Raw genomic sequence first — 71698 nt, 5'->3', positions numbered from 1 at the left:
AGAAAGGAAAAGGTAGAGCCCATGCTCTGAAAGGAAATGGTCTGTGTGTCCCCTGGAAAGGTCTGTCTTCTACCGGGTCTCCCGGATGCCCCACACGAGGTGGCGTTTGCCAGAGAGGGCTGGGAGGGGCTGCTCCAACTTCTGTACAAACCCTGACCTGCGAGCTGCCATCAGATTAGAGCTACTACGTTTGCAGATCTTATCTGATGGCAGCTCCACAGGTCAGGGTTTGTACAGGATCCCCGGCAGTGGGGTGGAGGCGGTGTGGTGCAAGTCAGCCCTCACTCTCCCAGGCCCTGGTTGTCACCCCCCAGCTCCAAACACACACACACACACACACACACACACACACACACACACACACACACGAAACAGCTCCTGCAGAGCGCCTCCCTGCTGCCCTCCCCAGCACCACCTGCTGCCAGTTAATGCAGCGCCAACCTCTGGGCTGAGCCCTGCTGGGCCCCTGACCCCCGGGGGCTGTGTCTCTGGGTCCTCCCTGTCTTGCAGAGAGAACTGGGCCCTGAGTCAGACTCTTCGCTCCAACCCAGTGGCCACCTGTGCCCCTGGGGAACTTCGGAGGCTTGGAAACCTTCACAGAGCAGTTAATCACTAACTAACTGGAGATAAGAGGCAGAGCGCAGCACTGGAGACAATGCCCAACCCAGCCTTAGAGCCTCCCTGCCTGCACATGCCAGGACCGCGCCTGCCTGGAGGGGCTGGGGTCGAACTGCCTTCTCTAGGGAGCAGTGAGGGCCGCGCCTGCCTGGAGGGGCTGGGGTCGAACTGCCTTCTCTAGGGAGCAGTGAGGGCCGCGCCTGCCTGGAGGGGCTGGGGTCGAACTGCCTTCTCTAGGGAGCAGTGAGGGCCGCGCCTGCCTGGAGGGGCTGGGGTCGAACTGCCTTCTCTAGGGAGCAGTGAGGGCCGCGCCTGCCTGGAGGGGCTGGGGTCGAACTGCCTTCTCTAGGGAGCAGTGAGGACCGCGCCTGCCTGGAGGGGCTGGGGTCGAACTGCCTTCTCTAGGGAGCAGTGAGGGCCGCGCCTGCCTGGAGGGGCTGGGGTCGAACTGCCTTCTCTAGGGAGCAGTGACACGCAGTCTCAGTGGGGCTGCCGCAGCCCAGGCTGAGGGTCTGACAATGGCCACCGTCCTTTCCGCACAAGACCTTTCTTTCAGCTAAGCCTTAGCCCAGAGGACAAGCAGGACAGTAACCCGGGAGGGCTCCATTTATCTCTGAGGTCAGGGTCTAAGTTTTGGATGGGCCCGTTTGTTCTGCCAGCCGGTGTGGGACATGAAGGTCAAAGATAAATCAGGCTCCCTGCCTCCAGCGATCTCGGGGTGGAAAGTGGGGGGAAAGAAACAGACACAAATGAAATGACTTCCAGTCGTCTACCTGCCAAAAATGGTGGAGAAGTCGGGCAGGCTGGGACCTAGGAGGGAGGGGTCAGCCCTACCGGGAAGTCGGGAAGGGCAGCCACGGTCATTAACTGAGGGATGGCCAATGTCAGCCTCGGGCATTCCCCTAGGTACTTCTGATCCCACAACCACTCCGCGTGGGAGCTATTAACCCCATTTTATAGGTTAGGGACTTGGTGTCTTACTCAAGAATACACAGCCAGTAAAGGCAGCTGGGATTCGAACTTGGGCCTTTCTGACCTTGAACTACTGCCGGTTTCCCATGGCTGATGTCTAAAACGTTCTTAGTAGAGTATTTCTCTCTTCGGCCAAAGACCTTGATTCTGGAGAAAACGAAAGTTCCAGACTTCTACTTGAGCTGCTTGCTAACAGGCGTTCCAGACTTAGTATGAGTGATGTGGATGTTTATGTCACTAGGGGGGGGGGGCAGGAAGGTAAGGGGGGGTTTGCAAGAGTAGAGAAAAACGCTCCCCAGCCAGAGCAAAAGGAGCCAAACTTTGAGCACCTGGTTCCCTCTTTCCCGGTTTTCTGAAGCCCAAGCTGACCCGAGAGCCCCAAAGGGCTTTGAGTTTCTGTCTTCTGAGAACTCCCTGACAAGCATGCCTGCCTTCTTCCCCTGATGGTATCAGGTTCTGCAGTTGCCTCATCATCTTTGTTACCTCCTGGCTCTTCAGGATCTGGGAGATAAAAGCGCTCTGCCTCCTGAAAGCTCTGAGGCCGTTAGAGAAACAGACCCAAAGGGCTGCCCAGTGGAACCTCAGCTTTGCAAGGCCCCCTTGGCCCCCATATCCAGCCCTCCTGGCTGCACAACAGCCGGTGGGCGAGTCCCCTGGGCTGCTCCTACCATCATCTTGGCTGAGTGAACTCATTCTTTGTGGGCTCAGGGCTGTTCGGGGTGGTTTAAACCAAGTCTAGCTGAATGTCAGAGAGAGTGGGCTTTGGGGGGGGGGCGTCCAGGACAGAAAGCAGGGGGGCTGCTTACTTACTCTGAGCTCTCCTTCTGCCTCCACTTTTTTTTTTTTAAGATTTTATTTATTCATTTTAGAGAGGAGAGAGAGAGAGAGGAGCAGGAAGCATCAACTCCCATATGTGCCTTGACCAGGCAAGCCCAGGGTTTCAAACCAGCGACCTCAGCGTTCTAGGTTGATGCCCTATCCACTGCGCCACCACAGGTCAGGCCCTCCTGCGACCTTCTGATAACAGTCAAAGGCTTCTGAGTGCCTGATATGTGCCAGACACTGGGCAAAGTGCTTAACACCTCTGAAGGAATTCAACCTCCCAATAACTCCGCAAACATTAACTACGATCACGCCCTCCTTTTCCCAGCAAGAAACCCCAGTTCCCAGGAACTGGCTCAAGGCTACACTGCTGTAAGTAGCAGAGTTGGAGAGAAGAGAGAGTTGGCAGTCTGGCTCCAGGTTATGGTCAGGGGCCAGCTGTGTCAGAGTCACCCAGAATCCCGGCCCATCCCAAACTCCCTGCATCAGTGCCTGCGTTTTAACACGACCCGCTGATGATTCCTGAGGCACTGCAGTCTGAGAAACTGCTCCTGCTGAGTTATATGCTCTCCTCCTACTTGGAGATTTGGTTTACAAACTGCTCATTGATTCAAGGCGTGAATAATCCCTGAGCTCTGGACACGCTGCCAGGCAACTGATGGAGGCCAAGGGGCAACATCCTCATGGCGCTGTGGGCTGTGGCCTTGGTGTGGAGGGCGGTGCGAGCCAGGACGCTGCATGAGGCCGCGGCTGGCTTGTTTCACCTTCCTTGAGTGAAGAGAAGGACTCCAGTGTAGGGAAGACGGGACTACCTCCCCCTTTGTTGGTGAAGGGGCAGGGCTTTCCCAAATCCCCTCATCCACAATATGAGGGTCCTAGATTGCTCCTTTCCGGGGGCCGCCATCCCCTCATTTATTCTCTTGGTGAAATCCTGCCTCCCATCTGTGAGTCACTTGGTAACTCTGGCCACACGTCCAGAGTGGGTAGAAATCAGGATTGGAAGAGTGGTGGAGAATGACTGAGAATCCTGGTCTGGGACTTCAGAGACCTCTGATTTGGAAGGGAAAGGGGTAGATACAATCTGGACAGTGTGGGTTATTTGGGGACCCCCTCTTTCCACCTGTCTTCTTGTTTTCCCACAATCCACTTTGGGACCCTTTTGGTTACCAAGATAAAAACCAGTGTATCCTGCTTCACACTGGCCAGTATTTCTTTAGCTCTTGCTTCCAGCTGGTCTCTGTCCACTGCACGTTACGTACGTGATGTCACGAGTCCTTTCAACAACCCGAGGACACGGGAGAACCACTGTGACTCCCACTTTAGAGCCAAGACAACTGAGGCTCAGAGTGGTTATGCCTGAGGCCACTCAGCCACTTCCTGCTTGTGGTGAAGCTAGGGTTTGAATCCAGGTTTGCTTAACTCCAAAGCCCCAGGACTAACCCCCTGCACTGACTGCCCTGATAAGACCACTGCAGGCTGTTGCTCAGCCACGTGGGAGGGAGACTGAGCAGGTGCTTCCAACCAAGAATGTCGGCTTCCAGACCCAGCGGAACCTCAGACTCTTGGCAGGAGCACAGCGTGCAGCTAGCTGCCCAGGCCCATCTCTCGGCGACTGTGGCTCCGTGAGTGCGTGGGGCCCAGGCGCCCTATATTTCGGTAATGCCCCTCACGTGCTTGTGATGCGGAGCTGGTGAGGGACCCGCCGACCTGGGTTGGGGAGACTGGTTCAGTGGGTGCTGGTCACCGTTCTTCCCCTCTTAGAGCAGGAGGAGCTTGCTGACTGCCGAGAATGAAAGGCAATTAACGCGGAGGGAGCTTCCTGCCAGTGACCTTTGCCCTCAGTGAAAGTGTGGAGACAGAGATAAGGCAGAGAAATCACTGGCAGCCACAGGAGGAAGGGCAGGGTGTTTGCCGTCGGGCTCCAGCCTCGGCTCCTGTGGCCCCTCTCCCAGAGACAGTGTGGGGTGGGCGGGGGCCAGCTGGAGGGAGACTGAGGGGACAGAGGTGACCGGGGCGGGGTCGATGACAGCAGTAAGCAGTGACCCTTCAGGCCAACCCAATTCTGGTTCTGAAAAGCCCAAGGACAAGGTGGCGTGAGCTTTTTGGGTGTTGAGATGCAACAGTGCTGTCGGCCATGCTCTTGGCCCTGCCTAGTGTGAGTCTCCCAGGCACCCAGGGCTTTGCTACATCCGCTCACCACCTGTCCTATTAGCCTCTGAGATCCTTGTTTAAAATGACTCACTGATGAAAAGAATTTAAAAAGCGATGATAACACTGCCTTCTATGGAATATTCCCACCGCTTGTACGCATGCACGTAAACTGTTAACAGACAGGGTGAAACCCCACAACGAGATGAACTTCACGCTGGATCCTGCAGCCATGCCCATTTTGTTGAAAGGGGGAAGCGGCGAACTGAGGTAGGTCTTCCTTCAAGTGTGTGAAGGATGAGAAGAATGGGACAGGGTGCCTGTTTCTCACTCTGTCATTCACTACGGTTGGATTCCAAGCCCACGTACCATCTGATAACCACTTAGAAATACAGCGCCAGAATGTAACATCCATGAAGACAGGTGTTTGTTTGTTTGTCTGTCTGTCTGTTTGTTTTAAATCTGTTGTAGTCACTGCTCTGTTCCTAGAGCCTGGAATGTAATAGGTGCTCACGTGTTTGTTGAAAGCATGAACTATGGGCCACGTGGACTGGGCTGTCACATTTCGTCTCTTCTTTCCAGACTGAGAAGCAGAATGTCAAACTGAGGAGGGCGTTGGACTGATAACCCAGCCACCAGCCCAGTCACTCACGTGAGACTCAGAACTCCAGGAAACTGACCAGAGTCCGTTTCTTCATGAGCCTCAGCTTCTCCAAACCAGGTTGGTTGCACAGGTCACCTGGTGGTGCTGTGAGGACCCAATGAGATCACGGGTGGGGGAGGACGTTGTGTGCCGTGGGGCACTGAGCACAGGAGAAGGGCGAGTTGACTGGAACTGGCAGGGGAGATGCCTGATTTGACTCCGATGACTCCATGCACGCAAAACCTGCCTCTAGGACATTTGCTTTGCCCTCTTTTGAGAGAGAACCCGCTTGCTTTCCTTCTCCTGGCATCGGGTAATCATGCTGACGTGAGGGTTGCAGTCAGACCTTACCCTGTTGAGACCTGTTTCCATGTTATTAATAATAATATGCTCCTGCTAAGCATGTAAGGAGACACCTACTTGTCTGTGATTGAGCCAGCCTTGCCTGGAGGCAGGGAATGGACTCCCCGGCTCCTGAGCCTGGTCACAGCCCTCTGGTTCTATTCCCACCTTGTAAACCTGAGGATGTTCTGCTCTTCCCTCTGGTAGTTAGAACCTACCAGAAATTTCTCACAACATACCTCCCAAGAGTCACTGCCTTTTGTCACATACCTTGTCATTCAAGGCTTAGGAGTTCCCGCAGATGATGGCAGAGAGGCATTGACCCTGTAGGAAGGCAGCAGGTGTAGATGTCACATTCGCCAGGGCTGCGAGGCTAAGATCCACTGCCGAAGTCTGATACCTGTCATCTACCGTGTGGTGACGGACATACCCCATCCTTCTTCTTTCACTAATTACATATTTAGGGAGTCCTGTAATGCACCAGTCACTGTGCTGGTCCAACCAGTGAGAGACAAGAACATAAGCCATTACAATTCAGTTCAGTAAGTACCAAAGACGGGAAGACCCAGAGACACAAGAGCTCTGGGTGGGGGTGGATACTGTGGCAGGGTGAGCTGATCAATCAGGAGAGCAGCCGTGTTTGGGCTGAGATCTGAAGGATGTGTAGGAGTGACCAGGGAGAAAGGGGAGTGAGCAAGTGTGCTCTGGGGACAGGACAGCATAAGGACTAGATTAGTAGAGAGGGGCAAGGGGAAGAGTGGCTAGCCTGTTTGGGGTCCTGAATGAAGTCAATATGTAGACTGGCAGGTGGGAAGTATCTGAAGACGAGGCTGAAAAAAATAAGTAGGTGCCAGATCCCATGGGGCCTTGTGAATCCAGATGTGGAGGCTGGACTTGATTCCAAATGGCCCGGGAGTCGTGTGTTATAGGAAGACCTCTAAAATATCCTTTTTCTACCAAGAGCTCTGAGGACAGATCCTGAAAGGCCCGTTGGGCAGAAGATCAAGTTGCGTCCGTAGGGTGGGAGCAGTTCCACCGCCACACTGGGGTTTAGGCTCAGCTCATATACAGTTTAGAGAGCAAGATGGCAACGGGTGATTTGTCTCCATCCTCGGCATTCTTAGCCATGCCCAAGTATTCTGGTCTTCACCTTGTGCCAGAGAAAATGTGAGGCTGGTGTCACTTGATTTTTGTCATGTAGATAGACACCTGTCACAAAATTTATACCAAGAAAAATATGAACTTTCCTCCCAACCTTGCCCCTCAGCAGCAACTATGAACTGTTTGCTATACATTCTCTCAGATAGACACAAAATGTATGTGTTTAAACAAAGACACTATCACATTATAAACCCTGGTCTGCCTTGTTTTTTAGCTTGTTTTTTTTTCCCCCCACTGAATATGAGCATTTTTTTTTTTTTTACATCATAGCACTTAGATATAACACTATCTTCCTAATATTACTTCATGGTATGAAGACCACAATTTATAGAAGTATTCTCCTATTAATGAACTCTAATGTTATTTTTAATTTTCAGCAAACATTTTTACGATCTTGTGTACACATATCTAGGAGGGAAATTCTGAGAAATGGGGTTTTCCAAGGATATGAGCGTTAAAATTTTGATAAGATACTACTAAATTGCTCTCCATAAAGATTGTACAAATATACCCTCCTATAAATAGTGTGCCTGCCTCCCCATACCCAAACCAAGTATGATGTGATCAATTCTGCTGGGGCTTTAATTATGAAATCTTCCTCCTTCCTCCATGGGCCGTGTGGCCACTGACCAGCCTGATTCCAGCGCTCCTCTGCCCGACAAGCAGAATGCTCTGTAATGCGGCAGACGGGGCCGTCTGGAAAATGGCTGCCCAATAAAACGGTAAGAATCGGGCCTGAACGTATACGGAAAGGCTGCTTTAATGTTTAAATGGAGGAGCACTTTTCCCAACATGAAATCTAGAAGCAAATGTTGTAGTCTGCTTTAAGTACCAAACATCGTGTCTAACATAAAACATTATTGTTGTTAATCGTTACTATAAAGAGTTCTGATGCATAGATTTTTGTCATGTTTGGAGGGACAGTCATTCGAGAGGAGAAGAAGGTATGGAGAAGATGGGAAGTGTTAGTTTTAAAAAGTGTGACTTTGTTATCATCAAGGGGTTGCTTGGTCAGATGTCCTGGTCATAGCCAGGCCTTTGGTGTTACAACATGCAAAACACTGGGTAACCAAATAGCATTTCCATGGAAAGAGCCTGTGACCTTTGGTGCTGTATGCAGGTGAGACTCTCAGAAAGGGGGGGGGGAGGAGGAGGAGGAGGAGAGAAGGGCCTCTTCAGCCTCTGCAGCCTAAAACAATGGTCCGTTGGAAAGTTCCAGAACCCAATTACTGACAACACAGACTCCACTGCTGGCAAGTCTGGGGTAACCAAAGACTGAGGAATCTGAGTGTGCAGTTGGTCTCCAATTCAACTGGCCCCATTTAAAAAACTTCTATAAGTAGGGGCAGGGAGTAACCCCAACGAATGATGGGGAGATGGTGATCTCAGTGAAAATTGTATAAACCAGAAGGCTGGGTACCGGGAAAGAAGGAGGCAGAATTCAGAACTATAGAAATAATAAATCAAATAATTGACAAAAGTTACCCTTTACATGTATTATCTAATGTAATCCCCTTAATTACCTTACTGAGTTAGTATTATTATAGTCTACATTTAATAAATGAGAAAGCGGAAACTCAGAGAGCTCAAGTCACTTGGCCAAGGTCACACAGCCACAGCGGCAGATCTGGAACGCACACTTAGGTCTGTCTGACCCTAAACCAAAACGCTGAGGAGAGGCTCTGTTTCGGCATGGCAGGGCTCAGCTGAGGCATAGAAGAGGTGATCCATCGCTGCATATGGTAATTGTAGGTTTTTATTTTCTATCTGGATGAAAACTTACCTCTTTATAACCTGTTGTAGCCATGAATTCCATTTCCGGCCACATTGCTGATTTTTGTGTACTTGATAATTCTATCACGCTCCCAATATCACCCCCTTCTCCCACCATTTCTGAGAACATGGAGCTAGTGGAGGCAGTACTGGGAGACTTAGGCATGGGCTTGTAGAGAGGAAAGGCAAAGAGGTCATGTGGGGTAGTGGTTGGAATGCGGTGTAGAGGGTTTTCTGTGCTTTTGTTTAAAACATTCTTGTTGGGTCCCCAGTGGCCTGGTGGAGCCTCTAGACCTCCTCAAAGACTCTGAGGTCATGACTCATCCTCAAAGTCCTATGAACTGTCCGGTCCTTCGCCTCTGCGCTGCCTCCGCAGCCTGTAATTACCTCCCTCTGCCGCAGGTTCCGGCCCGGCTTTGTTCTGTAGTGAGATGCTCTTTCTTCGGTCCCTCTGGGTCCTGAGTCACTCTCAGGTTCACAAAAGGTGCTTATTGGGGCCGATCAACTGCTAACTAGCACCTTGGAGGGCAATGCAGTTAGGGAAGGAGGGGGTGCTCCCATGGAGAGGCTGTGCCCACCATGAGCACTTCTCTTCTTTCCAGGTGCACTTAAGGACCCGCCAACTGAGAATTGCAGGCACGAGGATGCCACCAGAGGAGGACCTGTGAGTTGGGCACATTCACATGTATCATCTCATTCAAAGCTTTACAGAACGTGTTACAAGAGCTAGCACACGGAGTAATGAAAGAAAGAGGGCAGGGAGTAAGGTTCTGTTGAATCGCCAGTGCCAAGGCATATATGACTTTGGCCAAGCTTTCTGACTTTCCTGAGCCTCGATTTCTTCAACTGTAAAATACAGATGAAAACAATAACTTACAGTGAAGGGTTTTTGAGAGGATTTGGTGCCAAGGTGCAAGCAGAGTGCCGGGCACTGTAGGCACACTGTAGGGTGATGTTGACGATGAGGAGGAGGATACTGTGATGGACTTTCTGCCTATTTTACAGGTGGGAGAACTGAGCCTTGAGATGTCCAAAGTGGCACTGCTAGTCAGCGATCAAGTTGGGATGAAAGCCTGTTTGTTTCCAAGTCAGGAACCCTCTCCTCTGTGATGGACAGTCTACAGGAATGGGTCTGCATATTAGACTGTTGAAAAAAAAATATGTCCAAATGTCAGTGGTTCATGGGCTCCGGTTGGTTCTATGCTTTCTTCTCAGTCTGAAGCTGAGGAGCAATGTAACGAGATTATGTAACTATATATTCAGGGTTCTGGGAAACCCAGCAGGGTTTCAGGGTAAGCCATCTCCCAGCAAGCAAGGGCTCGCCTGCTAATTCCCCTTCTCTGAAAGGCTGATCAGCTCGCCCAGAGCCTCATCAAATGCCAGTTTCCTTCTATATGGAGGGGAGAAACGTGGTCAGCTCTGGCCGAGGTATGGGGAGAGGATATCCTTGTTAGGTACTGGTTAGGGCTAGAGGCTCTGAGGTCGGGCAACCCTGTCTGCCCTTCCCAGCAGTGTGACCTCGGGCAAGTTACTAAATTTCTTTCAACTTCAATTTCCTCATCCTTAAAATCAAGAATTAGAATGCTACATGGGGGCCCTGGCCCAGTAGCTCAGTTACTTACAGTGTTGTCCTTATATGCCAAGATTGTGGGTTCAATTCCCAATCAGGACACATACAAGAATCAATTAATGAATAAATAAGTGAAACAACAAAAATTGATGTTCCTATCTTAAAACAAATAAATAACTAAATAAATAATGTTAAAAACTGGCCTGTGGTGGCGCAGTGGATTAAGCATCGACCTGAAATGCTGACATCGCCAGTTCAAAACCCTGGGATGGCCTGGTCAAGGCACATATGACAAGCAATCAGTGAACAACTAGAGTGAAGCAACTAAAGAGTAGCTGATACTTCTTGCTTTCTACCTCCTCTCTGTAAAATCAATAAATAAAATCTTTAAAAAATAATTTATAACTTTCTGAAAAAAAAATGCTACGTGGAAGGGCTGTTGCGAGAATTCAATGAGAAATTGCATGTAAATAAAGGGCTATGTATCTGGCACACAGTAAGTGCTTAATAAAAATAGCAACACAGAGCCTGGCAGAACCTGGGTTTGGTTTACTTTGCTGGCAAGTGTCTTGTTTGCTGCTATTCAGAGACCCTGGTGCGCCTCTGTCTGCTGGGGCCATGTGACCCTTGGCTTGTCCACTCCAAAAGAGACATACAGAAAGCATCAACCAGCCCTGCGTCCTTTGCCACCACAACAATCTCTTATCACACTTGCTCTCAGTCCAGCCTCCAAAGGTATTAAGAGCAGCAACTATTTCTGGCGCACTGGCAAACTCCCTAAACACACATTCCCTCTCTAATCCCCACGGCAGCCCTGGGGCACAGCCTTATCTTCGCTTGCAGATGAGAAAACAGGAACCCAGAGACGGTAAGTAACTGCCCAAGGACACACAGCTGTTAGAGAAGATCAGATTGGAGCACAGTCTACGTGACAGACAGCCGGACTGACCGACATTTCTGGTTTGCCTGGGATCACGGGGCTTCCCGGCTGATAGGGCGTTCGGTGGTGCTAAAGTTGGGAAAGTTTGCGTGAGTCGGTTACAGGTTTGGCAGTGGTTCTGGAAAAGAGATGGTGAGAGGCAGAAGGAGAGGGAGTTACTTGCAAGGAGAGAACAGCAGGAGAATTCTGCACTGTTTCTTTCTATAAAGATATCGGGGCTTTTTCGGCTCCTGGCAGTATTCTCGGGAATCCTCCTCTTTTTAGCAGTCGCTACAGAGCTTGCATCATAGGGGCTCAGTATCTCCTGTGGGTCTGATTCCTATTGGGACTTTGAGTTGTCTATGCTGAAGGTGTCTCTCCCTGAGGCTCATCATGGTGGCAGAAGGAATCGCTGGAAATCAAGTACTTGACCTCAAGCCCCTGCCTGTCAGGCACTGACGCATGGCTTCTGGAAAGACACCAAGCCCAATGGGGGACATCATTTCAAACATGTTGTGTGCAGCACATGAACCAGGGACTTTAGGAGGACCTAAGGAGCGACACAGAGGAAACAGTCTAAAGGGCCACAGACACACAGGATGTGTGGGTTATGAGTCTAGACACCAGAGCCCCAACTCTGGGGTTTCGACCTCTGAGAAATGCCAATTTCACACCCTGTTACCTCAGAGGAGCACGTCAGGCCTTTCTGGGGATAGGACAATGCATATCCTGTCTGCCCAAGTACCCAGGTTAGCTGGGGCAAAACCACACCCCAAGTGCCCTCACACAGCAGAATAGGAAACGTGCTGACATCTTGCTTCATTAGAACCCACATTTCCTGACAGCAGAATGTTTGCCTTTTTCCCCTCCTCTGGCTGAATCCCCACCGCCTAGCAGTGTCTGGCACATGGAAGAAGCTCAATACACATTTGTGGAATGTTGACAATTGAGTGGTTCCAAGTACCAACAAGCCGTGCTGGGAGATTTCAATTCTGATAAGGCAATGGGAACACAGTGGAAAAATGGCTTGGGTTTCACTGAGCAGAGATGGGAAAGGACAGTCCACATGGTGGGCCAGCAGGAAGCAGGGAAACAGGGGAGACAGGTGCAAAGACGACATGGGTCCCCTGTCTGGGCTGTATCCTACGAGGTACAGTTGGAAACCCGGGGACTGAGGACATCAGTGGAGAACAGTTGGTGTAGGTCTGGTGAGTGACACATCCTCAGGGACTTTGCACTGTTTGTCTCTGAGCCACTGTTTCCAAAGTTTCACATTTTATTACCCTGTTTTTGCTATATCTATGTATCCATCTCTATTATTAAGAATTTTCACATTGACTTAATGTTGATTCTCTGTTTTACTTTACCAACTTTGTTTTCACATCAAAACTATATCACTGTTGCCTGACCAGGCGGTGGTGCAGTGGATAAAGCATCGGAATGGGATGTGGAGGACCCAGGTTCAAGACCCCGAGGTCTCCAGCTTGAGCACGGGCTCATCTGGTTTGAGCAGGGCTCACTAGCTTGGACCCAAGGTCGCTGGCCCGAGCAAGGGGTTACTCAGTCTGCTGAAGGCCCACATTCAAGGCACATATGAGAAAGCAATCAATGAACAACTAAAGTGCCACAATGAATAATTGATGATTGATGCTTCTCATCTCTCTCTGTTCCTGTCTGTCTGTCCCTATCTATCCCTCTCTCTGACTCTCTCTCTGTCTCTGTAAAAACAATCAATCAAACAAACAACCCCTTCCAAAAAAAACTATATCACTGTTAAAATAAAAATTATCATTTGCATTTAAAATCATCCTGCATAACCCCCTTGGTTGCTATACTCCCCTCTGGGGAACACAGCCCTGAAGAACGGGGACTTGGCAAGGGTTTTTGAATGAGGGAATGATCTAGTGGCTTTCTGAGAAGAAAGCCAATGTGAACAATGGGAATGTGTATATAAAATTCTGGTACAGTTGTGACTGCAATGATAAGAAATGCTGCCAAGGTGAGTGTTGGGGACATTTTGAAGTCTCTCTTTGGGCATCAGAATAAAACCTGCAGAATTACTCTCTCTTTTTCTTCCTGTTTCTTTTCTTCTTGGTCTCACTTGACCCTCTTTCCCAGCAACTTTCTACCTCCTGCCTGGTGCTTGCTGCCAATAGCTCTGAGGGGTTGAGAGGATCTGCAGTTGGAGGAATGAACAGTCAGTCTACTCTGAGTGAGGCTGTGGGCCAGGCAGTGACCTAGGGTGGGTCTGGATGCTTCGCAATCGTGTTCATGTTGACACGGTGCTGTGGCTTCCCAGGCTCAGCTTACCCAGTCGTTCAATGAATGTTACCGCCAGCCATGGCTCAAGTTCACAGAGCACTCACTTTCCCCCCTAAATAGGCCTATTTTTCCTAACTGTGCATTTATCTTTCAAGTTAAGGTGACCTGTCAAGCTGGAAAGAAAATGGATTAGCAAATACCAGGCGTTTGCCAAGGGTACGCCTCCTCCCCCACAGCCACACACAATTGTGAGACCTGAGGTTGGACTCCCTGAAGTTTTCTGCTCCGGTGCTCCTGGCAACTCTCGGCGAACCACAGACTGGTAAATGGGAGAACCATAAATGCTGGATAGACTTGGACTTGGTCTTTAAGTGTTGATGGGAAAAGTCCACTAAAGTCGGACTTTGGTGTTGATGGAGAACGCCCGCAGCAAACTGACCGCGCTCTCTCAAACACTCACCTTGTCAGCGATGGTCCTGCCCCTTCCCCTCTATACCCCTTCTTTCCAGCCTAGCGGCCCAAGGACCTCCTTGTTTCCCACGGTCAGGAAGGGGTCGACTGTGACTGGCCCCTTTCTCAGCAGGGCTGTCCTCCCAGGAGAAGTTTTCAGATGAATCGACTGTAGATTTTGGGTAGGCTTTGCAGGAGTTCCTTATTTCACTTTTACTGTACATCCACCTACACAATATTTTTTTAGTTCCCAGAATTTCAGAGCTATTAACCTCCAAACCTTAAATCAGGATTCTCATAAAACTTTCCTGGGGCACTGTCATAAAAGAAACTAGGTCTCAAAATGGGACTGTTCGGTATGCAGTCCTTTGTCCAGGAAGACAGACTGACTAATTTCAAACCCTGAACTCACATGTGGTTGCTAAGAATGGGGGTGGGGGAGAGAAAGGGGAGAAAATCATACACATGCCATGATACATGTGGGGAGATTTCATCTGGACTTCCCCCAAATATGGATTTATTCAGAAATAATTCCAAGGGCTTCTTTCTTGTCATTCCACCAATGTACAGGTGCATATGTTTTGAATAGACTGAATGGATAATTTATTTAGGCAAATAAAGTTTATTTTTGCATAGTCCTGGGGGAGGATGTGCTTGTCAACTCTCAGATATTATTTTTAGGAGGTTTTGAGAGGCATTCTTTCCAGAGGCATGATCAGGTCCAGAATTCCTCGTTTCTATTTGGAGGGCATTTAAGAACAGAATCTGTTTGATAGTCATTTGACATTTTCTTTCATTTTTTTTTTAAAAAATTTTATTTATTAATTTCAGTGAGAGAAGAAGGGAAAGAGGGAAGGAGAGAGAGGAGAAAGAGAGACAGGAACATTGAGCTGTTTCTGTATGTGCCTGACCGGAGGTCAAACTTGCATTCTCTATGCTTCAGGGTGATGCTCTAACCAACTGAGTTATCTGGCCAGGGCTGACATTTTCTTGAGAACCTTTCCATTGCTTGTGAAAGATGGGGATTGACAAACTGATATGGTGGAGGACAACCCCTACCCTCAACTAGGTTCTACTTTCTTTTCCTCAACCCTCATATATAATGCCTTCGTCCATACTCCAACTCCTTGCTCTATTTTTCTACTGTTCCTGGATCCACATGCCTAAGGGTTTCTCGCTCTGGCGTTTGGCCTGCCCAGTGCTATTAGGCCTGAGGTGGGAGGGTGACCGGGTGACCTTTGTATCAAATGTCTCATGACTTCTTAGGCAAGACCAAGTCACAACTTTTTCCAGTGGGTTTCCCCTTAATTCTTATTCTAACGTTTAACTTGTTAGATATTGGTGTTGCAGGGCAGGAGCTGAAGACCGTCTTATCAGATCCACCACACACCTGTTGGCCTATTTCATAGTTGTTTTTCATTTTAACCTTACAGTCTCGGTCTTCTAAGAAACATTTATGTTTCTCATTGCCTTCCAGAACTGAGCTTGGTCTTCCATGTCTATGTAAGATAGTATAGTCCAAATTTCAACAAAGTGTTAAAGTTAGCTTCTCCTTTTTGAAGAGGGTTGTGGTTTAAGAAATATTCTTTTGGAATGACAACAACTTTGGTCTGAGCTCTGGCCATCTGTTTGACTGTGGCCTTGGTCAAGTTACTTACCATCCTTATGAGGCTCAGTTTCCTTCTCTGCAAAGTGAGAACAGTAATAGCACCTTGCTGACAGAGTTTTGTAAGGATTAGAGGAGATGACGCCAGTTAAATTCCTAGTCTAGTGACTGGGACCTGGTTAAAACTTAATAAATGTGAATGATCAGTATTACTCTTCTTTTTCCTTAGAACTTTCCCAGTTTTACCCTCTTCTTTTACTTTGTATTTTGAAAGATGGAGTTATCTAACCACCCACATGTAACCTCATATATTGTTGTGGGGGGTCTTCTGGGATCTGAGATCCATACTTAGAGGAGAAAGGAGTAAATTTTTTTCTGAGAGCCTACCAAGTGCCAGGCACCGTGCAAATGCTTTATACAGTTTCTCATTTAATCTTCCAAACAGCTCATTTATATCCCCAATCAATAGATGGGGAAAGTGAGAGTTAAATTTTAAGTCAATGTGACAAGGTTGTTCTGGTCTGTCTGGCTTTAAAACCTATGTCCTTTCTACTGCACCAACTGCTTCTGAGAGAGCTGGGTCACCTTGTCTTATTTGGGTGATGAAATAGGTTCTGAGCACCCCTAGTCTACGAATACCACAGGTTCTCCAAAATAATTACACATTTAGATGGTAGTTTCACATGTTTTCAGGATGATCCCAGGCAAAGCTGCTCACAAAAATTAGGGAATATTTTATTGCTTCATATTCATTTTGAACTATCTCCTAATTTTTGTGAGCGGTATAGTTGGGTCTGAGAGTTTGCTTTCTGTCGTGGTCTCTGGGGGAGAGAGAGCAAGCACGGAGACCCTCAGCCAAGATTGGGTCAGTGAAAATGTCTCCTTGGATGGCAGGAACCAAGCATTCTGGTTTATTGTTAGGGGAATGATTTGGGTGTCCCTACAATCGAAACAGATGGTGATAGACGCCAAATTGATTATTTCCTCTGCTATCACCCCACCCCTGGGGGTACCAACTTGGTAGGTGTGGGGAGAAACTCAAGAATCTGAACTTGTAAAGGGGGTTCTGATGTTCCATTGGCTTAGGGCAGTGGTTCTCAAACTTTTTGAAGTCGGGGCACATTTAAAATCTTACAAATAATTGTTGGTGCACTATATACAAATTTCTGAGAAATATGTTATAATAATTAAGTCAAATATTAAAGAAAAAAAATAAAGTCCAAGCTTGCTTTTATGGTAATTAAACAAAATAAATATGAAAAAATTAAATTTATTCTGACATTAAAAAACATTTTTATGTTACATTTTTTGAGTTATACTTTTTAGAATTCATACAAAAAAGAGGTTAAAAAATAAAAAAAGACAAAAAGTTAACTTTTTATATATATAGATACATTCTTAGTAAGATTTAGTAAATTTGGCAGGTCCCGGTGCAAATGTGTTAAGTTTTTTCATTCTTGTGTTTATGAGAAACATGAGCCTGATGTGTCTTAGCCATTTCTTCAATGTTTGGGCATATATTTGAAAGGCAAACTCTCATTTCCTCGTCAATACATTGAAGAATTCCTCTCTTTTTACTCTTAATTGTGTTGAGCAGAGAAAACCCCCACCATACATATCATCTTAACTTTACATCAAACAAAGGATAGAAGAAACTTGCCTCCAGTCTTTCTGGGGAACATGGGGGGTAGTGTAAACAATCCAGCATCACAGCTTAACAGCCTTTTGCAACCTAATCAGGCAAGTGAGGTGGGGGGTTTGGCAGACTGTCAGCTTACAGCCAATTCCCCACACCTCCCAAAAATCTAAACTCCAAAAGCCCTGTTGGTTTTTTGGTTTCCAACAGGCACATATTTCTCTGGAATATCATAGGGTGCACCTGGAAATCTTCTAGGGTGCACCAGTGTACCCTGGCACACACTTTGAGAACCACTGGCTTAGAGCAAGGACACAGAGTCTGGAGGAAGACATGGCAGAAAAAGCTGAGTGCCCATGGCTGGGAGGAAGGGCTACCTGTGAGAGAAGGCTCCCCCTACTGCCTCCCCTCCAACCTCTATGTGTGACATCTCGTTATTCTGTTTTCTATTTGGAGGTTCCATGGTCCTGGACATTGAGTTTTTAAGCTAAAATAATGTGTAGAAACAACTGCTATAATTATAAAAAACCCTTCCCCCCACACACAAGAAAGAAGAAAATACTGGCTGCGAGTAGGTTGCTTGGAAGTGGCCAACTGTTGCCTGGTCTCCCCTCCGGCTCTGAGGCTGAGAAATGAGGCTCCTTGAAGACCTGCTGGCAGCACCGTTTAGACTCCCAAACAGTTTGATTCAAAGTGAAGTTGGCAGTGAGTCGGCATTAAGTCAGAGCGCTGTGAGCAGCTATTAGAGAGGCAAGATAAGGCCCGAAGGAGGGTAATGAGATAGAGGCGAGGCAGCAGGACTAACACAGGGCTGAGCTAAATTAGGCATGAGCGGCAGTGTCCTGAGAATAATGAAGATATAAAAGGGAGTTCAGAAAATTCATCCTCAGTACCTGGATAAGACAGGGGACGTGTTAAGGCTATATGTGTGTGCAGTGCGTCCTTCTGTCCGAGAACGGTAAACCGCCCTCCCCCACTCCAGCGCCAAGGTTGTCTTCCAGTACAGCAGTTCAGTGGTATGTGCCATTGGCAGAGGATCTGCCCAGCGTGTAGGCACAGGTGCGATGGCAAAGACACTATTGGAGGGCGCCACGCTAACCTATTAGGACAGCTGTCAATGTCAGACCTCCCAAACAGAACTCAGGTGCCACCTTCAGATGCCATGCTTCTCCTAGAAAGACTTGAAGAGCATCAGGAATCTATTCTCAGCCAAAATCTATAGATTTTCAAAATGTGGCTTTAATGAGGGGTAGAGTAAGAAGCAAGATTATATTTTTTAAACCTTAATGCTTTATTTGACTCTATCCAAGGAAATCGATGATAATATTCTGCTCTATGTAATCCCCTCTCCTACATCAGACAGAGGCTCTGGCTCCTGTCAGTCCTACAGTGATATTCCTATGTGGCTCTCACTAAATAGTTGTCATGTTCTGCCCTGGAGGGAACTCTATGTCATCAGGAGGGGATGATAGACAGAAACATATATAAACACACACTTGCTTTCAAAAATAAATATAGGGCTTCCAGTTAAAAGGCACCATGTAAAGGAAGCAAGCATCCTCTTTCTTGCAAAGCAAGCATACAACTCTCATTAACCTTGTAACCACAGCCTGTGTCGGTATTAAGACTCAGACCCCTTAGGGGTTGATACTTGGCTTAGGGTGATTCTTTGTCTTGGCCTTGATTTGGGAATGAAAGTCCCTGGGCTTCTTAGGTTCTGTGACGTATGTCTTCTAGTAGACAATCCAACCAAAAGCAGGGTCCCCAGGCTGCTGTACATAACTTAGGCTGGTTTGCTCTACCCCTTTTTCCTCTGCCGTGACCAGGGTTAGGACTCCATTCAAATCCTCTGTGTGTTTGTGCAGGTCTGAAATGGTGATAGCACCTTGACCTGCAGAGAAGACCAGGCAAACTTCTATGTGGGTCTGTAACAGTAGGTTCCAGTTCCCAGTGTTATCTTGATCTTGACCTGAGGGCAAGCTGCTTGGCCTCCTAAGTCTTCCCGTCCATAAAACCCAGACAATTAGCTTTGTCTCATGACTTTTCCTTCCCTGTGTCTTTATCAGTCTCCTCGAGAATCCTGGGATCCTAGAACAAATGCAGTCTATCCTAGGGTTGGAGGTTTGACATGATAATGAGGCTGTTGCCTGATGACTTTTAGGCAGTGGTGAGATTAAAATAATTTAACAACTGGTTCTCTGCCCTAATGACCATTTTAAGTGTAAAAAAAGATATACTAAAAGGTAGTTTATTATTTTACGCATTTAATACTTAAATATTAAGAACAATAAAAGAGGTACTTAAAACTAGATTAGGTTATAAAAAAGAGTTTTAAAATATTAATGTAAAAATATTAAATAATATCTGACAAAGAACAATAAACTTGTTAAAATATTTCTATATTGTGTCTTGATTGGTGAAGACTCTTGCAATTTTTTTCACCTATGGATGGAATGAACATTGTTCAGACCCTCAAACTTTGGCTAGGACCGCCCACAACCAAGCGTGCCAAAAGAAACTTCACAGGAACCCTTTGGAAAAAAGCGACCATCTGCCAGCCAGTGAGATTTCACCATGTCATATTAGCTTGACCACCCTAGGGACCCTTTAAATATCTCCCACACGGGTCACCACTTGCGACTTCCCTGGCCTCCATCTTTCCTCGGGGCCAGGGAACCTCACCTGGCGGGAAGCGCTCTGTACTAAATAAAGCCTTTTACTATTCCACGCTTCGTAGCTCCGACCCCCTTCCTTCCTTCTCGGTGGGGAAAAATAGCTTATAAACATCACTACGGGCGCTTAGAATATGCTGTTGTGCAGATGAACGTTAACAAAGAATAAGGGATGTAAATTTGTGATTTCTACATTAGGCAGTTGCCCAGGTGCCCACCTTAGAGAAAATCCTGATTACAAGTGCCATTTTAACAAGGAGTTCACTTTGCTCAACAAAAAAATTAGGTATTGGTTCTGCCGAACTGGTGCAAACAGGCTGAATCCCACCACTGCTTTTAGGAAACTAGCAGTGTCTTTATTATATAAAGGCTCTGGTGTGTTTGATATTTTTGTGGTTATACTTTTAAACTTCTCATCCATGAGAGACATGCCTAAATATCTGAGACTCTTACAATAGAAGGCCTCAGCATCAAATCCAATTTTTAACATTCTCCATTAAACATCAAAACTTTTATTCATTCTATCTATCTATCTATCTATCTATCTATCTATCTATCTATCATCTATCATCTATCATCTATCTCTATCATCTATCTTGATGCAAGGGCTGTCTTGATGAAGTTGACCACAGGATAAAAGACCTCATATGTACATACTCTAAAGAAATTTCTGTATATATGTCTAAAAATCTATTTTTGGGGGGAGATGGGAGTACTGTTTTTGTTTTATGCTAAGAAATTCAAGCAAGTCTCAAGTAAAGAAGAGAACCAGTAAGTACCCACTAAGCACCAGACACATTGTTAAGTACTTTATGTGCATAAAACCCCCATAAGTACAGTGGTTCATGAGTATGAGGTGACATCTTTTCATCCCTTTTATCCTCACCATCCCAAAGTGACTCTTCTCAGTCTTAATGAAGCATCCTCAGATCTAAAATGGGCAGGATAAAATGGATGAATGAATGGAGATGTAACTGGAACTTTTTAGTTAGAAAATAAAGGGCTTATTAAAGGTAGTTGGCAGTGGCCTGGAGAGTGATGTCACTTTTGGAATTGCTTTTGAAGTTCATGACCTCTTAACCTTCCCACCCCATCCACCTGCTCGTGATCCCACCTGCTGTCTTCAGGGTGATCCCAGGCATAACTGCAAAGGAGTTGTACTGGCACTAATAATACCCTGTCCTCCCAACACATACACACACACACACACATAAACACACACACATGCGTACATACATACACACACGCACAAGCACACACACACATGCGTACATACATACACACACGCACAAGTACATACACACATGCGTATATACATACACACACGCACAAGTACACACACACATACACACACCTGGCATACATACATACACACACCTGGTATACATACATACACACACGCACAAGTGCATACACACACATGCGTACATACATACACACACGCACAAGTACACACACACACACACCTGGTATACATACATACACACACGCACAAGTACACACACACACATACACACACATGCATACATACATACACACACACACACACACACACACACACCTGGTAGTGGGTGGAGTTACTACTTCAGTTGCTACTCCTGATTCATCACCCATGCAAAAGAAAAAAAAAGTCGCCAGGCTGTTCCTTTAGGGCCCTGCTCTCAGATCTGGAGCTGATAGACTAATTGGGGCTAATGTGATAATGGGCAATAATGACTTTTACTGTTTTTATCAGACATTTACATTTTAACTGGGCCCTTGGGAAATATGTGATGGAAGAGAGGAAGGGATGGGAAAGTTCAGGTTAGGTAGGAAGGCAGAGGGGCTTTTTAGAGCCTCCCTAAGTTGTACACTCAAACCTTCAAAACCTCCCATACCTGTCTGAGCTCCACAACCCTTCCAAACCACCCCTGCTCCCCTGCTGATCTCTCCACCCTCAGAAACCTTGGCATTCGTGTTGCACAAACTGGGAAAACAGGCAAGAAAGGAATGTCACTACTGCTCACTCACCTTAACGTGACGACCGCTTACTTTTTGTTCCATTCAGCCTGTGCCCACAGACAGACTTTTCTTTTTCACACAAAGAACTTCTTAGTTTTAATCACAAAATCTTTGTCCCTTTGCCAAAACTCAATTTCCTTTTCCTCTCCCACAGAGGGGCAGCCTGGTAAGTGAAAGAAATCTGCTTGGACATTTACCTCAGGTCCGGCCAGTGGCCAGAAAGACCTGAGAGAAAGTTAATGGTTAGAGGAGGCCATGTTCCTGGCTGGGAGCAGTGGCTCACCTGTGTGGGCGGAAGTGCGGTGAGGACCCAGTGGAGCAGAGGATGGGGATGGCATTGGCATGGGCATTTACCATCCACAGAGCCTCCCGGGGGGGGGGGGAGGGGGCTTGCCCAGACTGTGTTGTTTTATTTCCAGTTTCAGCATTTTGGTCTTCCCCTCTGTAGCTCCTATTGGGAGGGAGCATCGATAAATAGTAAAAAGATCATGTAAGTGTCAAGAGCAAGTAAAGAACGTGGGTAATCTGCCAGCTGGATAGTCAGCTCTTGCGTTGTTGAGAGTTGACTGTCCACCTGAACGATTCAGAGGGGAGCCTCGCTCCTGGGACCCTCTCTTTAAACTGTCTTCCAAGGCTCTTACCTGGGGCCAGGAGAGACTGGCTTTTCAAAGTCCATTGGAATTGCCAGGGGCTACCATCAAAGAAGTGATTGCAGTGCCGACTAAGAGAACCCATGTTATGTGTGGGCCACCTGGCTGGGATCCCCTTCTAAACCTGGTGCCTCCATAGCCAGGGCGAAGATCTTGATGCCAAAGCACAGTGGACTAAATACCGATGAGCACATGGGGCAGATGTCACTCCCCTATGCCTTCCTCTCCTCTGGGTTTGAATTCCTGCTCACTTGGCTTTTACAGTCTCCTTTCCTGATGGTGTCTTTGGGGAACACGTACGGTCCTTTTCACCCGAAACAGCCTCTAAGCTGAAAAGAACAGTCACCACAAAATCAATTCCTCATCCATTAACAGGTTGTCTCTCTGTTCCTGAGACACAGGCATAACCTGGTTAGACCTGTTTTGTTTGAACACTAACGTGTGAGTTGGCCAAATGCAAATGAACCAATGTTTGTAATCCTTTATTTTATTTTTTTTAAAGGGCCTGGCAGCCAATCAGAAGAGGGGGAAGTGACTTAGGGAATTCCCGGTTGGTGGCTTATTGCTTAACATCCTACAAAATGATTTAAAATTATTGTCATATGCATTTATCTTCACTCTGATGAGGGCTCAGACGTGATAACACCTCTGGTTCCCCATCCCCATAGGAGCTGGTGTGAGGGCTGCCTGCTGCCTCCCCTCTATCAGCCACAGCTATTGGATTTCCCACCCAGAATCTTTAGTAAATGAGGTAAGTCCTTATTTTTAAACCTTCTTTTGAATCTGGAATCCAACCACCTGAGTGGAAAGAGAAACCTGCCTTGAATCAGACAGGTGAAACTAAAGCAGACACCCGGAGGCAGCAGGCAGGAAGTAAGCTCGCTTCACCTGTGCTTACCTCGCTGGGTCTTCATACAATTGTATTTTTGGGGCCAGTTTGAATGTTATCTGAATTCCCTGCATTGAGCCTGGACTTGCAGTCACTGTGAATTCACAAGCCCCTGGTTTCCTTCTATCTGTGTCTCAAAGCCATTTCCTTGGGTTGAATTCCTAGCCAAATAGCTAGCTCGGTGAAGGGCTGGTGGGCTCACTAGCTGTTGGGGCTCAGGTTCTCACTGTTTAGAGTTGTCCTCTGTGGGTGATTTTTTTCTGACGCAATTGTAGGGAAAGGCAGTCATTTTTAGTATCTTTTGGTGTTGGAAATGGCTAGAAATAAGCAAGGACATTAGCATCCACATTTGAAAATGTGGTCAGTCAGCCCTGCTCGGCAAGGGCATTGGGGAGAGCTGCACACCTAAAATGACTTTGTTCAGAAAAAAAAATTTTGGCAAAGAGTTTCGCCATATCGCAAGGTGACAAACTAAGCCTTTGTTTGTTCCATAATGGACTGACTACTCTGACCACACAGGCAGATGTGAGTCAGCAAGACCAAATGCCTTCTAAGTCAGGGACTCTTGATTTTGTTTGGATACCATGGAGAAATACTGGCTCCAGGGTAGATGGAGCTGGGGACAGTGCAGAATTAATCTTCTTGTTGGTAAATAACAACACTGAGTCGGGAAAGTGATATTTTTTAAATTGAATTTATTAGGGCGACACTAGTTAACATAATTATACGGGTTTCAGGTAGCCAATTCTATAACACATCTCTGTACACTGTATTGTGTATTCACCCCTGCCCCTAAGTCAAGTCTTTGCCTATTACCATTTATACCCCCTCACCCTCCTTCACCAGCCCCATCCTGGCAATCACCACACTGCCACACTGTTTTCTGTGTTCGTGAGCTTTTATGTTTTGTCTTGTTTTGTCCTTTTTTGCTCTATCCCTCCTTGCCATTTGTCTTTGCCAAGGTTTAGTATACTTCCAGTATTGTGGGAACATGTGTCTTTTTTAAGATGAAGAGCTAGATTCTGTGAGTCTAAGTGCACAGGTGTCTCTACTGTTTTCTTACCTGAGTAGCAGGTAGAAAGTGAATGTTTAGATTCTGAGAACTTTCCAATTGAAGATCTAATGCAGGAGTTAATTCTGTAGGCATGGGTATGAGGATGTGTCCAGAAAGAGCTGTATGATGTACTAAAGGCATTTGGGGGTCATGAGTGGCTGTCTGCTAATTCCACGGAGGTCAAAGGAAGAGTCAATTTCCAATCGGGGAAATGAAGCCATGTTATCGGGATGAACTGCATGGATAAGCAATGTTATCAGAAAAGGCGCTGAAGAACAGGGACATTAATAGCTGTGTTTGGAGTTTGTAGAAGGCCCCACTTGTTTTCTTTTTGAGATCTAGGATTATAAACTACAAAATAACCCACTAATTCCACCTTTTAATACTGTAGATCACATCACTTCCATAGCAATCGCTAATGGCTTATGTGGATAGATATTCAAAACAATGATGAAAAGTTAAATGAGGGTCGTTTGTAATTATGTTTGAAAAAATAAGTATACTGGAGACTATTTCTTTCCATGTCTCCAAAATATTTTACAAAGGCATTTTAAGAGAAAGTAACTTTGAGGGAACAACTGTGGTTTAACTTCTCCTGTTATTATTCAAGATGGCGGCTCGGTCAGGACTTTTTAGGACAGTTGTGATGACTTTGATCCAGGCACCACATCTGTAAAACCTCAAACTCAATCATATCTTCTCTTTTGTGTTAATAAGTGTCTATTTGTTAAATGTAAACAAACTTTTTGTGACATTTTAATTTATTATTTATTTTATTTAAAAATTTTTAAGAGATTAAACTACATTTTATTTTATTTCACTTCCTATGGACACAATTGATAGTAATTAGACAAGCTCAACAAATTGGTTCAACATTTGAAACTAGGCTAAAGACAAAAGAGTTGAAATTCTGATATATTTAAAACATTTTTACCACTTGAGGACCTTTTTTTTTCACTTAAAATTTTTGTTATATTTATATATTCTAAGTTTTTCTTTTTTAGTTTCAAGTATACAACCCAGTGATTAGACATTACATATTGTATAACTTCGTAAGTGATCATTTTGATAAGTTTTGCACCCAACTGACACCATATACGGTTATAAGAATATTATTGACTATTTTTCCTGCACTGTACTTGATATCCATCTCCATGACTATTTTAAAAAATGTATCATGAGCTCTTCAACATGGGAGCGCCTTGGGCCTTTCTGGACCTCCGGGAAGCCTTGTACCTTCATACTTATGATTCCGTGTTGATGCTTCCATTAATTTACCAACTTTACCCAGGTCGTCTTTTAATTCCTCTTTGACTCCTTGAGAGGCTGAGACAAAATGAAAACTGAGAGGTTAAAATATTTACTCAACGGCATTCAGTGAGCCAGTTGGAAACTGGAAAGAGTTCATATCAGGTCTTCCATCAGAATGTGAGTGCTTTGGGCCAAAGTTCACTGCTAGGAAGTAGAATTGAGCTATTGTGTATCCTGTAATGTTTTATTTCGTCCTCACACCCCTCAGCCCCACCTCCAAATTATGGGATCTTAGCCCTGCGTTGTGTTCCTGAGACCATCTTGCTTTCCTGAAAACCCAGTGTAAGAACAGCGTTCAATGTTAAAGCATCAAGCACAGACATAGACATTTATACAAACCATTAAAAAGTTGTTCAGTCTTCTCCTCACCTGAGGCCGAATCATTTCTAAACTCTATCAAAGAGATGTGAGCTTTCAAAGACCTCTGGGTGGGGTTGGTACCCAGAATGCCATGGTAGAACCTGCTAACACACTTGAGAAGCAACACCACAGTTTTATGGAACCAAATATAAAAATTGGAACCTGATTTTTGGTGACACCGTTTTGCTGTGTTTTAGCCCATTTCTCTTGTCAAGATGGCTTTCTGGTCGAGTTAGAGTGACCATCATTTCTGTCGTGGGTGGGGCCCCGGTCGGGAGGCATCAACTCCACTGCAGGTTTGGTGTATAGAAGCCACGCGTCCTCACCCTGGCTTTGTTACTGGGTAACTGACCGAGTGCGGTGGCTTGCAGCTTGGGTAAGCCGGACCTGCAGTACGGACTGTCATCTGAAGACAGAGGCAGGAAGGCAGCTGTATGTTGACAGGCTTTTCTTCCATCTGTTTAATAACTGCAGAGATGGGAAAGATAAACTTGTCTGAATGTTTTCTTACTTAGTTGTTAATAATGTGATTTGTCTTAAGGCGCAGGCAATTGTGCTCTTATTAGAAATATGTGACTACTGTGTTTAGTTAAATTGGGCAGGGTTTTAAAGGGCCAGAGCAGGAAGCTGTGCAGGACACAAACAGTGGGGTAGGGAGACCGGCACTGATATCAGAATGGGACCTATATGCCCAGGCTGGATGGCACTGAGGTCAGGAAGCGATGTGCTGGAGTAGAAATTTCCACGGATCCTTAGAGTTATTTGATAAAAAAAAAAAACAAAACCCCTTTTATTGGATTTCAGAAAGGGGAAAAGTTATTTCTTTAAGAATTTTCCCTGAAGTATTTCAGATTCACCCTCTGAGGGACTAGAGAGCAATGTGGACAAAGCATTGCTCAGCATAGTGCCCAGACCGGCAGTCGGAAGACCTGGTTCTCTAAGGCCGGCAAAGCTGCGTGCTCAGAGCAGCACACTCCATCCACCACCGGGCTTTCATTTCCTCATCTGGACAGAGGCGTTTGAATCCGATTGTCTTTAAAATCCATTTCAATCCTCAGAGTCTGATGACAGGGGAGAACTGGGCTGTGCCCGAGGTCAGCAGATCTACCTGGAGTCTGTGGAAGCTGAGAGTGGGGTGGGAGGTGCCCTCCTGAGGATGAGACAGGAAAGACAATCAGTAGGAGCCTTTAAATGGCTTCTTTAGAGTCTTCAGATTTTTGGCTAAAGGATATAGCTGGTGGAGATACTAAGACTGGATACCTAGAGCCTTTATTGAGGGGGTTAGGGTCTGTTCCCATTGGCCTCTTATATTCACAGTCAGTGGGACTATGGAATTGATGAAACTAAACTGTTTTGTGACCACTGACCACAAGGAGCTGTCGATGTACATGAGTAGGTACTTTTAATGATGCCTTCCATAGACCACCAAAGTAGTCTGCTGAAGAGTGACCGTTCAGACACCCATGGTGCGAAGTCAGTTTGTGTGGTGCTGATCAGTCCCCCCTGACTGACTGTTTATGAACTATTGGGTAGCTTGGATGGACAGGGACTCAGTTCTCCTCGAGGAAGACCCTAGGGGTAACAGAAGGGGTGTATGATTGGCTGAGCCACTGGGCAGCCAACCTGGATGGAGACTCTGGTGTTTCCAGAGGGCCCTGGCCTAACGAGACCTTGAAACAGGGTCAAGTAGGGTGGCCCATTTAAAGAGGCCCCCAGGGTTTTAATTAGCCTCGTTTTAAAAGAAACACCCTGTAAAAATACTCTTTTAAAATTGATTTCACTAGCACCTAACCACACTCCGTGTTCAGTTTGTTTTATAGGGTTGGACCCCTAGTTTTCACAGGGCTGGACCCCTTGTTCCGGCTTATTAGATTCACGTTACCTTCTCCCCCCAGTCTTCTTCCACACCCTGGCCCTCAGAGCCCCCCCCCTCCCCTTCTCTCTCAGAAGCATCTTGATTGTTATTAAAGGTAGGAATCTATTTAAAATATGGCCGGGGCCCTGGCCAGTTGGCTCAGCGGTAGAGCGTCGGCCTAGCGTGCGGAGGACCCGGGTTCGATTCCCAGCCAGGGCACACAGGAGAAGCGCCCATTTGCTTCTCCACCCCTCCGCCGCTCTTTCCTCTCTGTCTCTCTCTTCCCCTCTCGCAGCCAAGGCTCCATGGGAGCAAAGATGGCCCGGGCGCTGGGGATGGCACTGTGGCCTCTGCCTCAGGCGCTAGAGTGTCTCTGGTCACAACATGGCGACGCCCAGGATGGGCAGAGCATCGCCCCCTGGTGGGCAGAGCGTCGCCCCATGGTGGGCGTGCTGGGTGGATCCCGGTTGGGCGCATGCGGGAGTCTGTCTGACTGTCTCTCCCTGTTTCCAGCTTCAGAAAAATGAAAAAAAAAATAAATAAAAAAAAAATAAAAAAAATAAAATACGGCCGATAGGGGTGCATTCGAAACTACTTTCTGATGAAAACAAAGCCAGCCCCAATGTCTAGTATATTTCGATTATTAGTCTAATAGACCACCTCATTAACCCCACTATTTTAGCACAACTGCTTATTTCTACTTTTGCATGACTTCGTCTAGATGCACACTTTCTGCGATACTGTAATTGTGGTGAACTTAGATTTCCATATTCTGCCACTTCCCCCTCAAAATAAACAGGACTGGGAGTTGACCCTCATCTGTCCAGTTATGGACTTGAGAAATTTCTGTAACCCTGCCACCAGCTCTTTCTCAGCCTGACGTAAACTTCTTCCAAAAGTCTGAATAGTTGTTCTTGGAATATAATGGAGGTCTTCCACATTTTTTTTTTTTTTTTTTGTATATGATAGTGGATCTCGGAGAATATGGCTGTTCTCATAGAGGTTATTTGGGGATCCCTCATAGGGATCTTTTCAATAATTCCCTCAGTGGAGATAATGTTATATTCTGGTAGTTCAGGTAAGTGGGGTCCTAAAGATGAGGCTATTTTCAGCCTTTTCTTCGTGGTGACTACTGATGAGACTTATTTGGTCTTTGTAGTAGGCTTTAGACTTGACGCAAATTTAGCGTCTGTCTCAATAGCATCTGCTTATGAAATTAGAGCACACCTAGATGGCATTGTAACTCCATTGGCCAGAAGGTGATGGAGTGAGGGACGCAAACAATGAGCAGACTTTGCTTGTGTGTAAAAGGGGTAGGAGGCTATGAGCTCTGGTTGCCTGGAAACAGCTGAAACATGGTTCAAAGGACACTAGGTTTAGACTCAGAATACCTGGATTCAAATTTGGCTTTGTTGATGCGTAGCTGAGTGACCCTGAGTGAGTTATATAAGCCCTCGAACCTAAGTTTTCCCACCTGGTAAATGGGGCTAATGGCATTTGCACAGGACTGTTGTCAGGATTAATTTAGATGCAGCAGAATCTGAAAGCACCTAGACAGATGCTTGTGAGTAAATGCTTAGTAACATGTAGAGCTGCAATTGAGTATAAATCCTCAACATGAGTGTTTTCAGTGAGTCTCTGTTGGGTTGAAGTGGATGAACAATTCTGGGATTTTGTTTTTTTGAAATGATCCATGTTGGTTCTGCAATGAAACTTAGGGAAAGAAATGTTTATAGGTTTTCACTGGGGAAGGTGGGTGGCAGGGTGGTGGATAGATTGTGGTCATGCAGGACCTCCAAACTGAGCTTTGTCTTGAGTAGCGCAAACCACCACCCATGGGGGTTCCAGTGAAGACCTGGGGCAGGCACATACGCGTTCCTATTCCTGTGTCTCAATGCCTGGCTTATAGGAGCCTCCCGAAAACACTGATCCCCCTCTAGGCAGTTCATGGCGAACTGCAACTTGATACACCATTGCATACCCCTACAGTTCTCACGAGTGTTTCTACATATCTACTGATCACTGCAGCTACGGCATTGCTCTGGGTGTTCTAGTGGCTTAAAAAATATTCCTACTTACTATGCCAAGGCACTATGGGGTCTGCCTCCTATAATTTGTTCAAATGAGGCTTCTGGCCATGTGAAAGTAGTTTCTAGAAGCTATCTGAGTTGAAGAAGCAGTCTTTGCTGTTAATAAAACAGGAGGAGTTCCTAATATCTGGGATCCAAGGGTCTCTCCGTGCCCATGTAGAAAATTTAGGGACTGTGAACTTGGATGGGAAGAGTTGTTTTCATTTTCAGTAACCTAACTGAAATTTAACATTTTCTTTTAATATGAAGGTAGGCAAAACTCCGCAGTAGTATCAGCTGTACCTTTGACTGTCACCAAGAGAGTTACAGGCAGGTTCAGGCCACATTACACCTGTTGCAAATTGTCTCAAAATATTGACATTCATCACTACCTATATTTCTTGAAGGTTAGTAGACCGGTATGAGATAGCCTTATTTTATCTTTTAATATAGAAGTACATATATATCACACATTGATTTTAAAAAGTATTCTGATCATTGTATTGCAATAAAAACTTCCTTTCTAATCTTGTATATTTTATTTTGTCATTTAAAAACATTTTGAGGAGGGTTCTATAGGTCTCATCAGACTTCAAATGGGTCCGTGGTATAAACAGAAAGTGAAGAACTCCTAATTCAGAGCAATCTCTAGCATAGGGCTAATGAAAAGACTTCTGAACAGTGTCGGCTAATCGTTGGTCCCCGTTACAATACAGTAGCAGTATATATTTTCCCCACTCATTGTTCCTGCCTATGGGTAGTTTTGTGTTGCTGTGGGACCTTGGCATAACGAAAATAATGGTAATAGTGATAATAATAATGGTGATAATAGCTAACATTTGCTGAGAGCCAGCTGTGAACCAGGTACCTTTGCAGGTACGTTCAATGTCATACTCTGTTTATTTCTTCAGCTACTTCAGATGGTTGTTCCTGGGGCAAAGGCAGAAAAAGGTCCCCCTCCCATTCTCTGTGGTGCAGGTGAACACAAAAGTAAAGACTGACCCCTAGACAGGGTCTGTGTCCCGGGTCTGTAACTTGTACAGTCACACAGGACCCCTCACTTAGAAGAACCCTGTGCTCAGTTTCGTGCTGTTGTTGCTGCCTTGAAATGCTTTATACATTTTGAACAAGGGGCGCTATGTTTTTCTTTTGTACCAAGCCCTGCCGATTATGTAGCTGGATCTGCCCCTGGATGCGGTGAGTTTGTTCAAACGAATGACAACTCCCAGGGCTGCGGAATTCTTGTGGAAAGGCGGTCCCTGTCATCCTTATCTTGCTCATCTAACCGATCTCTAGTAGAAAGCTGAGCCTTGAGCTTTGGGGACTTAAGAGGTTCTGTCCGTGGTTTTTGGCTAAGTTTCTACAAACTGGTCCAAGGTTTGAAACGGGATCATGGACTTAGTGCAGTGGTAGTCAACCTGGTCCGTACCACCCACTAGTGGGTGTTCCAGCTTTCATGGTGGGTGGTAGCGGAGCAACCAAAGTATAAATAAAAAGATAGATTTAACTATAGTAAGTTGTTTTATAAAGATTTATTCTGCCAAACTTGGCAAAAATCCGACATAAAATACTTGGTAAGTAATTATTATTATATGCTTTAACTTGCTGTAACTCTGCTTTATAAATTTTATAAAATAAAGTTACTTCCCTACTTTGTAAATCACCATTACTATGGAACCGGTGTGTGGTTAGAAAATTTTACTACTAACAGAGATACAAAAGTAGGCAATAGGTATAAAAAAGTTGACTACCCCTGACTTATTGGAAAAAGGTGAGAAGTTTCCTGGGTTTATTTGCTGGAGTGATGGAATTCAGGCTTCCAGAATGACACATCCACAGTCTTCCTCTTGTCAGGGTGATGCCCACAGCATGGCGGGTCTGTCATCAGGACCTGTGATGGCTCAGACATCAGGTGCTTTTCCAAAGAAGCCATAGTTTCCCCTTAACTTTTCAGTAATAATAAGTGCTCTTTTACCCTGGCTAATAAGTCTGAGGTGGCTCCAGGCAGCCAAGCCCAGCCCCTGAGTCAATCTGGGGCTTTCAACAGGAAGCCAGACTGAAGTTTTGATGGATGGGTTTGAGCAACCATGAACTAGTACTTTTGTAGCATCCTCACTGCTGTATGCTAAAGGGAACTTTCATATATAGCAGGGTGATTAGTATGCCTCCTAGTCACATTTAAGGAAAAAAATTATGGGAGTTGTACTTAAAGAAATCTCATCTTCCAAAATAAAAGTGTGCAATCCTAAGAGACATCCTCCTTCTCTTTAGAAATACAAAGAGCCATTTTCAAAACTACAAAGAATTCTGTTGCACTCCCCTTCCCCCAATATATTTATTATAATAAATCCAATCCATTTACTAGCTCTGTGTCTGTGGATAAGTTGCTTAAACTCTTTCTGCATCCTCATCTAGAAAATGGGGATAATATTAGTACCAACGTCCAGGGTTATTGCAAGAACTAGAGATAATTCATGTCAAGCCTAGCTCAATTCCTAGCACATCCTGAATGCTCAATAAATAGGAACTTTATCACTGTCATAGTTTGTGGTTTTTTAATTATATAGTCTGTGAGATTCCATACTGGTGGCTCTTGAACTTTCCTTAGCTGGAGCATCTTGTTATTTCTTTTAGGAAGAAACCTGACCCTTGAAATGGTCGAATCCATTGTCCCCGTCCATCCCAACCCCTCCCTGGCTCCAATCCCCGCTCTTACCTCCCTCCACCCTTTCTGCATTCCTGCACAGTTGGTCTTATTTATTTTTCAGTCAACTGAGAGTGTTGTTAAATCTTTTCTTTTTCTGGCTGCCTGATTTGGTTCTGAGGCACTTCACTCCCTGCCCTGCTCATGACAAGAATGCTTGGGAATGCTCAGCCAGCCACATCCCTCTCCTGTCAGAACACCCTGTTCTTAATGTGCCTTCAGAAGCAGCATTTCTGGCCTTTCCCCATTGCTGTGACCCCCCACCACCCATTAAGCCAGTGGTCTGCTGGTAATGAAGGCCAATGGCTCAGAGACAGCTGGGGGAAGGTGGAGGGGAACTTCGTGCATTGCCCACGACCCGTGCTTTCCTCTCAAAGCTTAAAAAGAGACGTCAAGAGGCTTCTTCTGTTCTGTGTGTGTTGGAGGCTGGGTGAGGATGCCATTGCTTAATTAATGTTGTCATGATCTCCATTTGAGTGATTTGTTTAGCGTTTTGTGGCCGTTTTTGGCTTGAGCTCATCATGTGACATTGACAAAGTGATGAGAAATGAGAGTGTGACGATGCCTGGGATTAATGCAGAAATTGTACCTTGAGCATAGGTCCTTTCCACCTGGGACTTGTCACTCGGCAGGACATGAGCGAGTTTGAGATAGGTATGGGCAGCCTCGTTTCCCCATTGGGAAAGCTATGGTTTAGGGACCGGGATTTTCAAATTATGCTGTTTGCTCAGCACTGGACGTAGGAAGTCTATGTGGGAGAGGCCAGACTGAGAGTCAGGCAACCTGAGTCTATGTTTTAAGAGGTCACCCTTAGACCACACCTACTCCCTGAACCATATTGACTCTTGGAAGTCAACAATTTGGAAGAGTGCAGTTTGGTTTTGATCGTATCCTGGCAGCCCCTTCTCTGCCCTTGCTAATCTGATTCACGATCTTAACCTGGGCTGGCTGGAGGTTGGCCATGTCATTCTGCAGATCTTGGACACCGCTCAGTGCCATCACAGAGCCAGCCAATGGAAAAGTACAGTGTCTTCTGTTCTCCAGGCCCTACCAGCTCTGGCTGGTCTGCTTGAGTCCCTCTTTTTTTGAAGGGAGTGGGGAGGGGGGTGCGTAGCATCCCAAATGAAAATGTAGGGTTTTGTGTGTGTATATGTGAGTGTGTGATTTTTATTTTTTATTTTTATAAGAAAAACAAATTGGCATGAATGCTCAGTCAAACCAGCTCAGGCTGTTCGGGCAGATGCCTTTCTTTGCTTTTTTCTGTTTATTTTCCAACAAATCAATGCTTAACTGGTTGTTATCGGAGCAGAGCAACAGGTGCAAAAAAATAACTCTGCTGCCAACTCAAATGAAAAGGTAGGGCTTATACCCTCTGGGAGGTATTCAGAAGATAACAGAAGCCCCTGCCAGCAACTGAATTAACAGCTCTGTTTACGGTGGGTTTTATGTTAACAACCTGCTTCTAACCCTCCTACACATAAACACACCATTGTCTCGGGGAGAGACATTCAGCCATCCAGACAACCAACGGCTTTATTCTGCCAGAGTGGAGATTGCTTCTGGCTGAGGCTGCTTTGTGAAACTCAGGGGCATTACCCTGCCTGCCAACTTGATGTCTTAGTACGGGTTTCCTGTGAGGGCAAGGGCATGGGGTTGCCGGAGAGAAGGGGAACTGTCCTGCTTTTAAACGTAGTTGAAACTGTTGTCAAGGTTGGTCGTTTCTACACACAGAGAGAGCAGGATGCCTGTCTCTCTCTGTTCTTGCCTCACTCCATCCCCAATAGGAGGTGGGGACTGTGTGCTCAGATGACTTTGGAGAGGGCTACCATTGTTTTGGAAGTGGTGTTCCTGCTGAATAGTCTACCAGGGCAGACGGCATCTGCGCTTTCTCCCCAGCACCCCGCATAGTGTCTGTTAGACATTATCTACACTGCTCACAAAAATTAGGGGACATTTCAAAATGAATATGAAGCTATAATATATATATATCTCCATATTTATATATATGGAGATGGATAAATATTGATAGTAGCGTGATAAGAATTTCTTGATGATCATTTCTCTCCCCTGAAGGCTAAGACACTGATTTTCCTGGGTATGAGGGCTAAAATCCAGGGTGGTTAAGTACTCTTTTGTAGGGTTGAGGTGGGGGTGGGATCAGGTAAAGGATGACTCAGCCAGCCATGAGAGTCTCCTCATAGGAGGGATCGTCATAAAAGTCCTCTGTAAATGCTGTGTTCTGAGGCCCAGTTTGTTTGTTCAGGCTCCAGGGACTCCTACTTGTGAGTAGCTGAGCCCTGTTGAATTTACCAATTTGGTGGTATCAAGCATTAGGAGCGGCTTTATTTCAAGTCGGAAAATAACATGGTGATCGAATCTCCACAGACAGATTGGAGCGTGAGTTCTCTGGATTGAATGTGTTGTCTCGAACTTTTCAAGGGTTTCCTGACATTTAGGAATCCTTCCTTCAAGACCGATGTCTCCTGGAGTTTGTTATTGTTTTGTGGGAAATGAGGGAAGGCACGTAAGTGAATCTATGACAAGAACCTTTTAACTGTGAGAGTACTTACAGATTGGTTAAAGGAGGTTCTTTAAAGTATAGATTCTGATTCAGAGATCTTGGGTGGAATCCTAGGACCCTTCAAATTTACCTCCTCCTCAGGTGATGATGATACAAGTGGTCTACAGAACAAACTCAGAATCACTTGTGTGGCCTCTTTAGCGATGTAGAAACATAAGCATCGTAAGGGTAACCGCGGATGCTACAGTTCCTCTGCTTTTTCAAAGACCTACAAAGGGCTGTGACTGTAATAAGAAATAAGGCCTGGGTTCTTTTGTTTTGTTTTGTTTGTTTGTCTGTTTGTGTTCGCTATACTTTCCTCACTTTATGATCATTTGGTTTTAGAATAGAGAAAGGGGGTTAATGGGGAGACAGACGCTGAAGTTCAGGGTGGTAGGAAATTTGGTGAATTCTTCACGGCATTCCACACAGAAGCCCAGAATGACCTTGCCAGATGCATGGTTTACACTTCAGCTGCTGAATGAGAGGGACAGTGGAGTCCTTCCTGGTGTCCCTGTTGGGGAACAACACTAAGGTCAGTTAAGAGAGCAAGAACAGAAATGGGGTCTCCCAACCCTGACTCTACTAAAAGGTTTTCTTTTAATTTCAATCTAACCTGAATGCAAAAAAGATTTCTTAAAGATCCATGGCATCCATAGATCTGTAGGGGTCAGTGGATGGTCTCTGGTGGGTTGGGCTCTCACAAAATACATGTAAAACCAGATGTGGATGTGCGTATTTGGTAGAAGGACAGAGCCCTAGCTTCTGTTGAGGTCTGGAAAGGCTCTGTGACCTTGTAAGATCCAAAGCTTGCCCTGTTCTTCTTAGTTTGTCATATCTGAATGGAATTGATAAAAGCTCTCGAGGTCCTATAAGGTAATCTTGTCTTTCAATCAACTTTGGTGCCTGTCCACTGTCAATATCTGCGTCTTGTCTCAGTCTGGCACCAAGAATGATAAAGATCAGCATAATGTGTATGTTTCCAAATGGCTTACAGTCAGTAAAGTCTATCTATAAAGGATCGACACTTGGCCTCCCTAGACTGCATCATTGCTCATGAAAACGCTCGAAAGTCCAGGAATAATACTTCAGATATTGCCCCTGGGAGCGTGAAGTGTCTGCTTCAAAACACATTACAAGGTTATGAAATTACTTGTGATGTAATCCCGAGAGGATCAAATACATTCTCCCAGCTTGATTCACATTTTGATTCAGTTGAAAAACATGAATTATTGTCTGTATTACATTCAGTTAGATTTCACATCAATGTGAGTTTTTCTCTTCCCTATTTGGGAATGTAGTTCTTTTGAGATGATAGTCATACTGAAACAGGAAGTCAGTGAGCTGTTGCAACATTCTTAAGGCAAATGCTTCAAATTCACCTGCTGTAACTTTAAGGGCCGAGAAGGGTCTGGGTATCGCTTTCATCGCCAAAGTAACTATTTAAAATGCCTAATTTCTCTTTTGGTTTGAGGAGTAAAATTACCCACATGCCAGCCACCTCCCCGGCAGATTGGGGATGATGTAGTTGAATGAATGAAAGAGCTGGGAGGATGAGAGACCATGGTCTTGACTTCCACACCCCTGGGGTTGGGGACAGAGAACACAGGCACAAGCCCTGCTTAAAATCTGCTCTGTAACCCTTAGAGCTCCCGGGATATCATTACCTTTGCGGCAGGAGGCAAACTGTGATTTTTGGCTTGCAGTCTAATTCAGATAAAGCACAAATAATGACAGATCAGTTTATCTCCGAAATATAAAATCAAACAAATTATTGAGTCATAGAGGAATTATTTATAGTATATCTGTGTTCAAGGTAAAGCAAAAGCAGGTTTACAATTGTGAGTATGTGAAACAATTTATTCTTGTATTATTATTTTATTTTCCATATGAACAACTGTAAATCTACTTTTGTCTCATCCTGTATGCATGCATGCGTACATATGTGTGTATGTATAGGTCTATATGTGTGTACTGATATATATATATATATATATATATATATATATATATATATATATATATGTATAGACCTATTTTAATAACTAAAGGAGTGTCATGAATTAAATGGGCCCAGCTTTGGAACCACTAACATAGCCCTACCCGAACATTATTATGGAAGAGGCAAAATAAAGGCAGCTTTCTATTTTTTCATCCTGAAAGGAGCTCTTGGATATATTGGATAGAGAAATGGTTTTAAATTGTTCTGGTGATGGCCTGACCTGTGGTGGTGCAGTGGATAAAGCATCGACTTGGAACACTGAGGTTGCTGGTTCGAAACCCTGGGCTTGCCTGGTCAAGGCACATCTGGGAGTTGATGCTTCCTGCTCTCTCCTCTCTCTCTCTCTCTCTCTCTCTCTCTCTCTCTTCTATCTTCCTGCTCTCTCCTCTCTCTCTCTCTCTCTCTCTCTTCTATCTAAAATGATTAAATAAAATCTTAAATTGTTCTGGTGAGAAGGAAAGAGGGTCTCAATCAGGGTACCTGGATGATTGAATGGGCCAGAGAATGTTACTATCTTGGAGAAGCTGGATAAAGGTGCGAGGCCCCGAGCACAGAGGGAGGATGCCGTGCCTGTGTGGAAGGCAGGTGGCGGCGAGGCTGAGTTGGACTCAAGGGCAATGTTTTTCTTGGGAAAATACCTTCTCCTCAGCAGAAAGTGGCTACACTTGGAGGGATTTTCTGCTAGACAGTCCGAGTTTGAACTCTCTTCTAACTCTAATTTTTGCTAAGCTGTCCGACCTTGGACACATTCCCTAGCCTCTCTGAGCCTCAGACTGGCCATCTGTGAAATGACATAATATTAGCCTTATAGAGTTATTGTAAGTCTCAACAGAGATAATGCATTTAAAACTATTAGCACAGACCTTACACATTAAGAGTTTAGTAAGCTCTAGCTACCATAGTCTAGTTATTATTATTCTTCTCATTATTTTTACAGCATTCAGTCCTAGGTCTCAGTAACCCCACCCTGGAGCAAAAGACATTGACTCCCGCTGAACAAGCCCGAGCGGGGCTGTGTTTATCTCTGCTGGAAGCTCTCGTTGGGTATTTAAGAGGAAAGGCCAAACGAGCAGTCCTTGGCCTTGATACAAGTCCTGAGACTGGGCATAACCTCCTGGGTTGGGCTCCAGCTCCCTGTCGGAGTCCCAGCCGTGCCTCCTTCCCTTGCTTTTTTTAGTCCCTATCAGGTCAAATCCCAGACCTTATTCCTTGGAGTGACTGAGCATTGCTTGTGCTAAGGGACCATGTAGGATAAAGAAAATGTCTGGTCGTTCTCTGGCAGGGGCTGTCATTTCAGACACGACACTCTCCTTTGCATCTGCAAACCAGCCATTGCGTGTGGGAGTGCAACCCAGGGTGATCTCCATGCCTGTGGAGGTGTGCCGCCCACTGCTCCCGGCAACCTGCGGCACAGTGGGCCTCGTGGGAGGAACGGGAGCAGCAGGGATGGCTTTCAGTCCCTCGAGCAGGGACCATGCTCACAAAGACAGCACATCTCTGTGAGCAACGGCTGGGAGATCCTGTTCATGGCTCAGCCTAATGCTACCTCCACAGAGCAGCCCAGAATGGGGGTGGGGAGGCAGGACATCCCGCTCTGGGCTCTGCTGTGCCAGCGAGCCAGAATTGGAGAAGACTGCGTAGGTGGAAGAGGGGAGAGGCCTCGCTTGACATAAACTTGGCCTTCAATTTCCTCCTTGGAGATCCAATAACACAGTAGCAACGTAATAAATAACAAGTGTTATTATAAGAACCAGCTAAAATTTTCAAGTACTTACTATGTATCAAACACTTCTCTATGCAGTTTACAAGTATCCTCTCATTTTATCTTTCAACAACCCTTTTCCTATCCTCTCCGTTTTATAAATGAGGAAACTGAGGCCCAGAGAAGCTGAATTACTTGCCCAAACCTACCCCTTTAGTAAATTAGCAAAGCCAGGCAGGACTTGAATGGTGGCTGTCTGACGCCTGTCTGGAGTTACCAACCATTATACCATCCTTCCTCTGAGTTCCCCCTGACTCCAAGAATGTCCCCAAATCCAACCAAGACATTTTCAAGAGAGACTTGCGGGCCGTCCCTGTCACAATAGCTAAATTTCTTGACACCTGGCTGGCCTGAGCTAATATGCTGAGGCTTTTGCCGACCTTCTCCTTGAATCCGCACATCAACTCCACCTCTCCACTGCTTTCTGTCCTACGGAGAAACAGAGGCTTTAGAGACGGCAGTGCTTCCCAAAGGCACACGCAGCCAGCTGGCTGTCGCTCTGCCGTGGAGAAGCACAGCAACACCAAGCTGGGTTTGAAGCTCCATTCTCCTCGTATCTGTGCTTTCAACTCAGACATCAGGGAGATTCCATCTCTGCTGCCAGGATCACCATCACCCTCTCCCGTTTGTGCCGCTGAGCCACAGCCACAATGTAAGAGACTCTGAAACTGTAGGGTCAGGCCCAGTGTCCTGTCGCCCTGCCCCCAGGCGCAGTGGTGGTCACGCTGGGGCTGGAAGAGCATGTACCTGTGATGAAGACCTAGTGGAGGGGCGGGCACAGGGTGTTGGACTGTCTGTGCACATGGGTGGCACAGTAGTCCAAGTCCTTAGCAATTTAGGGCTGTGTGGGACTTTGTGTTTAACCTGAAACCGCCCATTAACGAAGTGGGGAGCAGAAAGTGGCCTACCTCTCACACCACGGTGTGGGTGGGGCCACCCCAGCATGCACGATGCTGCCTCTGCAAAAACGAGTTTTAATGGGCCAAACCCTAGCGGCCCATCCTTGGCAGGGCAGTCGCTGCCTCAGATGGAATAGGCTGGAAGTCGAGAGCGAGGTTTTCGTCTGCACTGTCGTCTGCTGGGTAGCATGTATGGTTCCTCGGCTTCCAATGAATCATAGATGTCTGTTTCCAAAAGTGTCTGTCTTAGAAACTTGCACAGAGGGTGACATCTTGATCAATATAAAAGTCTGGACGATTAATGAAGGCCTGGAGTCAATGACTGTTCCCTCTCATTTTTTTTTTCTATACATGAAGGGGGATAAGAAATTATAGATGAAAAAAACAAACAAAAAACCCCTGGATCATGCACATTGCCTTTCAGTCTTTGAGTTTGAAATACAATTTACAATTTACAGTTTGTGTGTGGGCATGCAGTATTTTAACAACCTAAGCAACCATTTTAGTCTATATTCCCAGAGTACAGAGTGGGAATAGACAGAGTTGGGACTTCATATCCAGGGCATTTTCCTAAACCTCCCCTTAGGACGCAATGACTTGGTCTGTACCAGGCACTGGACTGGGACCTCACTGTCCTTTATGTCATTGAATCCTCCCACAAGCCTAGGTGGTAGGTGCTAATGCCACACCTGTTTCTCAAGAGAGCATAGAGCCGCTCACAAAGGGTAGGGAACAGCCCAAGGTCACCACGCTAGCAAGATCAAAGTCAGAGTTGTCACTTCCATAGGTTCTACTGTTAACCAGCTGAGTGTATGTGTGGGGGATCAGGCTCCAGGGGACATTTTTTTTTGAGGGGGTTGCTGTTGTTAGAATCTAGTGGCTAGAGGCCAGGGATGCAGCTAAACATCCTGCAATGCACTAGATGACTCTGCAACGAAAAAGCCATCCTGGCCCCAAATACCAGACACGCAGAAGCTGAGAAGCTGCTTTTTGCTCCACGCACATGGCTGAAGACCACCCCCAGCATTCCCCCTTGAGCTGAAGGGAAGAGAGGGGAGCCCTTTTCCAGCTTGCTTTTGCCTGAAAGGGTGAAATCATTCTTATAATACTTAGGCTCTGCATTTACTTCTTCAGTCCTGCAAAAAGTAAAATGTGTTAGAGAAATACCTTGAGGACTGATGTTTACAAAAAGGGAAAGGAAAGCGATTTTTGTCGAGGCTTGTGTGCTGCAGCCGGAACCCCTGACACTCTTTACCTTCCAGTGCAGTCCTTAAGCTTAGAGGACATCAGCGTTTCCCCTGACTCCCCCTTTTAAACCAAGGAAGAAGTTGAGGCTCAGAAAAGTTAACATTCTCAGGGTCACATGGCTCAGAGGTGGAGCCTGAATGCTCAGCCAGGCTTCAGAGATTCTAAATCTCTACTTCATATCCTGATGCTTTGCTGTTTTGTTTGTTTGTTTGTGTTTGGTGGGAAATAATAAATACTATGCTGAAGCTAAAGTAGGAAGCTTATAGAAGAGCGTTAACTAATCCCCCTACTTTTAAATTAAAAGGATTGCTTTTTATACCCCATAAAGTAATCACTAGGTACCATAGAAATTCCGTATTAGTATATGGGAGCGTGGGTGAGTTGGTTATAATAATGCTTTTTTTTACAATTCTCAGGTCACATTTATTACCCATTATCTCATTTGATCTTCACCACAGTGCTCTGAGGCTGTTTTGGAGGGGGGGGGGGGGGAAGCACATGTCACCATTTTACACCTGAAGAACTAGGCCCCAGAGTCTGGTGGGGCTACGTGAGCCCGGGACCTTCTGTGCCCATCCTGAGGGCACTGTCCCTGCAATGCCACGCCGGGCTAGAGACACTGACCTCCTTTTCTCGCAAGCCTGGGTGAGCCCGAGTGAACTCTGACTCACCAAGGGTTAAGCCACATGAACTCTTTTATGAGGAGTAACCATTTACTGCCCCCTGTAAAAAAGGGCCCCTCACTGTGCCGGCCGCTTTCCCTAGGAGAGGGGTGCCAGCAGGGAGCAGTGCTCGCCCACGCCAGCCCCCGGGGGGTGGCTAGGACAGCCGCCACCGTGCGGTCCCCGAGGCTCCTCTGCGGGCTGAGTAGTTCTGGATGGCTCCAAAGGGTCACAGCCAGAAATGATGTCCTGCTCTGAGGAAAGGGGCTTGCGGAAATTAGGTCACATGGGGAGAACCGGCCCACATTGTCCTGTGACATCTATTGAGTTCTTTTTTACTATCCACTAAGTTCTCTCCCTGCACAACCTCATTGGAGTCTCATAGTATTTTGAGTGTTGGTATTGTTCCCATTTTACAGGTGGGGAAAGTGAACACCGGAAAGTTTTTGGCTAAACAGACTTGGAAGTGTCTCAAGATCACACACAGTAATCAAGGGGAAGCTAGGATCTGAGCCCATATCTTTCCAACTCCAAAGCCAGGGTCCTTAGCCCTTACCTCACTCTGCCATCTGGGGTTTCATTTTGGGAAGTGCTGAGCAAAAATTCTGAGGCAACCAAAGACTCAGAATTGGCCAGAGCAGGCCTTACTTCCACTGAAATAGCCACTTAGAAATAACCCTACAGGCAAAGCCTTGTGAAAGAGTTTCAGGGAAGTCTTCCCTCCCTATCCTCCCCCCCCCCCCCCAGCCTGGAGGGCCTATTCCTCCCTGCAGATGGGCTGGGCTCTGAGCTTCAGCCCTTTCAGGGTTAAACAGTAACCTTTTTACTGCTTGTGGTTGAGCAAATTTTGGCGAAGAACAAGCCCAGCCTTGAGCAAACAGGAGACTGGCCATGCCCCTTCCCTTCCCAAGCCACCCCCTCCAGAGACTGAGAGGTGTTCTTTTCCCTTGAAGTCCCTCATCTGATTTCCTAGCTTTAGGGCGGTTGTTCTAAAGAGCTGGATGGGGTAGGAGCCCGGTTATTGTGAAAAAGAGAAAAAGCGTTGACTTACATTGGTTTTTCCTTCTCTGAGGGTAAGAATCAAAGAGGTTTCTGGAAAGCAACTTAAAAATGACTTAAGTCACCTTCTTTAGGTGTTTGTGTGGGGAAACTGAGGCCCACGGTTGTTTCTGGTTCAGGTTATTCAAAGAGGTTGTGACTCTCCTCATAGTAACACCTGCTGTTATATGAGCCATGCCCTATTTTGTGCCAAGTGCTTAAGGTGTAGAAACTCATTTAATCTCCCATCAATGCCCATGGTTAAGTATGACGATCTGCATTTTGCATATAAGGAAACTGGGGTTCAGAGAGGTTACTGACTTGTCAGAATTAGCACTAACCTTAGCTCATTAGTGGTAGAGCTTAGACTCAACCCCAGCTCTTTCTGGCTTAGAAACTCTTCTTGCACAGGGTTGACCCCGCAGAACCCAGTTCTCTCGTCTTATCACGCGGTGGTCCCTTCTGTTGCGATGTTCACCATTCCCACCCTGTCTTTCCTTTCCTACCTTCTCCTTAGGCTGGCTTCAGGTCCAATTTTTGCCAAACAGCCATGATGATGATGTTAGCAATATCATCATAAAGGTTTCTGTCTAGCCTAATTGAACTCTTAATCACTGCTCTGTCCTCAGTACCTAACACAGTACCCAGCCTATGATGGGGCTGACACATTTTCGTTGACTAACAAATACATAAATGAATTTTTACTTCTTGTCCAGGCCCCTCTCAGGCCCTCCACAGAACCAGAGGAGCAGTTGCTAAATCAGGAAAAGGGTTTATGAGGGCTGGGACTACTCTGGGTGGGCACTTTGATCCTGGGGGTACTGGGGACACTTAAGGATGCAAGATTCCCCCACAACAGCCAGAAAGATTTCTATGATCTGCTGCTATTAAAGCTAGCTTTTTCTCCCTACACCAACATTTTTGGAAATGCGATTACTTTTATAAATCCTCGGTAATGTTCAAGCACCTTCTGAAAACAAGGCTGTTCTTTTGAATGACTGAACGTTCATTCCAATGGGGCTGGAGTCTAAAAGGTGGGTGCTTGGCTTCAGGGAGGGGGGGCATTACAGGTGTTGGACAATTGAAGCAAGAATTTGGACAGTATGAAATGTTTACATTATTTAAAAAATTCAAGCAAGCCCATGAAAGACAGACTTTTCTCCTGGGTCCTTGACTGAGAAAACGGGCCCCTCAGACTGAGTAAGTTACCTTTCGGTCAGTTTTGAAGCTTGCGTCATTCTCCAGGTCTCTGCAAGAGAAAGAGAGTCAGAATTTTTACGAGGTAGGTAGAGGAGGGGCGGTAACTTGTTAGGGAAACCAGTTGACTCCTGATATTCTCATGGAAACCAGATACTGCAGGAGCTGTAGGTCAAATATGAGCAAGGCCCTTGGGTCCCAACCCGCCCCATGGCAGATATCTTTGCTGGAGACACTTGCTGGGTGCCCAGGTGAGGGGCTGCCCCGGTGTGCTAAGACCTGAAATTGTCTGATTTCAGAGTCCCTGCCCAGGTGCCGGGTCTGTGCTACTACTACCAGCTTGGATCTTCATTGCTTGTAATTTCACTTTGAACAAAATCTCTTGGGCATTTTCACTTTTATTTTAAAAAAAAAGAGAAAGAAAGAAAGAAAGACTTGGCCGCTGGCCAGACGCGCCTTGTGAGCAGGTATTGCATTTTCCCTCCGTTCCATTCCCGATCAGAGATTATTCATTTATGAATGGGTGGCTGTAAAAACTTGCCTCATGCATATGAAAACCAAACCTGGAAATTTTTAATTGCCAATGAGTTTTGCTTTTACCGAAAGGGCCGTGGCAACGTGCTTTGTGGGCAATGGTTGGGAGGACACGTTCTTCTTTTTCTGTCTCCCTAAATTAAGTTGATGACCTGTACTCTCAATACGACGTTTGTCCAAGAGGCACTGACTGAATGGGCTATTTGATCACCTTACAGATCATGATTCTGGAAGGAAGTGGTGTAATGAATCTCAACCCCAGCAACAACCTCCTTCAACCGCAGACAGCCTGGACAGACAGCTACCCCATGTGCAATGGTAAGTGGGCTGAGTGGGTGTCATGCCCCATAGGGATTTTTGCCTCGCTCTCATTAGGCTTGAAAAGTACAGCAGGAGTTGTGGGGAGCCGTGGGAATGAAGAAAACTTTTCATGCTGGTGTTCTCTTTAGAGCCCGGTGCTCCCGACTGAAGCCCATTTGATATATTTTGTTGTTTTTTCCCAAGATTCCAGGTTCTGGGTGGAAACCTAGAAGAGAGGGTTGTGGAAGAGATGTCCAAAGGGAAGGCCGCCTGTTGAAGCTTGGAACAGTGTTTGGCCTAGGACATCAAGATAGGATTGGAGAGAAGGGCGTGTGCGTGCATGAGGCTGCATTGTGCGGAAGCATGGAATTTGAGGAGAAAAGGGTTATAGCAGCTTCATCTTTCTAGTTCATGTTCCAGTGACCTACCTTTGTAGGGGGGAGAGAAGATTGGTTATGAGACCGTGTGCCTTGCTTTAGTGCTTTAATCTAGAACCTATTGATTAGAAGAGGGAGGGGGTGGGTGGTGGGGCTTATAGAGGGTTTGGCGACCAAGCCCGTGGCTTACTGTAAAAGCGGAAGTGAATAGAGTTGTTGCTGAATCAGGGCCCCACACCCCGTTGGGAAGGCATCCAGTTTAGGCGGACTGCTGTGTCTTTGAGAAGCCCTGGGTCCTCCCCTACCCCGCTCCTGCTGCCGATCTGCTCCCCCTGGACTCGGCTGTTCTGACTCCCCTAAAAAACGGAAGCGGCCAGGGGGTGAGCAGAAGCCGAGAAGGAGTGGGAGGGTAATGGGAGGATTAAGCCCTCCACTGTGCAGCTGGTCCGTGCGCACCTCCGCCTCTCAACCAGAACCCAGCCGAACGTGGCTGAAAGCTGCGCAGGTGACCCGCCCGTCCTTCGTCACCTGTCCCACCAAACTGCTCCCTTTTCCGGGCAGTGACATTTTCTGTTGCTGGCCTCCAATTGCCTGTGGGGACATCAAAGTAGGATTCTAAATAGAGCAGGAAGGTTCTTCGGACTGGAAAATGGAAAGTCTTTGACATCCCCAGAGCCCCGGACCTTCAATGAAGGCAGCTGTCTTCCTATTTGCTTCAGAGAAAGCCGGGACAATGCGCTCAGCAGAGAGTAGAATTTAGGTGCTGCTTTTACTTTCTTAATTTCCAGAGGCCTCAAAAAAGTCCCAACTCCTGGTCGTGATTGATGGGCTGGGGGAAGTCAGCTGAATGACAGAGAAGAGCTGAACTCATAGGACTTTCAGGGTTTCTCCTGAAATTCCAGGAATCTGATGAATCCATGGGCTGGTGGGGAGAATTCCCTGGTCAGCTGTATACACAGTTCCCTGGTTCTCACAAGGCCCGATAGGCTGCTCCATCAGGAACTAGTCTTTAACCTGGATCGGGTGAAGTTGAGAGAAGACATCATTCCAGGCCGGTGGTTGGCTCATTGAGAGTTATCAACCCTTGTTTGCACTCCCAGAGCGGCCCGGTCATAGCAACACAGTTATTTTAGAAAAAGAAGATTCATGGAAGCATAAAAAATATATACCATCCTTAAACAGCTGTGAGACCTCCAACATGGAAAGGAAACGGAAACACCCAGTCTAAGCTCTGTGTGTTTATATATTTGGAAATATTTCTTTGTAATTAAATTTTTGGATGAGATTGTCCCAACCCTCGACCCCATTCCTCTCCACCACTGGCTTGCCCTTCAGGGTCCGAGCTGAGGGTTAGGGGCTGTGGTTGTCTGGCTGTGAGGTATGAGGAGTAAAGTATACACTGTGAGTGGCAGGGACTACCCAAAGCAGTCTCGTGCCTACATCAGCTCGGCCTCCTGGTCTTAGTAATTCTGAGGTCTGGAAACAGTGGATGGATTCTGAAAGGGTGAGTGAAAGTAAGACTGGGTTGGAAACATTCCCCCTTCAGCCTCTCCCCTGGAGGCGTTGAGGGCTAGGTCATGGGCATTATGGGAATCCCATCTTCAAGAGTTCCGTAGCTTCTTGCAACTCAGACAGTATCCACAGACCATCCTCCTCCTCCTCCTCCTCCTCTTCTCGTGGAAGCTTGTTAGGAATGCAGAAACTCAGGTCTCACTCAGATCTGTGGATTCAGAATCTGCAATTGAACAACAATCCCTGGTGATTCATAATTACTTTAGCATTTGAGAAGTACTGATCTATCATGACCTTGAAGCAAAATTTAGGGACAGTTTTCTATCTATCTATCTATCTATCTATCTATCTATCTATCTATCTATCTATCTATCTATCTATGATTTTAGTTTATTGTGTTTACATAGATTCAGGTGTCCCACCGAATATATCTCCCTCTACCCCCGTGTTCCCCTCACCCCCCCCATTTTCCCCCTTCCCCCAATGCCTTCCCCCCTTCCCTCCAGGAAGGGACAGTTTTCTTGTGCAATGCATTCCTCTATTGGTCCGTCCTTGAGTCTATGGGGATGTCTGTGTGTCCTGTTCAGTTAGGTTTCCCCTGCTTTAGCTTGGTGGGCTGCAATAGTGTATTCCTCTTCCTCCTGCCACTCAAATTTCCACAAGAGAGTTATTTCCCGCTTGATCTCTGCTTACAAGGGACCTCTCAGCCCGGTCATGTGCTCCCAGAGGCTGGTTTTCTCTTCTCCATCCCCCAGGACTTTAGACTGACTTTGTGATGTTCTCTGAAGTGAGCATGAGGTAGTAACCATATACAGGTGGTTAGCCCACATTAAGCTTAGCAAATTTCATTGGCTTGAGTGAACATTTCTTCTTCACTGGGATTGAATTAACCATCTTGTGAGTGCACCTCACGTCTCTTCCAGGCTCCCACTTTATTTCTTCTTCAGCAACAGATTCCACCCAAGAAATCTATAGAGTGCACGTGAGATGGCAAAGCCTCTAATGTAGTTTTTATAGGTGATACAAAGATGGGTGAGACAGGGTCCATGCCCTTGAGCATACAATTTACGAAGGAGGTTAAGACAGTACTTAGATACTTCTAAAAAAACAAAACAAAACAGAAGATGACAAAAACCACTAGGAGACTAGGAGAAATACCCGCCACGTCTCCTGGGGGTTCAGAGGGCAGCAGCCCTCACAGTAAGCTGGGAATTGGCGACGACTTTAGGGGGGAGGTCATAGTTTGAAAGCTGTGTAGGAATTCAGCAGGTAGTGATTGGTAGAATATAAGCTGGGCTGAAAGGACAACATAGAAAAAAAAAAGCAAAAGTCATAGGTCATTTGATGAATAAATAGCCAGTCGAGGGCCTCAACACATGGCTTGGCAGTTTCAGTGGAAAGCAACTGAAGGTAGCTGAGTAAGGATAGGACCCCGTAGTAGCTATGATAACCAGTGTGGGGCAGGCGTAGATCAGCACAGTTAGCAGATGAGTAACCTGGAGCCACCTGGGGAGAAGCAAAGGCATCACCGAGAAGAAAAAAATCTCTACTCTCAGGTCTCAGTTTTGGCTGAAAATAGTCTGAATTTGTGGCATGTATGTGTAATGTGTGTGTAAGAGAGAGAGGAAAATATGGGAGAGAGAAAGGAGGAAGAAGAGAGCAAGAGATCTATGTGGGCATGAACGGTAGCTAATAAGTTGCCGAAACTGTAGCAATGCTTTGGCTTTTGTGGTACTTTGGGGAATGAGCTCATGGCTCAGAGTATTTCAGGTTTCATGTCCTCATCCAGCCCCCGGGGGTATTTTATACTAAGGACAGCATCCAGATGCACGGAGGCTGAATGATTGGTCCCCACAATGGGGAAAAAAGCCACATTTCCTAGAGCCTCGTCTCCAGAGCACATGCCATGAGCCCGCACTGGTGCACGGGGACTGTGGTTGTGTTCCTCGTGACATCTGGTAGCAGCGGTGTGCTCCAGAGCCTGGGATCGCACCCAGGAACAACCACGGGTTACTCACAGAACCGCCTCCTGTTTTGCAGTTTCCAGTGGGTTCTTTGGAAGCCAGTGGCATGAAATCCATCCTCAGTATTGGACCAAGTACCAGGTGTGGGATTGGCTCCAACACCTCCTGGACACCAACCAGCTGGACGCCAGCTGCATCCCCTTCCAGGAGTTTGACATCAACGGCGAGCACCTGTGCAACATGAGTTTGCAGGAGTTCATCCGGGCGGCGGGGACGGCGGGGCAGCTCCTGTACAGCAACCTGCAGCATCTCAAGTGGAACGGTGACTATCTCTCTCCCTCTCTCTCTAGGAACCGGCTGAGAAGAGCAGAGACAGCAGCCAGCAGGGCTCCTAGGCAGGGACATCAAAGGATGGTCTCACCTCCAAATTACTGTTTCCAAGACAGGGAAGTATGAGAGAACAGGCATGAAACCTAGGCTGTGAGGTGTGTCCAATCCCATACAAACCCACTGCAATTTAATTCTCTCCTCTGGGTAAGGAGAGGAATTCACAGAATACTTGCTCACTCTCAGAAAAAACCTTTTCTTCTCTGCCTTGTAAACAGGGTTTGATAGTTTACTTCCCAATTACTTGCTTAAGATCATCATGGCTATTTGTTTTTTAAACTTCTAGACCCAGGTTCTTAAGATGAAAACTAAGATGGTAAGGGGATATGCAAAATTAAATCTATGCTTGTGTTTTGGGAGAGAAGGGGAGAAGACTTACAATATTTTAGCAGATTCTTAAAAATTCTGTTGACTAATAAAAACAGAGGGTTAGAGCTAGTGGTCTGGACAGATGCAGGGTGTTCCTGCAGTGATTTCTGGAGTTGGTGCTGTCCTTAGAGCTCCAAATGTCTCTCTTTCAAGGTCTCCCATTGCACCCAGACAGGCATTAAATGCTGTCATTGTGATAGTTTATACACGAACACACACACATTCTATACTGGCTTGTGAGACATGGTTGAACAGACGAACGGTCTTGCAGAATGTCTTTGATGCTGGCATAAAATTGCCCTAATAACGGCTCTAAAAAATCCAGCTTTTCTGCGAACGATGGCTACTTTGGAAAGCACTGGTATATAAGAAGTGAGCTGGCCAGTTCACAGCAGAACGAGCAAGTCTGTCTCAGCTGAACCTCTGTGTAGAAACCTGGGGCTTTGGAAAGCATGAGCTCCAGGGCTATGAAACATATTCAGACCCTGACAGCTGCCATCAGTGCTGAGGGGGACCCTGAGCCTGTCCCAGAGCTGGTGCAGTAATGGCCATTTTGGATGACCTCACTCGGCTCCTGGACACTGCCTCCTTCCCACCCACTTCACAGAGGTGATCACACATTTTTCTTTTACTAGGACCATACCAAACAAGGTTCTATAAATAACCCCTAGGAATCTTCAGAAAGAGCAGACTTACACTTGAGGAATTAAAAATATTTACCTCCCCATCTCCAATTAAATTCAGTCCTTTAAAGCTTTGCCTTGATTGAAGCCTATGGTAGGGAGTCCTTGATCTGACTTTCCATCTCTGACCCTCCAGCTTTGACTTTCCATCTCTGACCTTCCACCTCTGACCCTCCATCTTTGACCCTTCACCTTTGACCTTTGTGCCTTGTTTGGCCCCACTAGATGCTGCTGGTGCCTCTGTCAGTGCCCAAGGACTAGATTTCTCACCTTTGATTTGTTGTTTGCCTTTTTGTAGACATTCTATTAACTTACAGTTATTAAGTGTTTACATATACTAGGCTTGCTAAGTGAATTGATTCAGTTAATGAATTTAGGAAAAAATAAATACTGTATCCATTTTACAGAGGGGACAACTGAAGGTCAGAGAGGTTAAAGGCATGACTCCTGCTTCTGAGATATTTATAATCTGGTTGGGGAAGAAAAATATACGAGGTCTCTTTATATGTGTAAATTCACTTTTATGTATGACCCATCTAGAGACGAGCTGCAAGGCATGAGAAGGGAAGAACCACTGCCTTTATGCAGATATACCTCACAGAATGGATCAAATCAAAATGGATTTGATTAAATTTACAATCAAAGAAGAATAAAACCAGTTAAATGAAAATGGTTCTCCTTGTATTTTTGTTTTCATTTCATATCATGCCTTAGTATGGGAAAGCACCTTAGAAGTCATCTAATAATGACTTTATCTAGTTGAATCCCCGAAATGTACAGATTAGGACACCAAGAACCAAGAAGGTGAAGTGCCTTGCAGTCGGTTGTGAGTGGAAAACTGGCCTTCTGACTTCTCTGTCCACCATCCTGGATGCCTTCCCTCTACACAGCCGAGTAATTCTGTCTGATGTGGGTGCCAGAGCTACTGAGTCTCTGGGCCAGGAGGTTCAAGCTCGAGTTTGTAGATGCAGAGAGGGAAGCCCCTCACCTAAGCAAACAGAGGCGACCAGGCAGTGGGGTTGGCAGGAGCTCTTCCAAGATGCCGGCTCCATCCTTAAGTATTGGTGCCATGTGGGCCTGCTCTGACTTTCCCATCTGTCCTTCCCAGGCCAGTGCAGCAGCGACCTGTTCCAGTCCGCACACAACGTCATTGTCAAGACTGAACAAACGGGTGAGTAGCAGACACAGAGGACCCCGGGGAGGGAGGGCGAGGGAGTGAGGGAGCAGGACAGAGCCAGTGTTTCGGCAGGAAACCCAGGAACACCTCTTGCTTGGCTGTCTCCAATGGGCCACCCTCCATGAGCTTCATCCCATGTGCTCGGGCCCAGTGCCTGCCAGTTATTTCTGATTTATAGACTGAGGGTGAGACTAATTCTGCCCACACTTCTCTGCTTCTTACAACTGGTCAGGACGTCATCCAGGCTCCAGTCCAGGAGCCGGGGGAAAATTCAGAGTCTAAGGAGGCTTCCTTCTCACCACAAAGAGTCACGGGACGTGGCTAAGTTAGGAGAAGCAAGGGGATAGAAAAGGGGAGTCGATGTCTCCCTCCTCCTCCCTCAAAACAGAGGAAGATGCAGAGCTGATGTTGTACTTATCGTAGTTTCTAAGGGGCTCCTGGAGGTTCTGTAAGAATATCAAAGGCAGCAATGGAGCCAACTCCTGCCTTTACACTGTAAGACAGGGGTCCCCAAACTTTTTACACAGGGGGCCAGTTCACTGTCCCTCAGACCGTTGGAGGGCCGGACTATAAAAAAAAAACTATGAACAAATCCCTATGCACACTGCACATATCTTATTTTAAAGTAAAAAAACAAAATGGGAACAAATACAATATTTAAAATAAAAGAAAAAGTAAATTTAAATCAACAAACTGACCAGTATTTCAATGGGAACTATGCTCCTCTCACTGACCACCAATAAAACAGGTGCCCCTTCCGGAAGTGCGGCGGGGGCTGGATAAATGGCCTCAGGGGGCCACATGTGGCCCGCGGGCCATAGTTTGGGGACCCCTGCTGTAAGAGAAAAGATGATTCTGGGCTCTGAGTGGTGTCTGAAGTCCCACAGTATCTACATTCATTTTTGTCCTTCTTCCTCCATCCCAATCTCTCTCCTGGGGACTTTCTGTCTCCCTTGGAGACTTGCAGGAAGCAGTGACCGCCTGGAGAAATTGTGCCCTGTGGCCTTTCACCACTCATAACGCTGGCCTATGGCCTCTCAGTCTAAGGAGAGCTACACAGGTCCCCCAAAGTCTCCTGGCCATGATGAAACCGCAGCTGCCACCCTCTAGGGCTGCTCCCCCGGTCCTCATCAGTGAGCCTGAGAGCCATGAGCGCCACCGGAGTTTGCCGCTGAGGGTTGCGTGCCAGTCACTAAGGGCAGAATTTCACCTGAGGGTGATTTGTGAGTCACTTGGAGCCTAAATTGGCCTCATGCAGTTATTTGCTCTTTTATAAGGGGGGTAGTCTACCATTATTAAAGAAAAAAACAATAGCTGCTAAGCATGTTAATTAGCTTTTCCTAGCCCTGCCCTTCCCCCCACAGACCAAGGGCTGGGTTACCTTGATGGCCTGTGCTTTATGGTTCTGACTGGCTTAGAGGCAAACACAGGATTTAGCAGAGATAGTGTGCCCCACCCTCACAGTGACCCGACCGATAGCCCCACCATCGCCACAATGGTATGGAGAGGTCCCAAATAACTTGATAATTCCTCCTTAACCATCCAGACATTCTTGTGTTGCCAGTTCAGAAAAGCTAAGACAAAAGGTGGAGAAGAAGGTCCGCCCAGGGAGGCGGGGAGAGGAGGCTCACAGAGGGGCCAACACCCCCAAACCCTTTGGTTCAGTTTGTTTTCAGAGACAACAACAGGTGTACAAAGTGACCCAACAAGGAGACAGGGTGTAACCCCAAGAGATTGGGCTTGGGGTGCCCAAACACGTAGCTATTAGTTAAAATACCAGCTAAATCCCTGTGTCGTAAACAAGAGGACTTAGCCAGTGACTCAGGTTTTATACCTTTTATGTTGTAAAAACAAAATGAAACTTGGCCAGTGGCTTACCACCCGACCCTGAAATTCAGAATCTGGGTGGGAGGCGAGCCGAGGGCAGCCTTGATCTGTGAAGAGAAGAAAGTGGGAAGTTCCTGGGGGGGACAGGTGACAGACCTTGCCAGGTCTCACTGCTCCTGGCCAGCCAGGGAAGAAAATGCTGTTGGAGACCCAGATGTGGGGGGTGTGTAGGCGTGGGGCTTCATTTGTGGTAGGTGGAGGAGAGTGTCCTTTGACGCTGAAATCTGAAGAGTCAATCAGAGTGAGCTGTGCTTGCTGAGAAAGAGAGAGAGAGAGAGAGAGACTTTTGCAAGATGAGGCAATGGGATCCTACTTTTAAAAGTTGTTTGCTGGATTTGCATTTTGAGAATTTCTTTGTTGCTCCTTAAGCTAATTGGAGAAATCTTAGAGGGACGGGATTGTCACCCAAAGTGAGGGAGATCGTTCTAGATTGCAGCAATGAAGACACAATGATAAAATGGGTTTTCTGACAGAAACATCATTAATTCTCTCAGAGACATATTACTTAAAAAAAAAAAGATGCTTATTAATCATGAATTTATTTGCTCCTAACAATTTTTTCTAGTGTATGTAAAAAATATTCTGATCATTATATAGTAGGATGCAAGACAACGCCAAGCACTCCCTACCGTGTACAGACTGAGAAAACGCCCAGGAAACCGAAGCATTGGTCTAGGACCGGATCTCCCAGTTGCAACTTACCCCCAAATGCAACAGGTGTAGGACACATGGCTGAAACTATAACAAAGTCCATTCCCAGGACACTGGGAAGAACATGGGGCAACATTATTATAAAGTAGCTTGTGGCTGAAGTAGAATTGTATTCTTTCTCTCTAGGGATCCCCTCTTTGGTCGCATGCCTTTCTGATGAGCAGTCAGTTAGAAAAAGTGAATTCTTCCCTCAGGAATGATCACTGCTGACCATTCTCATGTTCTATCCTTTGTAGACCCTTCCGTCCTGAACACCTGGAAAGAAGAAAACTATTTATACGACACCAGCTATGGTAGCACAGTAGGTAACTAACTCCCCAGCACTTCATGACCTTTTGCATTTTTATTTGGCTATTCTAATAGCCAAAAAAGTTATGTTGTCAGGAGGGGGCTCTCAATGTCTTTTATCTTTTCACCACTGCTGCAGATTTGTTGGACAGCAAAACTTTCTGTCGGGCCCAGATCTCCATGACAACCACCAGTCACCTTCCTGTAGGTAAGTTGTCCTGACATCACAGGCTAAGTGTGCCCCATGCAAGTGCTTCCTGAGCATTAATGACAATTACCAGCATCCTAGATTTCCACTTTGCTGGAGTCTTTTTCATTAAAAGGTTATGAAAGGATGGTGTTACTATTTATAAAAGATCTGCTTTTGAGCTAATATTTGTACATGAAACATGACCAGTCTGGGTGCCTCCAGAAAGAGTGTTTATCTCTTATGAAACCAGGTTTCTCTCTTGTGATAACAAAAAACTCTTTTCAACAAAAATTTACTCTTGGGAAATTATCTAATAAAATTATTCATACTTGAATATACTTATGGGGGAAGAAGGTGATATTTAATTTTTGACAAACTCTATTTGGCTTTAGAGAAAGAATGTCTAACAGTGGCATTCAGAGGTCTGTGAGGCTGTGGCCGTGGTCCTTGGGGAGCAGGGAAGCAAGTGGACATTTTCAGAACTCCGGAAATCACATTGTTAGGTCAGTTTTTGAAGTCTGACCTGGTGGCTCATCAGGACTCTCCAATCAGTCAGACAGCCTACACTCTTTTGAATTATGTTCACATTAGTTGTATTTGGTTAAGACTGAGTAAACCTGGGGGCTATCCAGGACTCAAGTCAGGTTGCATGGAGTGAGAAGGTTGGTTTGCTAGGAGGCTGGGAGAAGGGCTTTCAGATTATATCCCCCTTCCTTCTACAAATAGGTACATTGTCATGTACCATGTAGGAAAGAGTGCTTTAGGGACATGAATAGAGGGCTTCATGTTGACCCTTGATCTGGGTGTGAACTTGTTATCTGTTTGGGTCTATGATATGGAGCTTAGACTTGTGACAAGTGAATTGCTCTTCTCCTGGAATTGAATTTGGGACAACTTCAGAACTGGAATTTAAATGAGTATTTGTGAAGAAAAGCACAAAATCAAACAATAGTCCTCTCTTTTCTTCCTCTTTTTTTTTTTTTTTTTTTTTTTTTTTTTGCTCTGATTTTGAGAACTGAAATAATGAAGCTTTGGTTTGAGGTTTTGTTCAGGTCAAGCCCCTCGAATGAGACAGGGCTGGGAGCCAGTGTAAATGATTCTGGAATTGAGGTTAAGCACTGAGGCCAATTCATTTCTCTATCTTCCCCAGCCCTCGCTCAGTGACCCACACTATGTGTCACTAAGTACTTGTTGAAATTAAGGAACAGATCCAACAGAGGAAAGGCTCTGTAGTGGATTTGCCCTTCTGGGGGAACTGAGCCAATCAAGGTAAAATTTCTGTGGCAATCGTGGCCACCCAGTTAGGAGCAAGGTTTTCAGAGCTGGGGAAACCAGCCACTTGCTCACCCTCTGACTTCCTCTCACACTTCTAAGGTGTCACCTCCCACCTGCTTCCGGTTGGATCTTTGGTTGATGGCAAAAATTCCAGCTAAAAGTAAAGTGGAACCAACCACTTCCTGAGACACTTCCTGAGGGGTTATTAGATCTTGAGACACCTAGGACCTTGGTTGGCAAACCGCGGCTCGCGAGCCACATGCAGCTCTTTGGCCCCTTGAGTGCGGCACAAAGGCCAGGTTAGGAGTACCCTAATTAAGTTAATAACAATGTACCTACCTATGTAGTTTAAGTTTAAAAAATTTGGCTCTCAAAAGAAATTTCAATTGTTGTACTATTGATATTTGGCTCTGTTGACTAATGAGTGTGCCGACCATTGACCTAGGAAACCCGAAAGTCAGAATCACAGCTGTGCTGTCCTCACAACCACGCCGCTGTTCTCTCTTCTGTAGCTCGATTTCTAGAATCTCAGAATCTGTAGGAGCCTTACAGGCTAGTTCCTGCCCTCATATCTGCAGTAACAGAAAACTCACAATCTCTTAAGTCCACCTATTCTGATTTTGAAAAGTCTTTCTTAAAATGACCTTTACAAATCTGTTCCACATTATTGCCCCTAATCCTTGACCCCCTACCCCTCATTCCTATCCCACAATTGTGGGATAATCAACTCAGGTCCTCTATTAGAATTATTACTGAAAGAATCAATTGAATATCAGGGGTTGGCAAATTCTCTGGAATAACAGCCCTCTGGTTGGATATTTAATTACAGCCCTGTATCAGTCAGCTCCTTTCCATATAGTTTAGTGTTTATTAGATGGGACCAGAACTGCCCCCCCCCCCAAAAAAAAAAGACTTGTCATCTGTCTGAGTCTTTACCTTGCAAGTTTCCATTACACTGGATGCAGTTAAATATCTTTCTATGTTTTAATGCAAGCTACAAGCTGCGCGAAGGCGAGGCCCAATGTAAACTGATGCCCTCTGTGATAAACGCAGGTGGGGAGGCAGGTTTTGTTTTGATTGCTCTGCCATCTGCCCATTTCATAAAATGGCCGCCGCAGTGTTCCTGATCTGCCCGATAGACCTCGAGCCAATCACGCCAACTCAGGCTTGATGTGTTTATTCACTGACTTGCTGAGCCTAAAGCTAGGGTGGCACAGTCTATTATAACACTGAAATTTGTATATCCCGTAAAGAAATGGCTCACAGCTGAATCATATGCAAATGTTTCTAATCTTTGCTTCTGGTGAAGCAGCTTAGCTGAAGTCATGATCTGGCACTCGCATCATAAACCTGTGGCTTCGTGCTGCTTCTGCCCTGACCAGACCTTGGCCTCAGGTGCCTGGGAGCCCAGTGAGAGAAAGCCAAGCTGGACCACTTCCCCAGAGCAAGCCATTCTTTTATAAGCATGAATCACTTAACCACATGGCTGCCTTCAAAGCTTCTGACTTTTATTTGGGTGTGAGGGGAAGACAGAGGGAGAGAGGGCATCATATTTAAGGGAGGTTTCAAATGAAAAGATTTTGGTGCTAAGGCAGGTCAGTGATTGCACAGCTTGACCGCACACATTGGGGACAGGACAAGGAGGCTGGAAGAAGTTAGTTTCCTATATATTGCTCCATTTGGTGGTGTAAAAAATTTGGGGATTTTTTATTTTTTTTGAGAGAGAGAGAGAGACAGGAAGGTAGAAAGATGAGAAGCATCAACTCATAGTTGCGTCACTTTAATTGTTCATTGAGTACTTCTCATACGTGCCTTCACCGGGGACTCCAGCCAAACCAGTGACCCCTAGTTCAAGCCAGCGACCATGTAATCATGTTGATGACCCCAGGCTTTAGTCGGTGACCCCATGCTCAAGCTGTTGAGCCCCCACTCAAGCCAGATGAGCCCATGCTCAAACCGATGACCTTGGTGTTTTGAACCTGGGACCTTAGCATCCCAGGTTGATGTTCTATCCACTGTGCTACCACGATTCTGGCAAGGTATTCTTCTTCTTCTTCTTCTTCTTCTTCTTCTTCTTATTATTATTATTATTATTATTACTGTTGTTGTTATTATTATTATTTTAAATTTGGTCCCTCCTAAACTGGATGGCTGACGTCTCAAACAGAAAATTCCCTCATAGTCTATCTGGTCTAGGAGTTTTTAATCTGGAGTCCATGGACTTGTTAGAGAGTCACAAACTCCTGAAATTTGCTTACAGATTTTCACAAGTGGACAATATATGCATTTTGGGGGGAGAGGGTTTAAGGTCTCCATCTTATTCACAAAGTTACCTTAACTGCCAAATAATTGATTTTACATTTGCTTGGAACCCATACACAATGATTAGGGCCAATAAATTGGGAGGCACAGCGTTTTTCTAAATTCAACCCTGGCTTTGTAGCAATGGCCCGGTGTCCCTCCTGGCTGCCATTTATGATGAGCTTTGCTTGTGGCCTGCTAGGTAAATGCCACTCTTTGTCTGAAGAACAACGTGGCCCTGTCAGAGTGATGTATCACTTGGAAACCGGAGTGAGTGCCAGGCCTGTTGCAATATTGTCACATCCTGATGGGATGTTGCAACCTAACCCTGAAACCTACAGAGAGAGAGAGAGTGAAGTCTCCTTGCATTTCCTGTGAATGTGTCCTTCTAGATTTCAGAGAACCCTGTCAGGTGCAGGTCTCTTGCTGACAATTTCAGGGAAGAAATTCTTAACCAGAACAAGAGGTTTATTTTCTAACCACATGTTATTAATTCTCTCTCCCCCATCTTGCCATGGCTTTCAGAGAAACTGCTGGAGTGCCAAGTCATGACGAGCTGGGTGATCAGATAGGCAAATGTGTCCATGCATATTGGGAAATACAAAATCATCAAATTGGAATTGCTTTTACCACTAACTAGGGCATTATGGAACTGGACCTGATTCCTGGCAGAGAAGACTTTCATAGAATCTGTTATGTGAGACCAACTTAAAAAATAGCATAGAATGTTGGTTAGGAGTAAAACCTCTGAGTTCCAACTGGCCGTGTTCATATCATGGCTCTACTCTTAGGCTCTGATTTTAGACAAGTCATCTGACTTCTCTGTGTCTCAGCTCCTGCATAGCTGTAAACTTTGGACCATAATAATACCTACCTCATAGGGTTACTGTGTGAATTAAATAGAGTGATGCATGTAAAGTGCCTAGCTTCATGCCTGGTACAGCGTAAGTGCTCAATAAACAGTAGCTGTTCTTCTCAACCATTTAAATCAGGAGCTGATAGTTATTCAAACATTTTTGAATAATGGACCACTCTTGACAATGAAATGAATGCTATAGATTCTCCTCCTTCACATATATTTTCCATCAGTCTGAAATGCCCTTGAAGGCCACATCTGTGTTAGTGAACCTACGTTAGAAAGCACACAGAAGAGATGCATTTTACTGGCCCAATTTCTTAATAAAGCTGGCTTGTGTTTAGGGACTACTCTGATTAAAATTGGTGGCTTTTTGATTCTTTGATTTTTTTTGTTAAGATCTGCCTTGGTGCCTGACTGGTGGTGGCCTAGTGGATAGAGCATCGAACTGGGATGCTGAGGTCTCAGGTTTGAAGCCCTGAAGTCATTGGTTTGAGTACAGGCTCTCCAGCTTGAGTGTGGGGTTGCTGGCTAGAGCAGGGGATCATCAACATGATTCCATGGTTGCTGGCTTGAGCCCAAGGTTGTTGGCTTGAGCCCAAGGTCATTGGCTTAAGCAAGGGGTCACTGGCTCAGCTGATGCCCCTTGGTCAAGGTAAGTATGAGGAACAATGAATGAACAGCTAAAGTGACACAACTACAAGTTGGTGCCTCTCATCTCTCTCCCTTCTCTCTCTCTCTCTCTTCTCTCTATCTTTATCTCTCTTTCTTTCTCTCTCGCTTAAAAAAAAAAGATCTGCCTTGGTCCTCCTGACACCCAAAGTGCGTATACACACACACACACACACACACACACACACACACACACTGCTAGATTGTTTAGTTTTCTTTTCAAGAAATTTCATTTCACAAATCTGCCTCTGTCATCTCTTTGGTGATAGTCACAAGGGTTACCATAATGAGTCATTTGTTAAACTAATCTATGTTTCCATAGTCCACTGTGGCCCTCTGCACTGAGCCCAGGCCAGTCAATGGCCTCTTTGTCCAGCTCATTAAAATGTAACTTTGCATGCCAAAAAGACACTCCTTTGGTTTAAAAGCCATCTTTCTTTGTTATAAGTGTTTACATTTTTGTATTATGAAAAAAAATACAAAAAAACACCTTTTCAATGGCCTAAATCCTTCAATGGCTTTCTGTTGCTCTCAGAATAAAAGCTAAAATCCTAAAATCCCACAAAGCCTCAATGGGCTGCGCCTCAGCTCCTACCCTCTGCCCCCTGCTCACAGTCACACCGGCTTCCTGCTGCTCTGTGGACATATCACCACACACTGACCTCAGCGCCTTTGTACTTACTGTTCTCATTCTTGCACAAGCTCGCTACATGGCTGTGATCTCCCCCCACACTTCTGGACCCCTTATCGCAAAGCTCTTCTGTAACCACTACCTTATATTAAATTGCAAATTAGCCCCATCTCCATACATCTATCCCCAGTTCTTACCCTGCAATATTTTTCTCCATAGCATATATCCTATTTTAGTTTTGTTTTGGTCACTACCACAAACTGGAAGTGTGCTAGGCATGTAGTAGGTGCTCAATAAATATTGGTTAAACAAGTGGATGAAATAATGAAAATGATAATAGAAAGAAATAGTTCAATTAAACAGCTCCCATTTTTCTCTTTAGCAGAGTCACCTGATATGAAGAAGGAGCAAGACCACCCTGCCAAGTCCCACACCAAAAAGCACAGTAAGTTGGCTGGCTTTTAGATGACAGCCCGTCCCTTCAAGTTGGATGTCACTGGAGGCCACCAGGTTTTAGACACATTGCCTCTGCCTGCTGCCTCCATTTCTTCAGCTCAGACTGGGGATGATGAGAAAATAGAGGCAACACTCGTGGGCAGAGTAACCCCTCTGTAGGAGTTTCTCAAGGGGATGCCCTGGGGAATATAACCCCTCATTCTGTTCTATCTGTTCTACAACAGAGACACCCAGTGAATAAGGGCGTCTTGTAGGCATGGAGTTAGCAGTTTCTCTTCAGAAAAAAGGGTGGGAAGAGGAAGAAGACAGGAAGAAACAGCTGAAATGTATTATTGTTTTCTTTTGCTGAATGTTGGCTCCCTACCTTTGTGGAGTTATTGTTCCAAAACATGACGGTTTATTCTAAAGATTCCACAGTGCTCCTTGGGAGTTATATTTCTCCCCGTACTCCCAAATAAAATCTTATGAAAGTGTATGAGAGAAATATCAAAGACAAGAGGTGTGTGGTTGGGGGGGGCAGTATAGAAATAAACCAAGATGGTATAATCTAGAAATTACAGGGAACTGAATGAACATCTTCATTATCTGCTACTCCAGGTCATCTCACAGAACGGGATGAACACAGCCCCTCAAACCAGGGAGGAGGGAACAGGGTTTGTGTGTCACCAGTCTACTGGGGGCGAAATTGAATTTGGTTGCTAATCCTATTACAGTTACTCCTTCATTTTCAAAGAGAAATGCGAGACCTCACACCCCAATCTGTTCTAGGAGTTAAAATCCTGGAGTGACTGATGTGCCTATGGCCGGTGGGAGAGATTTTATTGGGTGAAGTACTTTTACTAAATAAAAGTGGTTGAAAGTTGCCTTCTGGGGAAGTAACAAGTTGAAATGAACCCCGGACGATTTGTCAACAATAATTAGAAGGTACTCTGAGTATAGGGCACCAGAGACCTATTCTTTTCTCTTGGCTTTGCTACTAGGTAACTGTGTAACGTTGGTCAAGTCACCAAATTCTCAGTGTCCCCAAGTCCTGATTTGCAAACTAAAAGATTGTGCCAGCTCATTCTCAAACGCCCTTTTAAAATGTACAGTTTTAGGGAATTCCATGATGTGGCTTCAGCGGTGGGTAGGAAGATAATTGAGTAGTTTCTATTTGATAGAAAATGGCCCAACACTTTGCTTTCCCGGCACCTAATTTGTTGTGATTGAAGCCATTACTAAACTCCTCTTTCTGCTGCTCAGACCCGCGAGGGACTCACTTATGGGAATTCATCCGCGACATCCTCCTGAACCCCGACAAGAATCCCGGGCTAATCAAGTGGGAAGACAGGTCTGAGGGCATCTTCAGGTTCTTGAAATCGGAGGCTGTGGCTCAGCTATGGGGGAAAAAGAAAAACAACAGCAGTATGACCTACGAAAAACTCAGCCGAGCCATGAGGTGAGCAGTTTCTAGTTCCCGAACGCGATAGGCTGCAGGACCAGTCTGGAGGGCTTGGTCTGGCCGGCCACCTTACGCAGTGCCCTTTGTTACAGATATTACTACAAAAGAGAAATTCTGGAACGTGTGGACGGACGAAGACTGGTATATAAATTTGGCAAGAATGCACGTGGATGGCGAGAAAATGAAAACTGACAGTTGGAACACACACCAAAACATACCCCATATCCTGACCAACCAAGAACTCCTGGACGTAAATATTTCAAAGACTACTTTTCTCTGATATTTATGTACCGCGAGGGGGAGGAAAAAAAATCTACATCTAACGGGAAGAAGGAACACTACAGTTGATAAAATTATTTTGTGACTTTGAAGTATATCCTATATGGGGAACAAACGTACACAGTTTTCTGTGAACTATGATGCTGTACGTGATTGTGATTGTTTTTTGCCTTTATTGTGAAGTTCTTTCCCACTGCAGGAAGAATGGGGTTTGTCGCCTCATGCTTCTTGCTAAAAGAAAGGACAAAAATCAGAGGGCATTAAATATTTTTTATATGCAAATGACTTAGGAAAAGATGACGTGTCCTTCGCACATAAGCATCCACACAGCCTCCTCAAGAAAAGGGGGCATGGTTGCTAGGAGGAACTCCAGGGTTTCAGATTGATGGGATGAAGCAGAGGATGCTGGGAAGTTTGACCTGACTCTTAGGAGGCACTGAGTGGAGAATGAGGACTTCCAAATTCCAGGTGGACTGTAATCACTGCATAATCACATAACTTGCAATGTTTAAATCAGCCGAAGAATCATGGTGGGGGCTTTATATTCATTCAGGAATGATTTCGCTGATGCCAAGGCTATCTCCCCCCCCCCCCCCTTGGATGATTGGTGAAAAACCTCAAATACCACCTCTGCTCACTTCTAGTTATTTAAGAAAGGATTCAATCTTGGTTATTGTTGTCCCAATTGCTTAAAAATAAATGGGAAAAAGGATTTGGTGATGAGTTTGCTTTTGTAATCCCATAGTCTGTGCTTTCCCAATGGGCACATTGACATTTTTGGCTGAAGAATTTTTTGTTGTGCATTATGTGGCTGTCCTGGGCATTGTCGGATGTTTAGCAATATCCCTGACCTTTATCCACTAGATGCCACTAGCACTTCTGTCTCCAAAGTTGTGACAACCACAAATGTCTTCAGACATTTCCAAATGTCCCCTGGGGAGGCAAAATTGCCCTTGAGTGAGAACCACTGAGTTAGCCAGTCAAGATGAAGGTGGTGATTTATTCTCAGAACAATAAGATGAATAAGATTTTTTTAGTCAGACTATTTTTAATTTTTAAAATATTAAGGACAAGGAGTTTTAATATCTGTAGGGACTTCTTTTCAGAATCCCAGGTGAGAGCCAAAATCAGAAAATTGAACAGGTAATGTAGCAAGCACTCAAAGAAGACATTTTCACTGGAATGACAAAGCAGAGGAAAAGTTATATTATGGAAGGAAATGCTAAGAGAAAAATGTGTGTGAGAGAGACAGAGAGAGACAAGAGAGAGAGAGAAAGAGAGAGAAAGTTCCAGGGAAAATTTTCCTTGCAGATGTTAATTCTTGTAGTCTTTCCCCTTCTGGATTATTTTTTTCCTGTCTCATATGAACTCATCCCAAAGTGAATGGTGTGTTGTCTAGAGTTACAACCTAAGGAATGTTAAAAAGAGAGAGAGCGAAAAGGAAATATATCAGAGAAAAACAGAAAATAGCTCAGGAGCTATGGTTGTAAGGAGACACTTCTTCAAGGATGGGATTGTTTGGGATCCCTGGAGACTTATCCACGGTTCCTGAAACCTGGGAAGACTGTGAACCTGTAGACACTTTGCAAATGCATTCGAACATCCAGATCCCTTTTGCAACTTTTCTTTTTAGCTCCCGATGTCCTTGGCTTCCTCCTCCCTCCTGCTCTCTTGAGCAATAATATGGGGCTGAAGATATGTATCAATAAGAGAGTGTGCTCTTCATCAACTAATGGATCACCTGCCACAGGGTCTTACCCAGGGAAGTGAGCAATTCTTAGTCAAAAGCTGTAAAGTGTTTGTAATGTATTCAGAAGGCTGGAAGGAAGAATTAACACTTTGTCCTAATTGTAATGACAACCATTATAAATGGTAATCTTGGTGCATGAGTGTGGTGAGATTAATGACCTTCTGAAGGTACAACCAAATCCATTTTTATTTCTGGCTGGCTGGGTCACCTCAACAAAGGTGTTCCTTAATGTTGTTAAGTTACTGAGGAAACTGAGAGTAATAACAGTGAGCAGCCCAGATCCTAGACATTCTTGCATAAAAGACACACCTTGCTTTCCAAGCCAGGCTAAGAACTATGAGGCCTTCCCAACATTAGACTTTGCTTCATACAGAACAAATTAAACATCCAGATATTTGAATTGGTGTAAAAATGTGAATGTTTGGTATGTATGTACATCTGAATTGTGTGAAGATTTAGGGGCATCTGCTAATTCTCTATCTGCTCTAATTTCCTTGGCTTTGCCTGTTCGTCATCTAAGGTGGCTAGATTTTTCTCCGAGCTTACACTTCCCCAGACCTGGAAGTTTCTCACATTCTTCCAAATTGGCTCTTTCTGCACCTTCTCCATTGAAGAATTATCTTTGCTCGGTAGTAAGTGAGTCTAGGGAGTATTGACTGGAACATTTCTGCAGATAATTAGCAGACTGTGTTATTTCTTGAAGTGACGGTTTCTTGGCACCCAGTTCCTACTTAAATAGGCTGGAGTATTAAGTTCTCAGCATATCTCTTTATTGTCTTGGCTTGAATTGGATGCATTTTCTATGTGCTGTTCGTGACTTGAAGAACTCAAGGTAAGCAAGCCATGCCAACTTGGGGTGTGAACAGAATACTTCCCACCATAGTGTTGAAAGAGAGAGTAAAATCCCAGACATAAGCCAGCATCATAAGGTGAAGCACCCACTTCTTTGGGGGACGCACAGCTTCTCCCTTGAGAAGCTTGTCTGTGCTGGATACTCACACAGTCACCTAACTCCTTGAACCATCCTTAAGCTAAAGGTTTGGGCTCTTATTTATAGTTTTCATGGGAACCAGAGGCAGGAAATGTATTGTTAAGAATTTACCAGACTAGGGCACCCAAGATACCTAGGAATTTGACTTGACGAAACTTGAGTACGGCCCTGGCTCCCAGGGTCATATCTGTAGCTTCTTGAACTTGCCTTCTGAGCCGGGCAGACCCAGGTTATGAGTTTTCCTTTGGACAAGCTGGTCCTTCCTCAAAGTTTTTGCCTTTCTAGACTGTAAGCTCTTTGTGGGCAGGGACTATATCTTATCAATATTTTCCCCCCATACCTAGCATGAGATAGGTGCTCAATAAATATTTGTTGGATTAATAAATGAATGCCTTCTGGAAGACTTCTCGGATTGGGAGGTCACATCCAGAATCGGAATGAAAATCATTTCTTCACCAGACTAAAATCACAACAGCCGTTAACTTCAAGGACATGTAAACTATTAGATGAACATTTTATTGCCACACTCCTTACTTTGCCTTCCAACCAGCGTGGAAATGAAACCAACATAGGATTTTGCTCTTGCAAGTCACGCTTTGGATGAGAATTCTGTTGCCTCATTAGGAACTGTGAGATTTATCTGGTATAAGAAACCAGAATGAACCTTTAACCTATTTTAACCAATGAAGATTCTGAATGTGTTTATATGATGTAAATTGATATTTAAGTGTAAAGCAAATGTAAGTTTTAGTATTTGGGGGTTGGTTTATATATATATATATATATTTTTTTTCTTTTTGAAAAATATGGAGGGATCTTTTGATAAGGTGAGTCATGCACATTAGATTTTAGTTTTGCAAGTGTGTTGTTTTGCAAATGTATAAAACACAGGAAAAGTAAAATAGTAAGAGGGAAAGCAATTATATTATTCTTCTGTAGTTAAAACATATTGTTGAGTGCCCACTATGTGTGCTGCGTGAAACCATGTATGGGAGGAGCTAATCTAATTATATGGGTGTAAGATACTCCATAAGAACCTAATGGATGAGCACTTACTATATGAAAGAAAGATGAGGACAGCAGTCACAATAGCAGAGCTGAGTTGACCTTAGCATTGGTTCTCAGGATTCCATTTCTGCAATAAGAGTTAGAGTGTCTAATAAAACCCCATTGAAACTCCGCCTTCTGAACCACTGAAATGTATAAGCCTTCAGAAGTTTAGCTACATCAGGATTAATCTTTTCGTGGCTATCTGTATAATTCTTGCTGTTCTTCTCATCTGGTTTCTGGGTAGACAATTTGTGAAACAACCCTACTACCGCTATTTTTTTTTTAAGAAATCTTGCCCTTTAACGATGTTAAATTCAAATTGAGTATTTCTATTTTATGAAAGAATTATATTTTTCAAAATATGTTTTGTTTGTTTGTTTGTTTGATGGGTCCAGACAACACTAATAAATACCACAGAGAACGTATTGTAACTGTGTGTTTTGTGCTTCAACAAACCATGCATGCAGGGCTTAGAGGAAATGTGCTTAGTCTACAGCAGCAAAACATGCAGTTCCTGCATTTATTTACTTTGTAAGTACTTGTTGAACATCTTCAGTGCCAGGCACTGACTTATGGCAGAGGAAAAAAAAAGAAAAAAAACTGCTCTCATGAGGTTTATGATCTCTTGAGTGGAAAGAGATGATAAACAAAACACTACAATATTAACAAAACAGAGCGTGTCAAACATATAGTCAAGAAATAAAGAGCAAGGAAGAGGAGAGTGCTGGGGTATGGTCAAATGTATTGCAAGTTTGGCAGCGTTATGAAGGAAACGTTCCAGGAGAGGTCTGAAGGATATAAGGAAAGGAGCCATGCAAATAATTGGGGAATTATTTCTTATTGGTGGGATGAGCAAGTGCAAATGTCCTGAGGTTGGCGTGTCTCTAATGTCCAAGGAACAGCAAGAAAGTCTGAGTCCCAGAGTAGACTAGGCAATAGTAGCAAATAACGAAAAAGAGGCACCAGCAGCCCAGATCACATAGAGCTTGGATGTCATTAATGAGGGCTCTAGCTTTTCTTTAGAGTGAGATGGCAGGCCACAAAACAGTGACACGCCCCAACTTCTGATTTAAGAAGATCCCTATAGCCATTGTGTTGAGAATGAATTGCAAGAAGGTATCAATGCCGAATGTACATTCTTAGTGAAGGAGGAACAAAGGGAAGTAGAAAAGATGCTTTCTCATGCAAGTTTCCAATACAATACTTAAAATAGTTCAAGGCAGTAAGTGAGCTCTACCAGTTCATGATATACTTCTCCCAAGCCCAGAAAGTCCCAGTCATCCAGCCATTTAATTTCATAAATACAATAATAAAAATAATAATAGCTAACCATTTCAGTAAGACCCCCTTGATCCCGGGAACCATGATATGTTCTTTACATACACTTGATCTTCTTGGAAGCCTGTGATATATGGATACTATTCCCAATTTTCAAATGAGGGAAAATGAAGTTCAGAAAAGGTTAAATGACTTGCACAAGACTTTACCATTTGTAATAAGTGGGAGAGCTGGTATTGTTCACCCAGATCTCTTTTTCTCAAAGTCCAGAGACTTAACCCTAGTATTTCTTTAGTTTGTCAGGATGCTAATATTACACACACACATGCATGTCCACATGCAGTTTCTGGTTAATACTGAGTTAAACAATGTTTCACAGAGTTATTACTGTTAGGATTTCTCAGAGCCTTTATTGCCATGATATGCATTGTGAATCTACAAGAGGGAAAAAGTGTCCCCAGTTTCCCAAGCATATTTGAACAATGGATCCTTTTCATCAAAGAAGATTTTATGAAACCAGTACCCTTTACAACACACTTAGGGAAATGATGATCTTTAAAGATTACTTCTCTGGCTTAGAAGAAGCAGTATTTTCATGTTGGGCTAAATTAGGATGCTGATGACATTCATGCACATCAAACTTGGCCAACTTTGTATATATTCCTTTTTCTCCTCATTGAAAAGAAATTCCCTCACTGTCCTGAGAATTATTGATTTGTATTGATGCATTTCTCAGTTTTACCAAGAACTTGCAAAGTGACTTTTCTCTGAGAACTATGAACTCTCTTGAATTCTAACTCTTTAGAACTATCTGTCCAAAATTACAAGCACTAGCCACATGTGACTATTTAAGTTTATATTAGTTAAAATTTCATAAATAAAATAATGTAGTTTCTTAATTGCCCTATCTACATTCCAAATGCTGAATAGCTACATAGGGCTAGTGGCTACTGTATTAGACAGTGCAAATACAGGATATTTCCATAATCAGAGAAAGTTCTATTGGACAGAACTGCTTTAGAATCTAGCCTGGGTGGATGGGATAAGGGTGGAAAGGGCAGTGAGCAAAAGTAACCAACAGTGAAATAAGATCCAGTTAGCCTTAGAAATCAAAGGTGACCCTGAATTGTAGAGAACAAAAAAATAAAGAGCCAAAGCAAATACCTCTGTGTTTGCTGGAATGGTGACAGTATCTACCAGTGCAAACAAGTTTGATGCTGTCAGTGCAGTCTTGGAGTGGGAGGATTTGATCATTCTTATCTCCAAACCCCACAAATACCCTACAGTAATTCATATAAATGTTCGTTCCAAGGATGAGGCTTTCAGGTTGAGAATACTGGCATTAGGGAGAGATCACTGAAATGAGATGGGAAAGCAACGATCCCCAAATGGGAACGGCTGGCACTGCCTTCTCTGCTCTAGATGGCTCTAATGCCATTTTCTTCCTTCTGTTAAAGACCACCTCCCTGAATAAGTAGGCTGCTCATAAACTGTTTATTTCCCTTTAAGTCATTTTTCTTCTATGAACTATCATTATCTGGCTTCCATTCACACCAACTCACTGAAAATGCCCTATTAAAGGTCATGATCAAGCTCATCTTGGCCTCAGGGGCTTTGCCTTAGCTGTTCCTTCTTTCTAACACACACTTTGGGTCATCATGGGGCTGGGTCCTTCTAATCACGCAGCTCTCAGTTCAAGAAGTCGCCTTTGCTAACTGATCACAGTGGCTTTGGCAGCACACCTACCTCCCATCACTTCCTATTTATATCATCCTCATTTTATTTTCTTCTCAAGACTTACGCTATCTGAAATAATATTTTTAATGTATTTGTTTCTGTTTCTCGTATTTTTCATTTCCTGCCAAAAAGCAAGCTCCAGGAGAGCAGGGACCTTGTTTGCCGTGTTCATCAACATATCCCTGAAGCTAAGATGTAAATATTTGTTGAAGAAATAAAGAACCCCTTTTCTATTCAGATTCCAAGGCCTTTCTTTTGACTTCATGACTTTTGACACTGTCGACCCGCCTCTCTGCTTTCCTGCAACAGTTTTCTTCTCCTGCTTTCTTGAGTACTCATTCTACCATTCTCACCCTTCCCATCCTCCTAACTATATGTGTTTCCCAAGATTCAGTCCTCAGCTCTCTTCTCTCCCTCAAAGCTGAGCCCCTCGAAAGCTCAGTTCAGAGGTGTCCTAAGGATATGGATACAGGTTGTTTTCCTTCTGGTCCTGGCTATAACTTGAACTGGCTGCAGACTGTAGACATGTCATTTAAATTCCCTATTCCTTAGTTTCTTCATCTCTTAGATGGGAGTACATACCTTCTTACCATTGGTATTGTGGGATTGAAGTGAAGAGATTGTAATATTTAATTATTCTATAATTTATGAATGGTTTATACATAAAGGCTCTGTGCTAAGCACTTAGCTCTTTTTTTATTTTTTTTCTTTTACTGCTCACTTTAATCCCATGGAATAGGTACCACTGCGGTCTCCATTTCGCAGATGAGGAAACTGAGGTTCATAGAGGTGGAGAATCTTGTGTGAGCTCATCCTGCTGGTATGTGGCTGAGCTGAAATTTGAACCTCTGCCTGGCTGAGTCAAGAGTTGGGGTCTTAATCATGATGCTCTATTGTATCTCTTGAAAAGTGTTATGGAAAAAAATTAGTACTGAATGAAGTAAAGGAACTATTTCTAAATTTGTGACAACTCAAAGAGCAGTATTTAGGGTGTTTAGTCTGGGAACACAATGATAGCTAGCAAAGAGGGGTGTCTTCAAGCTATTTTGTCCTCTGTTCAAGTCATGCCTAGTCATCTCTAGTCAGGGACTAAGATTCAAAGAGGATTTGGTGTCTGATTTGCCTTAAAATTGTAGTCCCAGAGATGCTTAGAGCTAGAGAATTATTTGGTGCCAACTTCCATCATAAAAGCACAGACAGCTTATTGCACAGACTCAAGGCCACCAAGGTGCTTAGCTTGGAGGGGAAACTTTCTGTGTTTCCTATTCATGCATCCTTTCATCCAAGTGTGAGCTTTCCTAGTAATGGGTCTCTCATAATCACATAAATCTTTCAGCCCCAACACAGAGACATCCTCAAGGAAGCTCCTTCTCCTACTAGCCTTCATGGTGATGGCCCGCAACCTTCTTATGCTGATTCTTCTAATCCAGTCAACAACATCTCCCCTTTGAGTCCCAGCCAGATCTGGGAGGAAAAACTGCACGTCATAGATGTTAGTGGAGGCAAATGTAGAACCAGAAGGACCAAGTCAGAACTGCTAAGAAACGATGAATGCAGAGACCCCTAGCAGCGCTAGGAAAGGAACTCAAGAGAGTATGGAATCTGGTCAGAGATCCCATCAATCATCAGCTCTCTGACATCTCCTGTCTGCTTTCTTGTGCCCACATGTGTGCGTGTGTGCATGTGCCTGTCCTCCTCTCCCTGCTCTTTGTGTCTCTTTCGGGGTCCCGGTTTCTTTCTCATACCCCTTCTTTCTTTTGCTTACCTTTCAGACTCCTTTTTTTCCCTCCAAACCTGTCTTTCCAGGTTGCTGAAAGACAGAGCTGACAAGAGGACAGTCCCGGACCAGGAATGGTGCCACCTCTCTGAAAGCCTCAGTGGTGACAAAAACAAGTGGTATTTACCTAAGAGTTATTAACACATCAACTGTTCTCCCTTTGACTGTTTAGTCATGTCATTCAGCACTAATGGACTTTTCCAATGGCAAATAGAAAGAGAAGAAGAAAAACAAACAGTGTATTCACACAAGATAGAGTCAGTGATCCCTGCTGAAGCTGTGAAAACAGAGGCCATCTCTTAAGTTTGACCTGAGGACACATCTCACCTTACTGGGGACACACAGGATTCTGGGGCTCATGCTGGACTCTCCCCTGAGGTTCCTTATGAGAAGGAAAGCAAGAAGGAAAAGATGTGGCTGTCTGGTATGTATAGGGAGAAAAGTGCTTCAAATATTCAACAATTTTCCACCGAGTATAGATCACAACCAAGGTACCAGGCACTGTGCCGCTGTTGCCAGTGCTCAAAGTGGAGTAAAAGCAAGGTCTAGTGCCTGGTCCAAGCTCACACAGCAAGTCCGTGTGAGAGCCCACTTGACTCTAGTATGTACTGCCTCACTGTGCTGCCTCCACTGATGCCCGTTCTTTCTTTGAGAAGGGGATAGCTTTAAGTCACTAAGACTGTAAAAACAGGCTAACAGAGTTAAAAGCACATGTTTTTATTTGGCACAAACCCAGTTCCGAACCTCACACTTTCACTTACAAGCTGGGTGACCTTAGGCAAGTGACTTAACCTCTTTAAGTATCAGCTTCCGCATGAACAAGCAGGCAGGCATCCTAACTTGGAGCTTATGCTTGATGGGGGAGGCAGCCAAATAACCAGGGTATTGCATGGCAATGTGATCACTAACAGGAAAATTCAAGAAGGTGGAACTTGGGTTCCAGTCATGGCCTCTTCATTAATTAGCTATG

The 71698-nt window shown here is 45.1% G+C and overlaps 1 protein-coding gene across 2 annotated transcripts; it reads left to right on the top strand.

The window, feature by feature from the left end:
- Positions 1 to 22838: 22838 nt before the first annotated feature.
- On the top strand, positions 22839 to 65677 carry EHF (ETS homologous factor). 2 transcript variants are annotated; one of them, XM_066363410.1, is made up of 9 exons: positions 22839 to 22996; positions 44608 to 44707; positions 48619 to 48864; positions 51090 to 51152; positions 53993 to 54061; positions 54184 to 54252; positions 60355 to 60414; positions 61668 to 61863; positions 61959 to 65677. In XM_066363410.1, the coding sequence occupies exons 2-9, from the start codon at positions 44611 to 44613 to the stop codon at positions 62056 to 62058; spliced, it is 900 nt and encodes a 299-aa protein (XP_066219507.1). In that variant the 5' UTR covers positions 22839 to 22996; positions 44608 to 44610; the 3' UTR covers positions 62059 to 65677. The 2 variants fall into 2 exon arrangements, with proteins under 2 accessions (XP_066219507.1, XP_066219502.1); XM_066363405.1 differs by having other exon boundaries at positions 60352 to 60414.
- Positions 65678 to 71698: the final 6021 nt, after the last annotated feature.

Source organism: Saccopteryx leptura, chromosome 1 (assembly GCF_036850995.1).
Source record: "Saccopteryx leptura isolate mSacLep1 chromosome 1, mSacLep1_pri_phased_curated, whole genome shotgun sequence".
Taxonomy (NCBI): domain Eukaryota; kingdom Metazoa; phylum Chordata; class Mammalia; order Chiroptera; family Emballonuridae; genus Saccopteryx; species Saccopteryx leptura.
Note: the sequence above shows the minus strand (reverse complement) of the source record. Positions and strands in the feature narration are given on the sequence as shown.

What these genes read in the sequence shown, in the direction of transcription:
- EHF (XM_066363405.1), top strand. Translation starts at nt 44,611, where the DNA reads ATGATTCTGGAAGGAAGTGGTGTAATGAATCTCAACCCCAGCAACAAC. An exon ending in GCAGCATCTCAAGTGGAACG is followed by an intron (nt 48,865 to 51,089) that starts GTGACTATCTCT and finishes TGTCCTTCCCAG; the next exon opens with GCCAGTGCAGCAGCGACCTG. An exon ending in GTCCCACACCAAAAAGCACA is followed by an intron (nt 60,415 to 61,667) that starts GTAAGTTGGCTG and finishes TCTGCTGCTCAG; the next exon opens with ACCCGCGAGGGACTCACTTA.